This window comes from Zootoca vivipara, chromosome 2 (genome assembly GCF_965207765.1).
Source record: "Zootoca vivipara chromosome 2, rZooViv2.hap1.1, whole genome shotgun sequence".
Classification (NCBI taxonomy): Eukaryota; Metazoa; Chordata; class Lepidosauria; order Squamata; family Lacertidae; genus Zootoca; species Zootoca vivipara.
This window is the reverse complement of record NC_142584.1, coordinates 55942982-56015070: the sequence shown is the minus strand read 5'-3', so window position 1 is coordinate 56015070 and position 72089 is coordinate 55942982. Positions and strand designations below refer to the sequence as shown.

Below are 72089 nucleotides of genomic sequence, written 5' to 3'. Positions count from 1 at the left end.
GAAAAGCAGGCTATGTAAAATAAAACTGAAATGGGAACAAAGTATTCCCCCAGATCACATTTTCTCTCAGCGAGATTAAATCAGCCAAGGCAATAAGGAGCTTACAAACTCACTAAAGAGCCATAATAATTTCCCTCTTTCACTGCCAGGTCAAGGAAAGGCAATCCATGTTTCCAATCAGTTTTGAATTGAACTCAAATTGTAAGTTTTATTTCCCTTTAATCCGCATGTGAGTTCATGTTAATGGTAAGAGAAATCACAGGGCTGCAAACATGGGGCAGAGTTAATTAAATTCTGAAATTTGTTTGAAAGACACCCTGACTTTAACCTTTCACATAAAACCCTGCATGGCTGTTGGGAGGGCAGCATCAACTATGGCATGGCCGCATCAAGGGCCATGACCATCAGCAAAACACGAGGGCCCTCTATTTGTTTATGTTTCCTTTCAGTAAGATATCCCCTGGAAAAGATAAAACCCCATGTGGAACTGGAAACTGCATATCATTCAAAGGAAGGTGACAGGCTTTATAGCCAGCTTTGAACTAGTGTCTTCAATTTTGGATTGTAATCTAGATTTCAGCAGTATCAAACATTATTGAATCAAGTTTTCAGTCTTCTGGGCAATTTTCACAGATGGAGGAATTGCTTGTGTTTCAGGGAGTGTCTTGTTTGTTGGCTTGCAAATCTCTAAGTTTAGCTACTGGATGTTTTGTTTAGTCGTTTAGTCGTGTCCAACTCTTCGTGACCCCATGGACCATAGCACACCAGGCACTCCTGTCTTGCACTGCCCCCCGCAGTTTGGTCAAACTCATGTTCGTAGCTTCGAGAACACTCTCCAACCGTCTTGTCCTCTGTCGTCCCCTTCTCCTAGTGCCCTCAATCTTTCCCAACATCAGGGTCTTTTCCAGGGAGTCTTCTCTTCTCATGAGGTGGCCAAAGTATTGGAGCCTCAGCTTCACGATCTGTCCTTCCAGTGAGTACCCAGGGTTGATTTCCTTCAGAATGGAGAGGTTAGATCTTCTTGCAGTCCATGGGACTCTCAAGAGTCTCCTCCAGCACCATAATTCAAAAGCATCAATTCTTCGGCGATCAGCGCACAGGCATAAATGTTCATTGGGGCTCCATCTAGCCATACATTTTCAAAATGCACCCTAGGCCTCAAGGGGTAGCTCATACATGAAATAAATAAATAAATAAATAAATAATATCCCGCCCATCTGGCTGGGTTTCCCCAGCCACTCTGGGCGGCTCCCAACAGAATATTAAAAACACGATAAAACATCAGACATTAAAAACTTCCCTAAAGAGGGCTGCCTTCAGATGTCTTCTGAAGTCAGATAGTTGTTTATATCCTTGATATCTGGTGGGAGGGCTTTCCACAGGGCAGGGGCCACTACCGAGAAGGCCCTCTGCCTGGTTCCCTGTAACCTCACTTCTAGCAGTGAGGGAACCGCCAGAAGGCTCTCGGAGCTGGACCTCAGTGTCTGGGCTGAATGATGGGGATGGAGACGCTCCTTCAACAATGACAGGTTGTTGTTGTAGTAGTTGTAGTTGTTAATATTTGTATACTGTCCTTTATCCATAGATTTCAGGGCAGTTCACAACGTAAAATTACAATATAAAAAACACAAAATAAATAATAAGAAAAATAACAAAAACAAACCAATATTCCCCCTCCCACAACATATTTTAAAGGGCATTGGATGTCAATCAGCCAAAGATCTGGTTGAAGGGGAACATTTTTGCCTAGCACCTAAACAGTTATTGTTATTGGCTGTCGAGATTGTAATTAATATGCTTTATGCGTTATCCTAGGTGCTATATTTTTAAATTGTGTAGGTATGTTGATCTGGGAGTATTGATGCAATAAAAAATGGATAACAAATATTTCAAACTAATAAATAACCCAGCAGCCACTTTTGGAATGATCCACTATCTAACTGTAAAACAAACAGTGTTGTATTCAGTCATTTGTGCAAGATTCAATACGTTATTACTGGTTGTGGATCTGAATCAGCACCTTGTTACTTCAGTATATCAACCTAAGAAAAAGCCTTCCGCTAACTCTCTAAAATCGACCAATGTCCACAATCATGTCCTGAAAGGATTTGGTTCACGGCACTTTAGAACACAAAACTGTTCATGTATCCCATTCTCGATCCTGTTGTAACCAAGAACCTCAGCCCCACTGACCAATTTAAATGTGAATCATTAACAAGATTCCGTCTGAGCTAGCATACCTTCAGTAGGTTCAAGTGAGCTGCACTCACCTCTACCGATTCATGTCCGCAGCTAACTCATTAGAGCTAAAGAAGCAGGTCTGACAAGTCAATAGCTATTTTAACTATTGGTTGCAGTGGAGAGGAGGATTGTTTCAATGAAATATAATCCGGCTTGGTAGGCAATAAGACTACAGTATAAGGTTCATAATTGCTTGCAGTAAATCTTGTACTGTACAAATGAGTGCCTCGTGAATGTGGATCATTGGTTCTTTATACAGGCTGCATTAACTTTTCACAAGCCAGCAAAGTCTTGTCTCCACAAGGCTTCTGATCCCAAGAGTAGCAGGGAGTGTAGATGTGCCGCAATTGTGGAAGCTGCAAAAGGCAGCAACAGTGCACACACAAAAACACACCCCACTCTCGGACAACTTCATCTATCCACACACACACATCACTCAGGAGACCAGAGTTTGTGAGTCATTTAACTGTTTAGGATTAGAATTATTCTTCCTCTCTGCTATTTAAATAATGTGTTGGGCAGGGAGGGGAGTAGAGGTGGGTTTACAAATTGGGTTGATATAACCATGGTTTAATACAAATGCTAATCGTTTGTTTGTTTGTACCCCAACCATCTGACTGGGTTACCCCAAGCCCTCTGGGTGGGTTCTAACACATATAAAAACATAATAAAACATCAAACATTAAAAACTTCCCGACACGGGGCTGCCTTCAGATGTTGTGTAGCTATTTATCTCCTTGACATCTGATAGGAGGCTGATCCACAGGGAAGGCGCCACTGCCGAGAAGGCCCTTTGGCCTGGTTCTCTGTAGCTTCACTTTTCGCAGTGAGGGAACTGCCAGAAGGCATCCCAGTGCATCCCCCCTAGTGGGACCTGCCCCAGCCATTCTGTTGTCTGTGGCCCACTCCCGGACAGCCCTGTCCCTCCCTCCATAAAACAAAATAACTTAACTCCAGGGTTTCAGAGGTAGGGGGTCTCTTCCAGCCTTATCTAGGGATGCCAGAGATTGAACCTGGAACCTTCCTCATGCATAGTATGTGTTGCTATACCCTTAAGCCATCGCCCCGTCTCCATGGTGTGGATCAAGATTGGACCCACATGTGAAAGAGAAGGGATGACACAAGCCCACAGGACACCCCACAATCTGCAAATAATGATGATCAGATCAGGCAGGATGGGATTACTGTGCTGGCAGTTCTGCCAATGTGCTTTATCAAACTGGAACACCCAACACAGATCCCAGCTCCGGGGGTGAGTTACATTCCCACACCGGGAGTTGCGACTTTGCCCAATTGCAGCTCTTTCCTTCTGAATCCCTCTCTCCTCCTAAACCTCCCCAGCTCAAAGCAAAATAAATAAGTAAATCCAGATACAATGTGTGTACTGCATGTTAAAACAGAGCAGGACATCTTTACACTTCTGTACTCTTCATCTAGCGGCCGTAACTTACCTTCCTTTAATACCTTCCTCTTCTTTCCCTTGCAGCAGTCATTAAAAACAAGCAATACTTTCCGGGAACATTGGAAACAGACATGAAGGACTTTAAGCTCCCCCCCCCCTTCCTTATTCCTTCCTTTGAAGGATGCCTATCTGGTTCACATTAATAACTTATGTATCGTAGTTGTAGCTTCGGCCATTATACTCTCCAAATATTGGAGTAAATAACTCGGTTATATATTGCCAGAGGAGGATTCCTATTGAATTAGCGCCTTTCTTCATAAGGCACAGGGGGGCCTGCGGCAGTTTAAGATTGACATGTTTGGGCATGAGATTTAGAGCCTCTTAAGCCCTAGGTTCCTGTAAGTCGGGGAAAGTCAATGTGGTACCCTCTTGATGTTGCCAGACCACAACTCCCATCACCTCTGCCCATTGGTCATGTTGGCTGGGACTGATGTCCCCTGCTCTGCACCAAGTTAACTCCCCTGCTCTAACCAAGGTTGGTGAATCTGTGACCCTCCAGATATTGGTGGGTTCCAGCTTCCAGGTCATGTTGGCTGGGGCTGATGGGAGTTGTGAGACGAACAACAATTGGAGAGCCACAAGTTCGTACTCTTGGTAAGCAGGTGTGATGTGAAATGCATTCAATGTGCCTGCTAATTTCTTTCTTTCTTTCTTTCTTTCTTTCTTTCTTTCTTTCTTTCTTTCTTTCTTTCTTTCTTTCTTTCTTTCTTTCTTTCTTAGCATCTACACAAGGCATAGGCAAACTCGGCCCTCCAGATGTTTTGGGACTACAACTCCCAACATCCCTGACCACTGGTCCTGTTAACTAGGGATGGTGGGAGTTGTAGTCCCAAAGCATCTGGAGGGCCGAGTTTGCCTATGCCTGATCTACACCAAGCAGGGGCCAAGTAGAATTCATGTGTGACAGCGAAGGGTTAAAGCTTCTCTCCCTCCATGCTATAGGTTCTGCTCTGGGTCCAACCAATCCATACCTCTGTGACTGCTATTTACCTAATTCCAGGAATAACCTCAGTTTGGGTCTCAGGTAACAGGCCTGGTGCCTGAAACTTTGGAGAGTTACTACTACTGAGGTAGATGAGCCAAAGGTCTGCATGAAGATCAGCTTATCAAAACAACTGAAATAGTTCTTTAGATGTTTTTAGATATTCTACTGCTTGTGCTTTTGCTGCCTTGGACTCCTTTGGGACGAAGGGTGGAATATACATTCAATAAATAAACTACATGATCACATCCACAGTGTTAGCTTTTGACACTTGCTGATTCCAGGGGATTAAAAGTGTCTAGCACACAGCTTAATACATAAGGGTCTGCCTTGACACACACAGATTTGTTATCCGGTCTTAACACACCAAGCATTGATTAAATTCTAGCACCTACTGGACCCAGGAATCAAGGGCACTCACAAACTCATAACAGTATAATAAGGAATGTAGTAAACTGTAGGTCAATCTGAGCGCAGCTTTACAATATTACACACTTACTCTTCTCCATCACTTTCAGCTTCCTAGTTTTAAATACATCTTATAGCTAAATGAAGCAGTCTTTTGCTCTCAATTCTTCACCGTCACCATTTGTTGTTGTTGTTGTTTAGTCGTTTAGTCGTGTCCGACTCTTCGTGACCCCATGGACCATAGCACGCCAGACACTCCTGTCTTCCACTGCCTCCCGCAGTTTGGTCAGACTCATGTTCGTAGCCTCGAGAACACTGTCCAACCATCTCATCCTCTGTCGTCCCCTTCTCCTTGTGCCCTCAATCTTTCCCAACATCAGGGGCTTTTCTAGGGAGTCTTCTCTTCTCATGAGGTGGCCAAAGTATTGGAGCCTCAGCTTCACGATCTGTCCTTCCAGTGAGCACTCAGGGCTGATTTCCTTAAGAATGGATAGGTTTGATCTTCTTGCAGTCCATGGGACTCTCAAGAGTCTCCTCCAGCACCATGTTTCAGTGATCAGCCTTCTTTATGGTCCAGCTCTCACTTCCATACATCACTACTGGGAAAAGCATAGCTTTAACTATACAGACCTTTTTTGGCAAGGTGATGTCTCTGCTTTTTAAGATGCCGTCTAGGTTTGTCATTGCTTTTCTCCCAAGAAGCAGGCTTTTTTAATTTCGTGGCTGCTGTCACCATCTGCAGTGATCATGGAGCCCAAGAAAGTAAAATCTCTCACTGCCTCCATTTCTTCCCCTTCTATTCGCCAGGAGGTGATGGGACCAGTGGCCATGATCTTAGGTTTTTTGATGCTGAACTTCAGACCAGATTTTGCGCTCTCCTCTTTCACCCTCATTAAAAGGTTCTTTAATTCCTCCTCACTTTCTGCCACCAGCATATCTGAGGTTGTTGATATTTCTTCCGGCAATCTTAATTCCGGCTTGGGATTCATCCAGTCCAGCCTTTCTCATGATGAATTCTGCATGGAAGTTAAATAAGCAGGGAGACAATATACATCACCATTTGTTTTGAGTTAAATATCAAACCAATATATATAACTTTTAAAGGTCTGCTCTTAAAAAAAAGGCCCTCATTTTAGACGAGGGAAGACTTTTGTGGCAATTGCCGTTATGGATAAATAGGCAAATTTGTATATTTTAAAGTAGCTTGACCTGTATACATGTTTGAACAGTAAAGGGAATAGAGCTAGCAAGTCATAAAGCAACCAAGGAGGTGAAAAAGAGAGCTAGGTGGCTGCTATATAACAGAGCCAGGAAGAGACTAGTTCCACCTGTGAATGATTTTGTAGTTGCTCCAACTTGCAAGTCCAGAGTTTGATCTAACAAAATCTTTGCTGAATTCAGCAGGAACAAACAACAATACAGGTGCTCTCTCTCTCTTTCTCTGGAGAGACAAATTGGCTGCTCATATATCATCATGGTTAGAGGGCCAACTTACAGGCTCCACCATTCATTCATCTTAATGGCAATTTGTAGCACATGGAACTTGATTTCTTACAGGCAGACACTGTGAAGCATAGACGGGCTCTTTTTGTGGGTAACAGTAAGGATCAATCCATTTACTAATATCTCTCCATTCCAGCACCCATTTAACCTGCCCCATCTTCTTTAACTATGCATGGAAATTGCTGCACTGTAGTCTTGCAGTAAGTATTCCAAAATCCCCTAATATTTCTTACCATGGCAGGTATTTTAAAGACTAAATTAGGCATCCCCCATAATGTATGACAGCCATCACCTTTGTTGGTTAATGATGAAAGTATTTCCACATGGCTGGCAGAATCTGCTTATATGCTCTCAAGTGCCTTGTCTATAGATACAGTCCCACATGGCACCTACCCGATTAATTGGTTTTGCAGGCAGTTGCATTTTCATTTCACAACTGCGGCCCTCACTGAAAACGATGGCACCTTTTGCTGTTTTTACTTTCATTTTCACAATAATTTCTACCCTACCTTTCAGGATAGAAATAATTCCTTTTGTGTTTTGCAAAACTAGATCTGTGGTTCTTCAAGGCCCATGGAAATTCAGATCTTCCACTCAGCTGGAATCCAAGCAGTACTTGAAGCCAGAAACAGTCTTCTGAAGACCTCCAGCAAAATGGTAGTCTTAAAAGAGTTTTACTTCTTTTGATGATTCCTGGAGAGGAATTCAAAACACAAAGTACAGCCTTCAGAAGAATATAATGTATATGTGCACATTTTTCTTTTAAAAGAACCTGTTCAATGTCAGAATAGAGTCGTTTTTTTCATTGAGTCACTCAACCAACCTCTGGAACAGGAGTGGCTAACCTGTGGCTCACCAGAAGTTGTTAAACTTCAACTCCCAGCCAGCATAGCCCAGGGATGATGAGAGTTGTAGTCCAGCAACAACTAGAGAGGCACAGGCTAGTCAACTTTGCACTAGGACCTTTCCTGGGTTATGTATCACTTCAGATTGCAGTTGTGCATGTTGCATGTGTGAACACTTCCCCAGTTTCAAGACAGCTACACTGGATTGCCCATTAACCATGAGGTGTAATACAGGAAGATTACATCCTAGTAAATTATAACAGCAGGGAAGCTGAGAAAGGGTCTATTTTGGAAGACACCCCAAGTTTCTTTGCCCACTTTCCTCCTAAAAACCTTAAGAATGCCATGATTATTTAATTGGGAATATTTATACAAGAAATGGGGAACATGGCACCCAAAAATGTTGTAGGACTCCAGTTGTCACTAGACTTAGCTAGTGCAAATAATCGAAAGGTATGATTAACATTGCAGTCCAGCAATATCCAGAAGACAGGAATTCTGGACTGACAATCATTCTCCCAACTGCCCTATCCAAGTAAGAAGTAGTGATGCCAGTGTTAGGACACCATGCTTTCCACCCACACACCACTATTGATGCAGGAGGCATCATATTTTGTAGCATTTGCCTCTCGTCTATGGCTCACGACTGTCGTGATCCCTTGTTTGATGCACAGTTTTCTTCAACTTCGTGCCCTCCAGATGTTGTTGAACTCCAACTACCATCAGCTCCAGCTAGCAGAGCTCAACAGTCAGGAATGAAGGTAGTGATGGGTTGGGCAACATCTGCTGGGTATGATTTGTTCCATTATCTTCCTTCTTGCCATTGAATTGACACTGATTTGAGCACCTTAAAAGGGGGAAGATGTTGAGTACGTTGCCATTCTCTTGGCTTGTTTCTTTAGGATCTCTGAGTGAAGAGAGAATTTAATTGTACAGTAACACGCTGCGATAGATTGAAATGAGCAAATATTGAGTCAAAGCACAGAAGTACCAGACTTTAGCAGAGAAAACCCCCAACCCCAACGGAATCCAATCCATCACTTGTTAACTGAGTTCAGTGAGTGAGACAATGCAATAAAATGAGCTTTTCGCCTTTTTCTTTGGGACTTTTGCCACAGAACAATGAAATGATCCATTTCCTCTACTCGCTGCTCAGACCTGCAGAACTTTTCTCATCCCTGCTTAGAATGGCAGTTTGTGATACTAAGCAACCAGCAATCATTTAGATTCCCACCCCCAAGAAAAAAAAAAAGAAACCTTGTGTCCCCTCTCTAGAGGAATTATTTCTTGGATAACCAGAAACACCTGGGTACAAGGAATTTCCTGCTGCAATTCAGCCTTAATTTCCTCAGATAGTAAAAACCAAAGGCTCACAAAGGTGAAAGAAAGCAGCAATCAATCAAATAAATCGCCACTGCACCACGGCAGTGATAGTACCTTCTAAATTAAATTTTAATTCCCACCTGATGGCTCACTATAAGTTACTTTTATTCAAACCATTCATCTGACCCACCTTTGTGTTTCAGACAATTTGTTGGAGTCCCATAATTATTAACACCATTCCCAGGTTCCCAGGCCACCATTTCTGTACTTGTGATCAAAAATGAAATGAGAACCAAAGGCTCCCTATATTTCAGCTGGCTGTATGGCTACCAAGAGGCTCTCTGGGTTGATTTGGCATCAAGGCTGCCAGCCCATAATGTTCTCATCATCGGCATTAACGGAAACAATGGGGTACAAGAAAGAGGTCTTGAGAATGAGGTGCGCAGGATTCACTAAAAGCACCCAGGGCCAGCTGGTTCTGTTTTGAACTGCTCCAATCTGGAGTTTTTAAATTAAGATGATTGCTCCCATCTTTGTCATCCCTAGCACCAGGGCAGCTATAGACCCAGGCCGCAACAAAAGATCAGGCAGTAATTCCAAATTCTCTACACCAGGGTGCCTGTGGGTAAAGAACAGAACTGATCACGGTTTGGCAGGGACACCAAAGGCCATTTAATGTCCAGTCCACCCATAATCTAAACCAAATCATGTAATCAACAGGATGCAGATGATGCCTAGTTTTATGTCATCCAATGTAGGTGAGGTGCTGGCTCCTCTGGGTGAGCAAACTGAATGAATGTCAGCCGAGACAAGATGGACGCCAATGGCTCAACCAGCTGGGTGAATGATAAGGATGAGTAGTATAAGTGCAGACGGCCCTTCCTTCCAGAGGAGCCCAGGGCGGCAAACAATGTGAAAAAACAATAAAAAAATTGAAGCGATTCCAGTACAGATTCAGACTGGGAAAGATGGGGGCCACATTCATTGGCCCAGTGCTAAATTCTGATGCTCAGGAGTGCCTCATGGGACTCCCCATAGCCATGCCCTCAAAAATGCAGACAGCTGTGAGAATCTCTTATATACACACAAACACACCAACTACCGTGTTTCTCATATTATAAGACATGTCTTATATTTATTTTTTCCTCAAAAAAACACACTATGGCTTATTTTCAAGGGATTTCTTATTTTTTTCCTCCTCCTCCTGCCGCGGCCGGCATTGCTGCTGTGCCTATCACTATGTCTTATTTTCGGGGTATGGCTTATATTCCTTGAATGCTTAAAAATCCTGCTATGGCTTATTTTATGGGTATGTCTTAAAATATGAGAAACAGGGTAGCAGCAATGCATAGAAATTTGCCCAGTTTATTAGGATCAGCTGACAGTTTCTGACATAAGAGCATAAGAAGACTCTTCAGGGCCATCTATTCTACTGTTCTCACAGGGGCCAACCAGATGCCCATGGAAATCCCACAAGCAGAATCTGAGACTTTGTCCATGCTTAGCTGTCACATAAAAGAGTATAAACTTGAAAGCCTCATCACATTTATTTACTAGACCTTGTTTTATCTTCCCAACCAATGTGTGAGATGGCTTAGGCTTAGAGAAGGTGGCTGACTCTATGAATGTCAGGGCTAAGTTGGGATTTGTGCCTCGGTCATTTTTACACCACACTGGTTCTCATATTTATTACATACAATTTGAAAATCTACATAATAGGGCCTTTCCCCCTAATTACTGTGTTCCCAACAAAGGAAACAAGTAGGTATCTTCAAGGGAGAGAATCTTAACGAATATGCTCTAACAAAGACTCTGAACTCGAAGAATATCTGGTTGGAAGGTCAAGTAAAGGGGGCTGGAAATAATTAGTGCCGTTTTAAAGGTCAAGAGACCTTGTTTTCTTTATTCAAACTTTCCTTTATGCCTATTTACTCTAATTAGGATGGAGAGAGTTTTGTGAGAAAGAGGGAAAAGGAATTCTCCAGGTGGGGTTTTATCAACTGTCCATTTGGAGTACATTAACTTGACTTCTAAATTGGTACTTGGTGAGAAATATTTCTCTCATATTCATCTAAACAAATGTCAAAGCCTTCGTGAGTTGCCAAGCAACAAAAGAATACTTGCTGCTGGTTCTTCCTTAGCATTAGCAGAGAAACAAAGGGTTGTAATTGCTCAGTGTCACTCTCTTCACTAATAATTATCTCCAAGGAAATTCCTAAACCAAAAACTACTGTAATTGCTTTAACTTCCACCTGAAGGCTCATGTCGCAGCCTCCTTTTGAAAAGGTGATGAGTAAATCAGCCCATATTTCACACTCAGCATTGTCTGCCCATGAAAGCAGAAATACTTTAGGCTCTTCGTTCATGCACAGATCAGTACGCTAAGCGAGTCATCGTGCGACGCTTCTTCGAGCCTTGAATGAATTCTGAAGAAACTCTGGGGTGCCAGCAACAATTATGAATACCTGGATAAACTGCCAGTGCAATCCTATTCATGGCTATAGACATAAGTCCCATTGAGTCTTTTGGATGCTACCCTCAGGTCAGTATGTATAGTGGAGGTAGAAGAGCCCAGAGGGAGAGGAGGAGGGGAAAACCATGGAAATGGAGGAATGGGGGGGCAGGGTACGCTTTTGCAAACTATCAGTTCATACATTGGGGAAGACCAATATGCGCCTCTGCAGGCAGCCCACAGAGTTGGTGTGGTATGAGGAAGAGCAACAGGATTTTCTGGGCCCAGGATAGCTCCTTAGGACCCCAGAAATTCCTATTGTCTTGTATCCAAACAACTCATTCATGATTCACAGCTCTGACTTCATTCACTGTCTAAAAGCGCTAGAAGTGGGAAGCAGCCAGACTGGCTCATCTCACAGAAATTACATCCGCATATTTTGTTTCATAACTTTCTTCCAAGGAGAGATAAAAAAGGTAAAGGTAAAGGGACCCCTGACCATTAGGTCCAGTCGTGACCGACTCTGGGGTTGCGCGCTCATCTCGCATTATTGGCCGAGTTATAGCCTTACTTAAAAAAATTAAACATCAGAACCTGGCATTCCTGCTGGCTGTGTTGTTGTTTTTCCTGGGGATACTCAAGGGTACGCAGTACCAGCACCCCCCAAATATTAAAAGTGTGGCACTTACTGTAACAAGTACATGGTAAGTACCAGTACCTCTTTTTCCTTTTTTAAAGCATTGCCTGCTGGCTGTAGACCTAGTACAGCAATACCTATTGGGGGAGAGGCATAGCTGTCAAGTTTTCCCTTTTCTCCCGAGGAAGCCTATTCAGCATAAGGGAATTTCCCTTTCAAAAAAGGGAGAACTTGACAGCTATGGGGAGAGGAACAGCACTGCCCACCACTGACTTCCCCCTCCTCACTGGAGGGAATATGGCCATGGACAGAAGATTGGTTTCCCACCCCATAAGATTGCAGTCTTAAATAACATGGAAGGCGTAGGTTCCAATCCACCACATTATTCTGTACAAACAAAAGCAAACTAGAATCTACACAAGCAATGCCTTTCTGGTCACCTGATAAGTGCAAAGTGTCCCTTTGTCAAATCTCATTTTACTCATCCTCAGTTAATGAGCCTGTAAGAACTAAAGTTACCCCATCATATTCCCCCAATAATGGTGATGTCTTTCCTAGATCCTTTTCCTTTTCCTGCCTTTCTCTCCCTTGTACACAATCCAGGATGCCACATGAAACCCAGGTTTGCCTTCAATTGAGCAGCATCCTGCACCAAACAATGGCATTACCGACTGAAATCCCCTCTTCCAAAATAATTAAAGGGGCAAGAACCCTCTCCTCTTTTGTACCGGGCCACCCTATTGTGAAGCCACCTGTTTTGACTCTTGAAAATGTGCTTGGCGCAATATTGACTGTTACCAATGTATATGATTGATGGCCTCTTTTCCTTTGCCTAATTACTCTTCCAAGGAATACATGGATCACTTGTGTAATGTTTTATTATCCGCTGTTAATTATCGTACTGGCTCGTTTAGGACTGTTCAAGTGGCTGAAATGACTTTTATTAAGTATCAGGTAATTCTAACATCCACTAGGTGGTGCAGGAAATCAAGACATTGAATTTACCAACTTCCAAAGCACAGCTACATGTAGAAAGTCCTACTTTTCCTCAGGATTGTAGAATCATAGGAAGATGACCCTGAGGATCATCTAGTCCAAACCTCTGCAATGCAGGAATATGCAGCTGTCCCATAAGGGCAGGGCCAGATTTAGGTTTGATGAGGCCCTAAGCTACTGAAGGTACTGTAACAGGGCCCTTTATATGCTCAGCTGCCCTTTGTCAACAACAATTTTTTAGGGAGCAGGCTAGCAGGCGGGGCCATTACTTACATCATAGGAGCCTACACAACACAAAACACTTGCTGTGGGTAGGTTTTATTTTATTTGTTTTTTATCTTATATTTTGGAAATGTACATCCAGTTTGTTTTTCATTTAATTTTTTGGGGCCCCCCCAAGAGAGTGGGGCCCTAAACTATAGCTTGTTTAGCTTATATGTAAATCAGGCAGTGCATAAGGGGCTCGAACCTGCAACCTTGACATTGTCAGCACCACGCTCTAACCAACAATGACTACAATTTTTTAATAGGACCCCTTACAGTTACCGGTAAGTCCAGTTGCAAACGACTCTGGGGTTGCGGTACTCATCTCACTTTACTGGCCAAGGGAGCCGAAGTTTGTCCACAGAGTTTTTCCGGGTCATGTGGCCAGCATGACTAAGCCACTTCTGGAGAACGAGAGCAGCACATGGAAATGCCGTTTACCTTCCTGCCGGAGCGGTACCTATTTATCTACTTGCAGTTGGACATGCTTTCAAACTCTAGGTTGGCAGGAGCAGGGACTGAGCAACGGGAGCTCACCCCGTCACAGGGATTCAAACCGCAGCTCTTCCGATCAGCAAGCCCTAGGCTCAGTGGTTTAGACCACAGCGCCACCCATATCCCATACATTATGTTAAAAATAAATTATACTCAAGATAATCAGAAATGGCCTATGATATGTAAGAGAAAAGTATTTTCTTTAGACAAGGAAAGCATACTAAATGTTGTATTGTTCAGTGATTATCCTTGGGGTATGGGGGGGGGGAAACCCCAGTAATACCACTTTGGTAGCATTTCCACACTGCCATTTCCAGATTTTGTTTCAACAGCATGATTAGATGATACACCATTTACGAAGGAATGACTTCGTATTATTTAAGTGCAATACAGTATAATTATGTATCTTCATGGAAGCTGCAAGCAAATGAACTACAGGTGACCAAAAAATCTCTCTCACACACACAAATGCTCTCTTTCTAATGCTCCAGTACATCTTTTTGCAACCTGGTAGAAGAAGACATATTTTTGCAACCTGAGACACCACAATATCCACATCACTGCAGTTCACGCAGGTTTTGGAAAAACGAATTTGAAGTTCGCACACACAAAATGTAAGCTGCAATTTTTACACTGATGTTAAAAATATGTCACTTGTGTAATGAAGTTGCATGTGTGTTCATTACAAAGCTTTTTTAGTTATATGGCAACCCTAGGTAATATCAAGCCATGCCACAATTTCAAGGCAAAAAATGATCTGGTTTGGCATGATACTGTTTCTTTTCAACTAGGCAACATCATATTTTTAACTGACATTTTAGAAACATTATACCAGGAATCCTATACTGTCTTACCTGGGAGTATGTCCTATTAAGGTCAGTTGAGTTAAACATGTAGAGGATTGCACTGTAAATGACTTGGAATAGGGGGAACTTGGCAAAAATAAAATGATCCGATGAATGTACCGTATGTGTAAGTCTCCACTAGTGCCATCTCCTGGTAGAAACATTTAACTGCACAATTTCCACCCCAATAAAGCCTAAGTCTTAAAGAAATGCAAGCTCCCTTGTACGTCAAAGGATTTAGAGATATTGATTTATTTTGAAAATGTATATGATGCCCTTCCACTTAACTGTGAGGATAACCAGTTCTGGGTCACAGCTTGTCTCTCTTCCATCCCACATCTATTACGACATTCATAGGTTGAGCATCTGGAGCTGGGTAGTCTGCATGTGTAGTCCTTTATGGGAACTGGAACCATACATGATTGAGGTTCCAGCTCTCATGGAAGGCTATGCATGTGGAGGCGCTTTGGGGATGGACTATTGCTCAGTGTTAGAGCACCTGCCTTGAATGCAGAAGGTCCCCAGCATCTTAATGTAGGGCTGGGAATGTCCTTGGTCTGAAAAGTGCTAAGACAGTAGACAATACTGAGCTAGATGAACCAGTGGTCTGACTCAGTATGAGACCGTTTTTGATGTTCCTCTGTTCCCCGCTGTAGATAGCAATGCTCAATGCACAGATGTTGGAGGTGGGTGCTGGAGGAGTCATGTGATGTTGTGGGCAGGGCTAACAGCCCTGTCCCTGTTTTTCAGCCATCTCCTACATCAATCAAAGCTCTGACTCCATAGCCTAAAAGGTACCGTAGGAAAAGCCTGGTTGGCTCATCTCAGAGAAATTGCTATGAAAGGTTTTGCTTCATAACTTTCTAGGATGGCTAGGGACTTGCTTTAAAAAAGAAAAAGAAAGCTCAGAGTCTGGCGCCCTTGGCCCCCTGTTCCCACCTGTTGGTGAGCCCAGTCTAGTACAAGCTTCTTATCTTTACCTTTAAAGCTCTCCAAGATCTTAACCCAATGGTCTTCTTGCGCTATAAGGAATTCCTGTGTTGGGTGGGATCTCTCCTAAGGAACAAGGTCTTCCTGATTCTTTCTTGCACATTCCTTGGTTCTTACCCTCATGCCCAGCATAGACCCTCAGATCTGATTTCCTGGCTCTTGCCTCTGCCATGACAAGATAGAAAGTCTGTGACTTGTACCACCTCAAACTGCAACTTGATGGAAGACTCCCTGCACATAGAAATTTTGCATGCTAAGGAAAGGGTCAGGCTACAAACCTTTCTCCCTGACATCCACTTTTCTTTTTGTAAGGTGATTTTTTTCTATATGGAGGAGTAACCATGCAATGTGAAGTGGTACCATCCAAACACAGGTTCATCAAATCAGTGAGAACTCTGATTTTGATGCAAATGATGAAGGAAGGAAGAAGGAAGTTCCACTCAACACGGTCAATACTGTAGCTGAGTATAAAGGACCAAAGCTGGTACTACAAGCCAACATGATTTTAACAATTAAAAAACCATTGTAGAATCTGATTGCAGTACTTTTTCCATTATTGCTCCCGGAAGGCATGATGGACAGAAAATAACTGTACCATTTGAAAATTGATTACCGTACTTTCAAAGAATTTGATACCTCTCTCCTAAAAATCACCCACTAAAATAGTTAAGCCATAGTTTAGCAATCCTACTTGGTGGCAGGAATCATGCTACATTTCCCCCTCCAGGGAAGCACCTTTGTATACAGGATTACAATTCACACAGTGATCCATGTATAAAAACTGATTTCCATTCATGGATCATCTCTGATGGATTAGGGTGCAACACTACAGCAGAATTCTATTTTTGAGCACAGAAGCCAAACCTCTTGACAGGTTTTGCCTTTTGAAAACTGCCACAGTGACACAGTTCCTGTGGCAGAATGAGTTCTGTGAAATAGGCTTTAAGAGGTTACATTTATATGGCTTCACTTGTATTAGAACACTAACCTCCAGTTTTATATTACAATTCCCCCCAATTAATATATAATTTTACACATTGCAATAGTGTGGGCCCCATCCCAAAGCTGTGTGTAGCCAGATGGTTTGGATAAAGGATTTTGTTATCCCTATAAGGTTCCAGGGACATAGAGTAAAGATGCTAGAAACACGCTCAAACTTTATTATCAGGCATTTTGATTAGAATCAGTTTTCCCATTCTTTGTAAAGAAACTTTCCAATTAAGGGACTCAGCTACATTGAAGTTTGTGATTCACTTGATCACAGACTAAATACACATCACCAGGACATTCAGAAATAACTGGGAACATTACCCCCAAACTGAGGAAGTCAACAATAGTCTAATATATGGCTGCAAAAATCCAAGATCTCTAGGTCATTGAAACAATAGGAGCCTAGTGGTCTAGGGGAGGAAACCACAATACAGACATTGACTAGTTGTGCCCGGAAATTGTTTTGCAAGGATTCAGTTTTTGCAACAGAATAATCTTACAATGGGGAAATGCTGGTATGCTTGCATGTTTTATATATATATATTGGTAAGTATAGGAGCAGCAGATGGAGTCCAGATGTGTTCCTAAGGCTCAGGGTCTTCTCAAATGCCCACTGGGTCAGCAAACCTCTTACTAAATTTAGTGTGAATCTGTGTCTAATAAATGCAATTTGGAGAGCAATCACTGTAACAAACAAGATCACAGCTCTGTACTATATTAATTCCATACTTCTTTCCAAAGAGAAATCCGACACTAAATTAAAATCAAGAACTAGCAACTCAATCAGCAGAGGTGGATTTAGGGGAGCGCAACTGGTTTGCCCACACTGGGCGCTGAGCCGAGAGAGCGCTGCAACAGTGATGTAGAATGGAATGCAAAAATGCAGACTGGGAAGCCAAAGAGAGACCAAGAGATATTCGATTTCTACTTGAATCCAAGGCTGTCGCTATGAGCGAAATAAGACCCTTTTGGGGTGTTGATACTGCAAACCCCTCCATCATAGGCATAGGGTGTAAATACAGTGGTACCTTGGTTCTTGAACAGCTTGGCTCCCGAACAAATCAGCTCCCAAAGGCTGCAAACTCAGAAGTGAGTGGTCTGGTTTGCGAACGTTTTTTGGAAGCTGAACGTACGACGTGGCTTCCAATTGAGTGCAGGAAGCTCCTGCAGCCAATCGGAAGCCATGCCTTGGTTTTCGAATGGTTCTGGGAGTCGAATGGACTCCCAGAATGGATTGAGTTCACCAAGGTAGCACTGTACAGTATATGTAAATAAGCCATATATCATAAAGACATCACAGTCTCTGCTGTGCCTCATTTCCAAAAGGAAACAAGCCCTGGGTAAGTGCCTGGAACCCCGGGAATCTTGCACTGTTCAGAGACTGGGGTGGTGTGCAACAGTAAGAAAGACACTACAGAGAGTTAATGCATGCCTAAATATAGATCTGAATGGGATTGGCACAGCCTATGAAGATCCCTGCTTGCTGTTGCTCACTTTCTTTCAGAGACATGAGGCAATGGCAGTCTGTTCCATAGATTTATGTGGAACAGGAGTTTGTTTGTTTCTTTAAAAAATTGAGTTCTGGACATTTTTAGTTAAATTTTAAATGCCAAGTTTCTTTAAATTACAATGATTTACTATTAAAATACATGTTTTGTGGCATTTATTGATTTATTTACTTACTTAAATGTGTGTTTAATTATTCACCATGAACATTAAAGAAGCCATTTTGCGTGATTTTCAAGTCTCCATAGAATCATAGAGTTGGAAGAGACCACAAGGGCCATCCAGTCCAACCCCCTGCCAAGCAGGAAACACCACCAAAGCATTCTTGACATATGCCTGTCAAGCTTCTGCTTAAAGACCTCCAAAGGAGACTCCTCTTGAGTTCATCATCATCCACACCTACCCCAGAATATTTCTGGAAAAAAGCTGAGTCAATCCATTATTTTTCAGTAACAGCTTGCATTTCTGGTGTTCTATTTTTGATTAGTAGCATTTGTGCCTGCAGGATGATGGGTTAACTACTAAGTTGAACACGATCCCCTTCTCTTTTCAGTGGTACCATCCATTGTGATCATTTCAGTTTTCTGAAGAATTATATCGCCATCCACTTTGTAGAACTGCTATTGCTTTAATTCTCTATAACAAAGTGATTGCAAATTTGTGACCTTAAGCTTATCTCCAATTTTAATTGCACATCCCTGTACAAAACGTATAAAGGTTTATGGCAATACGTTTTCCCTCCCTCAAATGAATCACAACTAACTTCTCATGAATACAAAAAAATACTATCAGGTTGTTCTATCGGGAATGTCACATGAACAGTAGGCTGCTTATGCAATGGAGTTCTCCCACCTTCTTCTCCTGCCTTCACCCACCCACCCTGCACTTCTGAAAGAGTCCCCCTGAAGAGGAGGAGAACCTCAGGAAAGGCCTGCAATGTGGTGCAGGGGGATGCAGAGGAGTGAATGGGGGTATTGCCAACAACCGGGTGCAGGATGCAAAATCAAGCAGAGCTGGTAGAAGAGATTACCGTATGTTGTGCCAGCTTTATGCGGTCCTGGGCTGTTTACAGTAAGGGCCGATCAGTTTTAATAAATCACTGATCCTGAACAGCCCAACCTCACCTTACACTAACCTACAAAGTCCACTTTGCAGAAGCTTTGTATAAAATTAAGAGGTTTTTCTCTCATGCCACGACACTTGAACGTGGGGTCATTCAAATGTTGAAAGATCCAGGGCGGACAACAAAAGAACTTCTCACAAACGTGAAATTTGCTACCACAGGACGTAGCAGTGACCACCAACAGGGATACCTTGAGAAGATGACACATTCACAGAGGCTGGCTAGCCACGACGGCTGTATTACTTAGCGTCAGAAGTGCTTATTACGCCCATATCCTGCTTGCAGGCTTTCTACAGCCACTATGGGAACAGGGTGTTGCACTGGATGGGCCTTGGGCCTAACCCAGCAAGTGTTTATTATGAGTCCCAGCGGGGGAATCTATAAGAAGTGATGTCCTTGCGCACTTTGTTGGACAGGCGAGTGGCGACCCCGCGGCCTCCCTCCGGAGAGGCGGGGAGCGAGGCGCAGGTGCTGTTCCTGCACAGAGGGAAGGGCTGCGTGCACGTCCAGTTATCCGAAGGGGGAGGACTAAGCCGGGTCTAGACACCGGCCCTGACCCCCTGCTCTTCAGCGAGCGCCTCTTAGGGGCTAGCGCCTTGGGGCTCTTCCGAGGCGCCGCAGCCGAAAGCGCCCACTGCGGGGAGGCGAAGCGGCGGAGGAAGCGAACCGCCGGATTCGTTGCGTCCCTCCCAACTTCACGCCATTGGCTTCTCCCTGCGAGGATGGGGCGGGGGTCTCAAGGGCGCGACTGCGGAGCAAGGCCCCGCCTGTGTCCTCCTCAGCCGGCGGCGGCGGCACCGCAGGAGGAGGAGGAGGAGGCGCCGACGGCTCTCCTGCCGCGCTCCTTCCCTCACGCCGCGCGCCCCTCGGCGAGGCAGGCAGCAGGCCTGGGCGCCGATTGAAAGGAGGGGATGTGACGAGCGCTGCGCTGTGCATTGTGGGACTTCATGCACATTACAGTCGGCTTGTTCCAGTTTACACGGCGGCTGAGCGAATTGGGGAGGTGCAGGGAGACATATTGCTGCCGCCGCCGCCGCCGCCGCCGCCGCCGCCGCCGTTGCTGGGATCTGCTCTGTAAGTGATTGACTGACGCCCCCTTCCTTTGCCCCGGACCCTGTCCTGCGCGAAACCTGCGGTCGTTGTTTGAGCACAATGCGATTTCCCTGCCAGCCGCTTGCCCTGTTCGCTTTGGGGCGGAGGGGTTGGGATCGAGCGGATCGTCCCCCTGCCTCCCTTTCTCTCTGTGTCGTATTGCAACACTTGCAACACCTGGAGGTGGTCCTTTGGGGCAGGCACCTGCCTTGGGTGCGGGCGTATCTTTGCAATCCAGAGAAGCTCCCGACAGGTTCCAGGAGGGCGTTACTGGTGGCGGTGTTATTGTTGTTAGTGGTATTGTTATTAACCGAGGCTCCTGTGATTCCACGATTGTTTGCAATCTTGGGGGACGTAGGCGAAAAGGGATTTCCTCCGATCCGAATCCGGAGCGGAACCGAGGGGGTTAAAGGAGAGCGGAGAGACTTCCCTGCGCCCTTAAGGAAACAAAACTCTCCTCTGCGCGGTGTCGTGGGGGATTTCTTGCTCCGATTTCATTCTGGGCTAGGGAATCCGGATTTCGGGAGTGGAATGTGGCCCTCGGATTCCAAGAATACGCGATCGTTTGCACAAGGGTGTTAGATCATGCGAAGCTAGACTTCTGCCCCAGCCACCCACCTCCTTTTCTTTCCCCTTCCTCCTCCTCCTCCTCTTCCTCGGGTCACTGAGCACGAGAAGATAATGCACAGAGACTGCAAGCTGAGTAACTAGGAAGCGGCGGAGGACATATTTGGTACGTTTCACTTTCACATGACATGGCCCAAAGTTGCTTGTTTGCAAATTGGGAAGGGCAAAACCCGAACACGCATACACACAAAAAGAGAAAAGCTGCTTAGAACAAAGTGGGAGAAAACAGTGGAAGGGGCACTGTGCAGGGTATTTTATCCAGAGCCTGTGATTGTTGTGCTTGCTGCAATGTGACCAGGTCCTGGAAGTGTGGGATGGGAGTGGTTACTCCTTGCAGCAGAGGGCTGCCAGAAACATGGGTGATCGGTCTACCCATTTCAGTGTTGCCTACACTGACTGACAGCAGCTCTCCAGGGTTCCATGCACAAGGCTTTTCACAATCTCCCTAGAGATGCTGGGGATTGAAACCTGGACCATTTGCCGGCCAAGCAGGTGTTCTACCGCTGAATTACAGCCCCTCCCATAGGTATTTTAAAGAGCAGAGTACATGACAAAAAAGAACAAACCCAATGCACTTTGAGACACAAACTGCTTAAACTGACCTGATCCTGTGGACTTCGTTCCATTGCAAGGCCCTTATTGCATTGTTGCATACTCTCTTATTGGAGGACTGCTCTTGAGTAAATGTATGACAATGCTGGTTTGCAAGCTGCATCACTTTTCTTGTGTGCTAGCATTTAATTTGTGGATCTCACCGTGCTTCTTTCCCTGTAATGCGAATAAATATTTAAACTTTACTACCTGGATGACATAGGGACCCAGGTGGCACTGTGGGTTAAACCACAGAGTCTAGAGCTTGCTGATCAGAAGGTCGGCAGTTCGAATCCCTGTTGTTTGGTCCCAGCTCCTGCCCACCTAGCAGTTTGAAAGCACATCAAAGTGCAAGTAGATAAATAGGGACCGCTCCGGCGGGAAGGTAAATGGCATTTCCGTGCGATGCTCTGGTTCGCCAGAAGCAGCTTTGTCATGCTGGCCACATGACCAGGAAGCTGTCTGCGGACAAACGCCGGCTCCCTCGGCCTATAGAGCGAGATGAGCGCCACAACCCCAGAGTCGGACACGACTGGACCTGATGGTCAGGGGCCCCTTTACCTTTACCTTTACCTTTTTACCTGGATGACATACACTGTCATTTGACGCTTGTGGATGTGGGGGCCAAATTATGACCTTGGCTTATATCAGAAATGACTCCATCTATCCCCTTGTCTATAGAGCTTGGGTGAGTTTCAGAGCATATTCAAATTGTGTCGTCTGTCGTGATTTCACATTTCCCCCATCTCACCCAAGTGTTCATGCTTGGGTTATGCAATTGTCACTTAGCAACAGGTGTGTAGGGATTGCTCCAGTTCATGTGCTTTCCCCCCTCTTGTTTCTCAGGGACTGAAAAATAAATAAACCAAAAGGCAAGTCTGTAATTAGAGAAAGAACACCTGAGTGTAAAGGAGGTTATATATTTAAGCAAATACTGTATTCAACTGCAGGTGTCTTGTATCCATATATTGTTTATGGGGCTACTCATTATTGGAAGTAAAACAATACATGAATAAATTCAGCCCAAGGATTCAGTGTAATTTACATGTGACATACTTGCTTTTGCTTTGCTTTTTGCATTGCTTTTGACATATTTTGCTAAGATCTGAGTTTGTTTTCTTGTTCTGAACTTAGCTGGATAGGGGAAGTAAAGGGAAATACAGCAATGCTCTCAGTTTCTATATTATCTGTAAAGATTGAATATGCCACTCTGTGATTGACTTAATACACATGTGGGCTAATTCTACTCCAGATTTACTCCAGTGTTACTGAGAACATAATTTAAACCAGTGACATTAAACACTGAAAAATGTAGCTCAGGGGTTCGTAACTTGAGCACAAAATGATGCATGCACTATTGATTAGAAAATATATCAAACATTTATGGAGTCATAGGAATATAGTGCGTACTTTGGGAACCATTCCAATGTCATAAAATAAATTCTGTTGCACAAAAGAGAGTTCTTGGAAATAAAAGGGGCACTCCATTATAGTAAGTAAAGAGGATGTAGACTTTTGCGGAACTAAAAAAAAACACATGAGTGCTTCTAACTTTAATACCAACATTAAGGGATTTTTTCCAAGTTGCATAATTCCTTCTGATTACAATTTGTTTTTTTGGGGGGGGGACTTGGGCAGGTGTGGGTGTCCTCCATATATTGTTGAACTACAACAACCATCATTTGGTCCATGAGCAAATGGGAAAGTCCAGGTACCCTAAGTCTTCTCTTTAACTGAGGGGTGGAGAACCTGGCCTCTCAGGGGGCCAAATCTGATAGCTGAGCAGGATGCCCACCTGTCCATTACATGATGTCACAGTGACATTAGCAAAGAGCCCTGTGTGGTGTTTTGGAGTGCCATTCATCAGCAGGCTTAAAGCCACTGCCTATCACTACACCAGTGTGGTGTAGTGGTTAAGAGCAGTAGATTCATAATCTGGTGAATCTCCGCTCCTCCACATGCAGCTGCTGGGTGACCTTGGGCTAGTCACACTACTTTGAAGTCTCTCAGCCCCACTCAGCTGACAGAGTGTTTGTTGTGGGGGAGGAAGGGAAAGGAGAATGTTAGCAGGTTTGAGACTCCTTCGGGTAGTGATAAAGCAGGATATCAAATCCAAACTCCTCTTCTTCTTCCTCCTCCTCTTCTTCTTCTGGGATGGGTTGTGTAGTTGAATTCCCCTCAGTTCCCCACAGGGAACTTAGTCATGCAGCTGATCTCAGGTGTGAGGCTGGTGGGTGTGGTTTCAGGGAAATGGCATCATGGTACAAATTGGGACCCTGGTTGAGGCATATTTGGCATGCGGGCCAGAGGTTGCCCAGCCTGACTTAACTGGTTCTAGAATACAGATCTGTGTAGCACAAGTCTATCTTCCTCAGGCTGTTTGCAGCCAAAGTACAGTTGTAATGGCAAGTTCATATCCCCCCAGCCTGGGACAGCAAACAGAGGAAGCACAGAGACTGGGTGTAGTGGAGTAGGATAGGAGGGAGCAGCTACACTATGCATGTTCAGGTGGAAGATGGTTGATACAGATCAGGTTCTCCACTCCTTGGTTAAGGCACTTGCCAATTTGCTCCTGGACCAAAAAGCACAGAAATTTTAACTCAAGGTTCCTGTAATAATTTACATGCCATGGAAGCAGGAAATTATTGTACACCCTCGATGTATATTGTGCTGCTTCTTCGCACAGTGTATAAGCAAGCATGCAAATATTAACTTTGAACCAAAATGAACTTTTATCTGGCTCTGTAATAAATGAGGAGCATTGAAAGTACAGATTCAACAAATGGCAGATTCAAGGTCAGCTGTAGGACTGCTCACAAGAAAACCTCTCCAGTATTAAGTAAATGCAGGAAGAGGAAGAAAGGCAGCCTCTTTTAGTCCTGATGCTGATACACCCAGTGACCCATGCCCCTTTGGCACCTGCACGTGCAGCAAACACCCAAAAGGGGTCCTTTGCACTCGGACAGATGCTGTATGTGAGGCCATCAGTGGGTGTGTTGTGAGTCAGACTAGTGAGGCAGTCCCTCTTGCACTTCACACGTTTGCTGAACATGTGGGAGCTTTTCCTGTGAACCGTCCCTTTGGGCTAAAATCGTAGCCACATACAGGAGAAATTTGCCCATTGAGGGTGCAAATGGTCATCTACTGCATCTCAGCCATTTTGTACTGATGATTTTCTATGTTGAATTTTCCATGCCAAGTTGGGAGAAGTCTTCTTGATTTTAATAGATAGAATGTCCAGGGTTTGTTCCCTTAACTATCCCATATCCTTCACGTGCAGCCTCCATAAAATAGCACTGTGGTGTAAGCCAAAACTGGCAGAAGGAGAAAAAGAGCAGTATCCAAAGTTTGCCTAATGCAGTCCCGGTTAGCCAGGGCTGGCCTTTTCGAAGCTGTATTTAACTACAGTGCAGGGCCAGTGTTGCTATCCCTGCTCTGTCCCTGCCTTCGGGAAGTTCAGGGAATTGAGAGGTGGGTAAGTGCCAACAGGAGCATAGGGGACTATGGAACACAGTATGAGAGAGGCAATTTTTATTGTTTATATTTATTTTGGCAAGCTATAGCGCACTTAATTACAACCGTCTCTAAGTGGTATACAAGTAACTCAGCAATACAACAATAAAAATAAGTTAAAATGCTTTCTGGAATGATGATGATGATGATGATGATGATGATAATGATAATTCATGGTGTCTTTAGTTGGTGTCAGAAGTTCCAAAGGAAGGGATTTTGCTGGACCTCAGCTGCAATGGAGTTCTAGAAAACCAGGCCCACATTACTGAACACACAGCTCCTGGTGGACACGAGGCAGGTCTCTCAGCCATGAGGGAAAACTAACAGCGACTCCCCCCAAGACCCTAGTGATCAGGCAGTCCTCAAGGTATCCTGGACCCAAGTTGCAAGGGCCTTGCATTAAGACAAGAACCTTGAACCTGGCCCCGGTATGGTGAGGCAGAGCTGTCCCCCCCCCCGCGCCGCCGCCGCCAAAATCCAGTGTTGCTGCAGCTTACCTAGTTGGTGCTGAGTTGGTACAGGTGGTGAGGTCAGGGCTGCATAGATGCACTGGCAGCACTTCCACTGATGCGTCCGCACAGCCTTGACCTCTGCCACTTCCCCACCCCACTGCTATCCAGGTAAGCTGCAGTGACCTCGGTGTCGAGAGGATGGCTTCATGGCTCCGCCCTTGTGCACCAGCCGCTATTGCCCTTACCATGTTTGTGAAGATAAAATGGGCCGCTTGAAGGAAGAGTGGGACAAATCCGCTTTAATGTGCGAGGCTGAAATAATAGTATCTGGTGGTTGCAAACAAAGCATTGTCTGCTGGCAGTGAAGAGAAGGTGATGGAAAAGGAAACACACCAAATGCCTCTCTAGTTCATCTTGGCATTTATCCAGTCCCAGGAGATCATTATCTAGTGTGAATGCCCCATTGATGCCATTTTACATATCTAGCGAAATCGGTCATCTGTGTATGAAGGCAATTACTGTCCATATGCATGCTTACCTTGGACCAGGCAAGCCTCTGCCTCAAACCTATTAGGATGAATGTTAATTGCTCCGCTGAAATCAACTCGGCATCTGATTGCCTATTAATAGCCTGCCATTACCTTGACCCTCTTACAGTTCGGCATTTGCTTGACCCTCTTGCCAAGTGTTAGTCAGATGCTAGCCTAGCCAGTGTGAAATGAGTGGCCCAAAAGTACATGCAGCCACAGCAGCCTTCTGTAAACAGTGAGGTTTGGTGGCCAGAGATCAGATGAGTAAGAGTGTGTTCCTCCCCAATCAATCCAGAAAGTGACAACAAGTCTTCTGAGCATGCTACAGGATTTTTTTTTGGGGGGGGGGAATGTAGCTCAGCAGTAGAACATTTGCTTCGCATGTGTTAAGGTCCCAGCTTTAGTCCTTGGCATCTCCAGGTGGGGCTGTGAGAGACCCTTGTCTGAACCCCTGGAAATCCACTGCCGTCAGTGTGGATGGGGCTGAGCTAGATGCACCAATAGTCTGATTGCTGCTGCTTCTGTTCCTGTCTTAACTACATAGCAGTCTGATACTTTGTCTGTGAAGGCTGTGACTTCAACAGCTGTCACAGAATCCTCAATGAAGCAATGAAAACCAGGGCTGCTCTGCTTGGATCTTGCAACCTTTCAGCTTCCACTAATTAGACAACTGGGCCAAAGCAAACAAGATGAATTTTAACAGGGAGAAATGTAAAGTACTACACTTGGGCAAAAAAAAAATTGAAAGGCACAAATATCGGATGGGTGACACCTGGCTTGAGAGCAGTACATGTGAAAAGGATCTAGGAGTCTTGGTAGACCACAAACTTGACATGAGTCAACGTGTGATGCAGCAGCTAAAAAAGCCAATGCAATTCTGGGCTGCATCAATAGGAGTATAGCATCTAGATCAAGGGAAGTAATAGTACCACTGTATTCTGCTCTGGTCAGACCTCACCTGGAGTACTGTGTCCACTTCTGGGCACCACAGTTCAAGAAGGATACTGACAAGCTGGAACGTGTCCAGAGGAGGGCAACCAAAATGGTCAAAGGCCTGGAAACAATGCCTTATGAGGAACGGCTTAGGGAGCTGGGCATGTTTAGCCTGCAGAAGAGAAGGTTAAGGGGTGATATGATAGCCATGTTCAAATATATGAAAGGATGCCATATAGAGGAGGGAGAAAGGTTGTTTTCTGCTCCAGAGAAGCGGACACGGAGCAATGGATTCAAACTACAAGAAAGAAGATTCTACCTAAACATTAGGAAGAACTTTCTGACAGTAAGAGCTGTTTGACAGTGGAATTTGCTGCCAAGGAGTGTGGTGGAGTCTCCTTCTTTGGAGGTCTTTAAGCGGAGGCTTGACAGCCATCTGTCAGGAATGCTTTGATGGTGTTTCCTGCTTGGCAGGGGGTTGGATTGGATGGCCCTTGTGGCCTCTTCCAACTCTATGATTCTAGGGTAAAGGTAAAGGGACCCCTGACCATCAGGTCCAGTCGTGACCGACTCTGGGGTTGCGCGCTCATCTCGCATTATTGGCCGAGGGAGCCGGCGTATAGCTTCCAGGTCATGTGGCCAGCATGACAAAGCTGCTTCTGGCAAACCAGAGCAGCACACGGAAACACCGTTTACCTTCCCGCTGTAGCGGTTCCTATTTATCTACTTGCATTTTGACGTGCTTTCGCACTGCTAGGTTGGCAGGAGCTGGGACCGAGGAACGGGAGCTCACCCCGTCACAGGGATTCGAACCGCCGACCTTCTGATCAGCAAGCCCTAGGCTCAGTGGTTTAACCACAGCGCCACCTGGGTCCCTTTATCTCTATTCTATTCTAATTCCTACGGCTGCTTTCGTGATTTGCTTTGCTGAGGCCCACTGGAAGCCCCCTTCTCTTCACTCCATCTTTGCCAAATTGCAGGCAGCAGTGGCTGCTGCTGAGCAGAAAAGGCAGAGCAGGCCAAGAGTTGCTTTGTGCTGGTCCTGGGGGCCCCTCTGTGCCTAACACTCTTGCCTGTGTATAGAGATGGGCTGTTCATCCAGATTTTAAAGACAGGAAGGAGAAATAAAAATAGGGAGATGCATTTGAATCCCTCCAATAGGCAGTAATTCTGCGATTGCTGATTAATCTGCTTATAGAAAATGGCCTGTATACCTTGCTCTGTGCATAAAGCATGTTCATTTTCTTTCCGGAGGTGCCTAGTTATTGTTTAACACTAATTGGACCTATTGGAACTCGGGGGGGGGGGAGGAAACCCTTCCAATTTGCAGAAGATCTGTTAAGCCGCACAGAAGCTGTATCTCGCACGCCGTATTATTTCTTCAAGAGGAAGTCATGCACAATTAAATGAAGAGTAGGCGAAGCAATTGGGAGACACAGCCATCTACGCTGCGTAGATTTATTGTGATTAGTTGTATGCTAAGGACCAACTTGATGTCACTCTCCAATGTCGAAATTTATGTTTCCATCCATTCTGTAGTTTCAAATGAGGTCCAAAGGTTAATAGCGAAAGTTCCAGTAAACCACCTCCACACCTTATGGTCCCAGTAAAAAAAGGGCCCTAGCTAGGTAGTAGAGCGCATGCTGGGCATGTAGAAGATTCCATATGCAATCCTTGAAATATCCAGCCAAAGGGATCAGGTAGCAGCTGAAGGGTGAGACCTTGGCCTGAGACCCTGGAGAGCTGCTGCCTGTCAAATGACAACAGGGCTAGATGGACAGATGATCTTATCTGGTCTGAAGCAGGTTCCTGTGCTCTTAAGAGATTTGAGAGACAAGAAAACTCAGTGCACTGTATTTCAGGTTCATGATTCAGGCTGTTAATGCCATGAGTTTTGTCAGATTGTCCCTTGATAGTTATCATCACTAAAGGAATTCCAGCAGGTTGCTGTTAATTCCATAGCATCCTCTCCTTGTTAGAGGAGCTCTCTCATCAGGGATTACTCTGTTGATGGACGTTATAGGCTCTGCGCGTGTACGCTGTTTCTATTTCATCTCTCTGAAAAACGAGAAGGTATGTTCAACCTCCCTTGTTCCTGCCAGTAGCTTCTCTGACAAAGAACCATGCTAGCTTTTCAAGAAGTGGAAGACTGGGTAGGGTAGAAACACTCGAGAAAATTGTCTAACTGCCCTCCCTCTTTTTGTTTGGAAGAAATATGATCAGTTCTGGCAGATGCTAGACGGGCATTAGATGGTTTGAACCTTGGTTACATAGGCATTATTCAGATGGAATGCTAAACCACGGTTTAGTGGTATGAAGACAGATCTTGGGTTATGGAAAAGTAAGATGAAAAAAGGGTGTTGACACAGTCGCTCCCAAGCATCCTCTCTTGGTTCTGTGCTTGTTGCAGCCCTGGTTGAAGTACCCAGTGCCACTATTGAGAGTGTGCTATGGAATCATTTTCACCCATGCAATCAACTGATGTGGACAAGGTATTGGTGGCAATACATCCGACCACATGCCCCTTTGACCCCCGTCCCTCCTGGCTCATTAAATTAGCAAAGGAGGACTGCTAATTGCGAGAGGAAGGTCCCTGCAGCTTAAAAAAATACACGTGATTACACCTACCAGAAGGGCCAACTGGAATAAACATCATGCCCCATAAATAACTAAGTCCTGTTCAGATGTAACTGGAAACCATGGCTTTCCTCTACCTGGACAGGTGTGCACAAACTTTGGGCTCAAACAGTCTCTTTCTCTCTCCCCTCCTCCTCTTCTGTGATTGTGCAGAGATAAAAAGTACCCTTTCTATTATCAATGTCACTTTCAAACTCTGGGAACTGTGGTTTGTTTAAACTGTGGTTTAGTAAGAACAATGCAGGATCTGTTTCATCTGTTCATTATAAGCATCTGCTGTGTAACTTAGAGCATGGGTGTGTGTCTGAGTTTGCCAGTCATCATCTTCCCTCCCCACTTCTTTTTCCATTTGTGTTGTGACTTTTTGACTGTACACCTATGGACAGGGACTATTACAAGAATTAATTTTTCATTGATCCTACGTAAGGCACTGTGGTAGCCTTTTTAACTAAAGACTGGGGTGAAAATGCTTTCGTGAATCATGGAGTGAATAACAAAAAACATTAATAACAATAATATTAGTAAGAAAAAGATAACATTTTGCAGCATCTCTGTTTGTAACTGTTTGTAATAATGTGGCTTATTCCAGTGACGGGCAAATGTTTGATCTTTTTTATTTTTCATTTATAAAGGACCTTTTTCTTTTTTAATCGCATTGAAAACTCTGGATTGAAATTCCAGGGTACAATATTATTAGCTAATTGGCCATTTGTGTTCCATTAACTGGACATGAAGTGTCTGAGAATGCTCTGCTCTCCAGGGTTTTTGTGGTTTATGCATATTTTTAAGGGCCATCTTAGAAGCCATAATTAGCCAGATGGTTAATAGAGACTTGCTAGTTATAGGCCTACGAAGATCCATATGGAGGAAAATTTTGTTTTGCTAGGTTGCTTTTCCATGTTAAGGAATGGAAAAGTGGAAAGTGGGGAAAGCTTTCGATATCTTTACTTCATGTTTCTTCCCAACGTTTTCCTTAAATGTGACTTTGAACACATAGAATGCATGTGGTAATAAGCTATGGCTGCATTCCTAGACACACCTGCAAGTAAGCCATGTTGAACTCTGCGGCATGCTTTTAGGACTGTGGTGTATGATTAGTGACCCTAAAAACTGCGGGTATGGCAGCTTGAACAGAGGCAAACCTGTGTTTAGCCACAATCCTATCAGTTGCCTTGGACCTACGCATTTCTCTTTGCTTCATCTCCTTGTTTGGGAAGTCTAGGAATCGAGGTTAACAAGAGTGTGGGAGGATGGAATCAATAGACGCTGGAATTTATATTCATAGTCGACAAAAGACTCCTGGTCTGAAATTTAGACAGGTTTTATGTAATAGCTGAAAGTGTATTTAAAAGCCGGCATGACACGTTAGCACAGGTCAGAAATCGCATAGTAGCAAAAGTAGCAAAATGTCAAAAGTAAGGCTTGCTTCACTTCATTTAGAAGTCAGCTCATCGGAGGTGCCTGGCACATATATTGATAGGTTTGTGTTGCAGGGGGAAGGAGGGAGGGAGGGGGAGAGGGAGAACGAAATGGAGCAAGGTGGGGACAAATAGCTAATGGAGCGAACAAGCAAAAAGAATTCAGAACCTAGACATGATGATTTAATAATCGCAAGGAGGTGAAGGGGGAATTGGTTTGAGAAAGGGGGGGTGATGCTGTGAAAAAGCACCCCTTTGTGCCAAGCCAGCTTTGGGTCACGAGGAGGTTTTCCTATGGCTAATATACACCATTGGGGTTTCCTTTGGCTTATAAAACATTGTTTATAAAACTGTCTATCTCCATAGGGGTGAAGGAAAAAGCCACTACAGGCTTCTCTTACAGGAAATCAAAGGTTTAGGAATTTGGACTAGTTTTCTAAACCACCAGCTCCCAGAAGAGCAACAGTTTCTGAGCTTGTAAACCGCCCCTCTCTGCTGAGCTTTTTAACATTTTAATTTAATGCCTATATACTCTTGCAAAAACACAACTTGAGAATGACAGACACTCGGCAGAACTATCAGCAACATGTTTGTGGATGGTAGTAAATTAGCATGCGATTGCTGGCCATCATTCTCCAGTGTCAAGTCCAATTATGCTGGTGGAAGGAAGTTGTCAGATTGAAGTTTGTGAAACTCCTGCAGGGGTAGGCGGATAAATTCCACAATTTCAAATCCCAGGCAGTTAATTGCAATCCTTTCCCTTTTCCAAAGAGAGAAGTAAACAAAACAGTACTTTTGTATGCAAGCATTCTTTACAGGACTCCACTTGAGACCTTGAGCCTTACCTGGCATTTTATCATCATCATCATCTTCTAAACCACCACTTCAAGGCTATTTACACATAAAATAACTAAAATCAGTTAAAAACATTTTTAAAAAAACAAATGCACTTGAAACAGGATTAAAACCCTAACAAGTGGGCACTCATGTTAAAGACCCAATTCATCCAGGGAAGGCTTGTCAGAACCAAAACGTCTTCAGTTGCTTCCAGAAAATGCAGACAGCGGGTGCCTGTCGTATCTCAACAAGAATGCTGTTCCACAGAACGGGGGCCATCACATTGAAAGCCCTGCTCTGAGTTACTGCAGAGCAGGCTTCTGAGATATTTGGAACGTGCAGGATAAACTGTCCCAATTACTACAGTGATCTACTGACTAAATACGGGATAATGTGGCCCCTCAGGTTACTCAAGGTGTATAGGGACTCCTACCACACCAACACCCAGTAGCAAACTGGCAGCCAGGCCAAATCCCCCAAGAAAGGTTTTATATGCTGGAGGTAGTTTGCCAGTCTTCTTTCAAGAGCTTGAAATGATAAGGACGAGAGTACCTTTGAGCATGTGCAAAGTGTCTCCTTCACAACCGCTAGTCCAGCACATCTGGGAGTAGTTGCTACAGCAGACAATATGATTTTTGCAGGATGGTTACTTTTCTCAGAATGTTCAGTTTGGACATACTTGTCAGTACAGAAGGCAAGATAATCCACTCGTTACCAGAAATACAAAATCTGGGAACAATTCTGTTTGCATCATCAGTGTGTTAAAAAAATAACATTATTGTCCAAGCAGCTCTCCTAACCCGGGTGATGACTGGGAATAGCACCGGCACAGTGTCAGGATTCAAGGCATGTTTTATAAATATTATTGGAGTTTATTTTTGCATGGCCATTGGTGTTTTTACAATGACTTCATTTTTGTATTTGCTACTGTATCTAGTACTGTAAAATTACTGTTTGCTTAAAAAAAATAGAGTAAAAAGTTTAACACCTTGAACAATATAAAGTTGCATTTTGTTTTGTCAGGTGTAATGGAGAGATGAAATACTAAAAATTACCTTCCATTCAATCAGGAAGCATCCGTATTCACTCCTCCCCCAACCTTCATAACTGTTAATTGTAAACAGAGATTTATTTATTTTTTAAAAAAAACAAGCCTGTATTTATATTGTTTTTAACAAACAAACAAATTGTTCTATCTCTGTGGATCAATGAGCTTTCCATCTGCAGAGGGACCCCATTGGATACAACCATAAAGAATAAATGCTGGGATTCTCAGGGTGCTGGATTTTGCACCCAGCGCCAAAGTCCTCCGGCACACAGTCTGATCTGCCTTGCCCACAGAAATCTCTTTGAATGTTATGTTTTAGAGGCACAGATCAGGCCCTAAAAGCCCTACCACTCAACATGGCACTGCAGCTTCCCACGTGATGTATAGCAGTGTTGGAACCGCAGTGCAGTGGAAAGCCTGTGGGCCCGATTTTAAGAGACTTCCGAGGTATCGTTCACCATTTGAAAGCAACTGCCTCAGGCTTGATTTGTAACCTTACCCTTTCCCCCTTTTGTGTCTAGTTTCTAGATTGCTGACCCAGACCCACGTAAAAGAAAATGTCCAGCAGGGGTGGGAAGAAAAAGTCGACGAAGACCTCTCGCTCGGCAAAAGCTGGGGTCATATTCCCCGTGGGACGAATGCTACGTTATATTAAGAAAGGTCACCCGAAGTACAGGATTGGGGTCGGCGCTCCAGTGTATATGGCAGCTGTACTTGAATACCTGACTGGTAAGTTTTGCCTCGACAAGAGCCAGGACAGTTCAGTGGAATCGGTTGCAAACGCGAGAGAGCATTTGCAGAATATAAAAGCAGCGGGTTGAGGCACCTTGGATGTTACATCTCAGTTCAGATTTCTGTGTCTTGGAAGCATTGCACTAGAACTTCCACAGCTGTAAACCCTACATTGCATTTATAATGGGTTCCTGGTAAGATTCGTTAGCTTTTGGTTGAGCTTTCCGTGATGTTAAATTGGACGCCTGTAGTAGGGAGGGCAAATGGTAGCTGTTTGGAGGGCATGTTGGCATCATGTCAGAAGAGGCGAAAGACCTGCAGGCACCAAAGTCCCCTTGTTCCTCTGGCATGCCCCAGTTATGGGGTACAGCCCTAGAGCTGACATTCACTTGCATTGTAATCGACAAGAGGAGAACTTTTTAAAAACAGCAACCGTATGAACCTGGTATAACCCCCCCCCCAATTTTTAACTGTTCTGCAAATGCACAAAATAATGTCCTTTGCCACTAGCAAGCTTCATTAGCTTGAATCCATTCACTAGAGCGGAGCTAGGGAACCTTCAGCTAAAGGGCCACATTCCCTTTTTAAATAACAGTTTAAAACAGGCATCCCCAAACTGCGGCCCTCCAGATGCTTTGGCCTACAACTCCCATGATCCCTGGCTAACAGGACCAGTGGTCGGGGAAGATGGGAATTGTAGTCCAAAACATCTGGAGGGCCGCAGGTTTGACATGCCTGGTTTAAAACAAGCATCCCAAACTGCAGCCCTCCAGATGTTTTGGCCTACAACTCCCATGATCCCTAGCTAACAGGACCAGTGTTTGGGGAAGATGGGAATTGTAGTCCAAAACATCTGGAGGGCCGAAGTTTGGGGACGCCTGGTTTAAAGCAACCTACAACCACAACAGTAAGTTACCACATGCCAGTGGTGGCTGGGGTCAGAAGCAAAAGGGAACAAAGCAACAAATGTGATTTCCCCGCTTCGTGCAGGAGGCTAGTGTCTATGCACAGCCCTCTCTGTCCTCTGCCCAGGCAAGCAGGAAGTGTTATCAGAATTCAGGGACATGTTCCAGCAGGCAAAAACACTCAAGTACGATATGCAGAAGGGATGATAAGGGGAAAGGGGATATATCTAGGGTGAGTCTCGGGAGCCAGAGGGACATGGAGGGCAGGGTTTGGCTCTCAGGCCTGAGGTTCCTCAGCCCTGTATGTCTCTGTTGTATCACCCCCACTGTAGAATCCCCTCCCTCTGGAGGCCTGGATAGACAAACGAAAACAACTCTCTCCTCCTGTGCCTTTGGGGGAAATTAGTTAATACTGTCTAAAGGGGGGGTTGTGTGTGTTTGGGGTGGGGAGGTGCTGCTGTGCTGCTGCATTTTATTAATGATTGGTTTAAATATTTTATTGTATTGATTTATATTGGAAACCGCCCTGAGGTCTTGATATTTGCAAGGAAGGGCAGTCTAGAAATTTTGTAAATAAGCAAATAAACTCATTTTGAAGCTGACCAAACACGGGTTAGAGCTCAATGTCAAGCCTACCAAGTGGCGGTAGCGACGGCGAAGAAGACTTTCTTCACCGCCTCTATTGCATCTGCAGAAAACAGCAGCGGGAGACTTTTTCAGGTGGTTCGCAGTTTGGTGGAACCACCTGCTCCATCGGGCCCAGTACAATTTTGCTAAGTTTTTTGCAGATAAAGTCGCTCAGATTCAGGAAGAGGTAGACTCCACCATGGGAGCAGGGCTGGGGCGGGGTAGTTCTAGAGGACAGTCTAGTCAAGTTGTGTGGGAACAATTTCAATCTGTTCAATCTCCAAGGATGTGGACAGGCTGCTTGGACAAGTGAAACCAGCCACCTGTCTCCTTGATCCTTGCACATCCTGGCTTATAAAAGCTAGCCGGCAAGGGCTGGGCGATGGGCTTCGCAGGTTGGTGAATGCTTCTCTCTGTGAGGGAAAACAGGCTAAAGAGATGGCAGTGTTTTCAGCAAGATGAAATATCCAGAAATGAAGCGTTAGACCTAGGTTCTCAGGATGGGGAGGGATTTGGTAAGAGATTAAATTTGATGGTCCTTCATCTTTGTGGCTTCTTTGAGCAATTTAAGTAAGTTTAAGGATATAATAAACTTTAGAAATCTACCTGTGTAACCCCCCCCCCAGGTACTCTTAGGTGATTCACTACTTTAAGGAAGTTACTTGTGAGAGGAGTAATGGATTTCTTGAACAATGACGGTATGGTTTAAACAGGTTGCTAAGCTTTACTGTATTGACCTGTATTTGTCCATCTAGCTCAGTGTCATCTACACTTCTATTATTGTAATCACTATGTAACTCCGATGATATACATCAATATATATATATATTTAGATTCTAAACTTCATGCCTTTTATAAAATTGCCTGCACTGAGTATTTTTAATATATAAAAAACCCCAAACTAAACTAGCAACTGAGATGTATTACAAGTAATGTTAATGAGCAGCACATGGTACCTATATATGTATATATATGAGAGAGAGAGAAAGGTTTGCTCACTTTTGTGAGCTGAAGAATCTTGAGCGAGGGATGAATACAATAGAGCATGAAGACTTTTTTGTGGAGGGTGGGAACCATGGGAATTTGTAAACATGGCTTGCAATCCCAGCTAGATTATCCCCAAGGAAGGTATTATAAAGAAAGCCGAAAAGAAAAGGATTCTCTGTCTTTAATTACTTCCATTCCAAGGAACTGAGATTATTGTGGGTTTTAAAAAGGATTTTATTTTATTTTTTACTATTTATGTTTTCTGTCTAACACCCACCCCCCTAAAAAGCAGAACTCAGAAAAGGACATTTGCATGTGTCAGTTTCCCCTGGTGGCTGCATCCATTTAAAATTCATCATGATAAAAAGTTAATATGTTTATTCCAAACCAGAATAATATATTTTGCCCATCTCTCCTTTATTTAAAAGACGGTGCCAATTCAAGCTCCATTAAAGTGTCTGTGAGGATTAGGCTGCCAAAATTATTGTTCACAACCTTATAATAAAGGTTGTTGTCTGCAATCCTCCAATTTTCTGATAAATGCCTCTGTCTTTCAGCTTCCACTTTCATCACGCACCATGTATGGTTTTGACTTCACGGCCTTTCCTTTTTCTTCATTTTGTGTAGTCTGAGCCTAGATTTCTATTGTATGTTGTGGGTTGTGCTGACTGCTGAAAAAGTAAGGAATTGTTGGCATCGCTGAAGGTCACGCAGTATCCCTCGGGACTTTCCTGAACTGACCCTCGCTTTTTGCCTGATAGGGAACAGCTACAGAACATTAAAAAAAGAAGAAGCACCACCTTTGTTTCCAAGGGTGCTCTCAGAGAGCTTCCTTTGTCATTGTTTGGTGAGATTGTGGCAGAGTTGAGAGAACAGGTAGAGACGACAGAGTGATCTGTAGTGGAAGGTGAAATGGCAATAAGATCACTGCCAGATTCAAGGAAAATATAATATCAGAAGCCAAAGGGTGGCATTCAACTACCGGTAAGTTGTTGCATGTGCAGAACAAGGTTCGCTAGTGCAGTGGGGACCCCCCAAAAAACTTTCCTTTCCTCATGTGTCCTGCGTGGACGCTAAATCTCTTTTAGAGAGGGGGGGGGAAGCCCAGAGGGGGGAAACTCTTGCTGCACAAGCTCACCTTGTTCCATGTCCGATTACTCCATTGAATTCCACTCAGGGTATTCACATTTACATTTTGACTCCAGGCTCTTGAGATTGCTAGCCTACTTTGTTCGTTGCTCATAATCGCCCATTTTTCATACTTGACCTGAAAGAGAAGTTCCAGATTTCAGAAGGGTTGTTATATATTCATTAAGAAGAAACAAATGTTCCTGTGGTGCCTTAAAAGTCTTAATTGCACTTCTTTCATCCTGTCCACACTTCAATCTGTGTCTCACACAGACATATTTTGCTGTATGGATTCATATCACTGGCCATTATAATATAGTTTCCCCTTCTTGCTTGCCCTTGAGAAGTTCAAGAGGCGACAGCACATGAGAGGGCCTTTTCTGTGGTGGCTCCTCACCTCTGAAACGTCCTCCCCTGGGAGATCCATGTCACCCTTTCACTGCTTGCACTTAGGAGGGCAGTTAAAACATCTCATTTTAATCAGGCTTTGAGCCCTGCTATGAATCTGAGTGTTTTCTAATGCTTGTTTTTATGTTTGTGCTGTTGTACTGCTTTTTTTTTTATAAATGCTGCTTTCCTTAGGGAGAGAGGGTTGGATATAAGTTACTTTAAATAAATAAGTAAATACATTTTCCTAACCAGAGGGCGGGGGGGGGGGGGACACACCCTGCAGACACTTAGCAGAGTCTCATGTCTTGCAGCTATACCGAAGGCTGTACTAAATAAGAACTAAATAAGACCCAGTCTTGATAGCTTCCTAACCAAAGGGACTACAAGGATCTCTTAGGACTTCCACAAGTCTTTTGTACTAAACATCTGGAGCAGTTTCCCCTGTTGTTTGGTATCAAAACAGACATAGAAAATAAGGCACTGTGTCATCTAATAAACAGTTTTGTAGTATCTTCACTTTTCATCTGACAGCTCCAGAGAGGATCCCTTTATTGCTTTTCAGTCATGTAACATAAGTCTCTTGTCAGCTCTTCTTAGGCTGAATTTTCCCAAGCACATTTCAAAAACATCATTTTCTGGCATTTAGATACAAGACATAATATTGAAGATAAGCCTAAAACTAGCACTAACAAACTCAAATGTGGGGACTGGTTGAGGCTGGGCCAACTTGTGCTGTTAAACCCCAGCTGAAGCAAGGTCTGGATTATCAAGTCAAATACAGTCAACCATAGTTTTAACACTTGTAGGGTATTCTTCTGTGGTAATATTGTGAATTTTTGAATTTGTCCATGGAGTGATACCTGCAGAAAAGGTCCAAACCCAGTGCCCCACCAACTGTGGGAACATGGGTGAGGGCCTTCTCAGTGGTGGCACCACTCAGACTCTGGAACTCTTAGCACATTTGTTATTGGCCTTGTAATAAATTTCAAAGACCTTCCTGTTCCAGAGGCTTTTGGTCTGCTAGGTTAGTTATTCGTTTTCTGGTGCTGCAGAGATTATTTTGCGGTTCTGAATTTGGTTTATGCTAACTGCAGTTTTGCATCTTCTTTTTCTGTTTAATTAGATTTGTTTAATCTGAATGCATTACATTTTCTATCTTTTTTCAGTCTGCCTAGTTTGTTTGTCTGTCTGTCTGTCTGTCCATCTATCTTAATGCAGAAAAAGAACTAGAAAACTTATGGGCATAATTTAAATAGTAGACAGAAATGAAACTTGTGGGAATTTCTGTCAATAGACTGCTCTACATAAAAATAATAATTCCACAGCAAATTAGGAAAGAGTGAAGTTTATAAAACAGCAGGTGATATACAATAACACCCCACTCCTTAAAAAAAGGTGCTTTGATTTACATTGTTCCACAGTTAGAAAAAGTCAGGTAGGGCAAAAACTTGAAATGTCTGCTTTCTCCATTAACATTTTTCCACCACTGTATTTTATTGCCAATCCATTCATTTTGTAAAATTTAAAACATGCACTTTTTTTCTTTTCTTTTTTAAGAGTTCCAGACCATAACTCTCTCTTGGGTGTTCTGGTGACTTTTATGCTTTGTTCTCATGCTTTATGACATCACCAGATTCCCTGAGTGGAGTTTCAGATACTCCAGCAAGTCATTTGCTTGCTATTTAATCATGATTCATTTTCTGTGTGGAAACCTGTCCCAAGCCATTGAGTGCCTGAAAAATAAGAACGTATCCAGTTAGTGCATTTAACCAGTTATCCCAAGTGCTTGCCATGTTTTCTGTCAGAATTCATTATGTGGAAGTGCCATTCCATTCTTCTTTCTTTTCAGAAGGAATGTAATAATTTAAAGGCAAACGACAATCGTGTTTGTTTCTTAAAATGTATATTTTTAGGACAGCGGTTGTAGCCACAGTGATCTGCCATAAAAATAATTTGATTCATAGAATGTGATTTCAAAGTTCGGAGTCTTATTTATAGACTGCATGGTAAGGAAAGGAAGCAAAAAGTTTCTTAAACAATGAAGAATCCATTACAGTGATAGCATTCTTTGGAACATTTGACATATTTCCTGAACATCATTACACATTGATTTGTGTGTATGTGTAGCCTACCCTAAATAGAAAAATCAGGTTGTGCAACACTGAAAAACAACAAAAAAGGATATATAGAGAGATCAATACATTTAGGCTGAGTGGTACAATACTGTACTTTATCTTCAACCTCATCCCTGGAAATAGAAATTCAGCTGAAAGAGAAAGACCTTGTGATTAAGGCTGAAATTCTGCTCACTACCTGGGAGCAAGTCCCATTAAGTTCAGTAGGGCTTACTTCAGAGTCGACATGCATAAATTTGCGCTGTAAATTATTCTACTTTTGAAGCAGAATTTACTCCTTTGCTAACAACACAGGTTTTTTAAGACACTGACATAATTATGGACCTAATACGGGCAAAAGTCCCCCTCCCTCTTGACGTAAATAAGAAATGGGTCATATTAACCATGTTGGGGTTTGCTTGTTTGTTTGTTTTTACAATCAAGCAGTATATACATTTTATGAAATAAATAAACCAAGGAGCTGTGGTTAGGATGCAAATAGCCTCTCAACTACTTCTGTGCATTCAAAGAGCGTTGGATGGTCAAGGATCACGCTTCAGCATCTCCAGGTAGGAATGGGAATGTCCTTTGCCTGAAACCAGTCAATGGCAGCAATACTGAGCCAGGTGGCCCAATGGCCTAAGTCACTTCCTGTGTTCTTATCCTATTCTTGGCTAGTGTTAGCGATGCCAACAAAGAGCCACTTAGGACTTTTGCATTTTGTAGCACTTGGAAATTCGGAATTGGTGGTCCTTCCTGTAGCATTGTTGACAGATTCCAGGGTGGATAAAAATCAATGATTTTTTTAAAAAAATCAAAAAAATCGGATTTTTTTGATTTAAATCGGATTTTTTTGATTTAAATTGATTTTTTTGATTTAAATTGGATTTTTTTAAAATAAAATGCTTTTTGAGGAAAATATATTACCATCCAAAGGTTATTCCATCATGAAATAAAGATTAGATTTTTAATTATGTAGAATTAGGTTGTATATGTTTAATTTTTGGGGTAAATAAATTCCATTAATCCATTCACAATGTCATGCTCTTCCAGAGGTTTTTGTAAGATTATTGGGCAGTTTCTCTGCCTACAAGATATTATCACAGATGCTTGGTTTACTTTTGCAGTTCTCAAAACTGAATTTGACTCAACAGAGATCACATGCCTCTTCTTCACAGCAAAAATGTTATAACATGAACAGAGTTGAGAAAAAGACCTTAATCCTATTGTTCTACAAACCTATGAATACAGAAACAACCCCTTCAGTGCTAAGTTTCAAGAAGTTCAGTGAATAGAATAGAATATTTTTCTGATTGTTTGAAGTGGACAGTATTTAAGTTTTTCATGTGTAGGCTGGCTGACAGTCTAAGTTTCTTAAAATATATATATTTTATTTTTGTTTAGCCAAATTAGTTAACAAACATGGATGTTTGTTTAAGCAAATAACATATGCTGTAATGTTATTATTTCAGTTGAATAAATCTATTTAAATTGTTATTATTAAGGTAATGGTTATTTTTCTCCTTCCTAAGTACAACAGTAAAGTTGTCCAAATATGAATAACCCATTAAACTGGGGATAAAAAACTAATATGAAAAGTTGTTATTCTAAAAATCTTCATCTACTTGCATATTAAAGTTATACCAGCAAGAATTAGTCTTTATGTAGAAAACTATGATTTAAATCAAGCCTTACTGACTAGTGATTTAAATCGTGATTTAAATCATGATTTAAATCAGATTGATTTAAATCAAATCCACCCTGACAGATTCAGTGGTGTAAATGTTTGAGACAGAGATTAACTACCGTCAGAGTGCATAACAAACGATGTGACACTTTTTGCTCAGTACAGTGGTACCTTGGGTTACAGACACTTCAAGATATAGACTCCGCTAACCCAGAAATAGTACCTCGGGTTAAGAACTTTACTTCAGGATGAGAACAGAAATCATGCGGCGGCAGCGGGAGGCCCCGTTAGCTCAAGTGGAACCTCAGAGGTTAAGAACAGTTTCAGGTTAAGAACGGACCTCCAGAACAAATTAAATTCTTAACTCTCTTAGAGTTGGCATTAGGTTGGGGGACTGTGTGTGCCGTACATAAATGTTGTCTTCACGTGTTAATGTGCACAAGATACATTTTAATAAGCAAACACAGCACTCCTTGCAAACTTCTTCAGCTGCTCCAGCACAAAGAAAGGAGAGCGATCTGCAATGTTGTATTATTAAATGCCAGGTTAACCTTTTAGTTTGTCTCTCTTCGTATTCATATGCAAGAGGTGGGTAGGTGGCATGGTGGGCATCCAGTTTGTGTAAAATGCAGGTTTATAACAAATGTCCCTAAAAATCAGAGCATAATCCAAGGCACTGGACTTGTCCTGAGTTGTAAACCAGCCGAGCCAAACCATACACGCTGCATTAGCGCAAGCAACATCTGGCAGTGCTTAGACTAATCATGTTTAAATGCATTTAAAAGTAGGGGGAGAAGCATGTGTAAACTGTTAAGAGTAACAGTGAAGTGTAAACTGGTAGGCAAAGGAAACACCATTTTATATATACACACACATATGCCGAGAGCAAGTGAACACAGGGTGCTCAGTATGAAAATATCAAGATGGCTTGGGCTTCCTGTTAGCAGGCACCAAAAGCAGATTGCACTTCCATTTGAATTCAGTTTCTGCTCAGCTCTTGTAGATTGTGCTCTTTAGATTACTTATGGAGGCTACGGTCCTAAGCGAACCTATTAAGAGAGAAAGCCCCATTGAATGCAATGTATGGTTTACTTCAGAGCAAACATGGCTATAGCATTGGAGTGATTCAAGCACAGCTTCAGACTCCTATAAAAAAAAGTGGGGTGGTTTGCGGATTGAATACGAATGATGGGGAAGAACAGTGCTGACTTTGAGACATCCCCCCAAAAAGGTCTAGTTGTTAAACAGCTTTGACTGTTCCATGTAAATTACATTGCATAAATACAAAGCCTTCAGTTATTTGACGTATTTGGGGAGTTAACTGGATAAACAGGTTTACCAGCATATGAATATCCTGAAACTGAACTGAACTTCTTCAAATATTTGCAATTGTAAGGCTAAGGCTGGTATTTATTTGTTTTTATGAGGAGTGTGCAAAGGGAAAAGAAATGTTAAGTGGTCTCTTTCAAGGATATTAAGGAAGATTGTAAGGAATGTACAAGAAAATGAACGTAGGGAAGTCTAACTATTATAGTTGATTGAGTCTGATTGGGCTAAGATTTTTCAGAATAATAGAATGTTTTGGATTCAGTAAATCATTGATGGAACAATGTGTGATTGTTTTTCGAAATAAAATAGATGAAATCCTTCTCCTGGAGTCAGTATGGCATTGCCTGGGATTTCTAAATGGGATTATACCAATGTCCCTCCTTTGGTTTCCAGAGATGCTTCTCTGATTTCTTTTGGATCGAGGTTTCAGTTTCACACATTTTTCAGAAAACCCCTTTTCTCATGTTGAAAAGCTTTTTGTTGTTGTTGTTGAAAATGCTGGCTGTTGCTCAGCATATCATCTGTTAGCTGTTAGCAACTAAATTCTGAGCGTTATGACTTCATTTCACTGAAGTGGAGAAAGGCAAAAGGTTTTGAAATAAGAGAAATGGTTTTCCTCAAGACATGAAATCTTTACCCCAAAAGAGGAAATAAAATTAAGCTAATCAGCATTTGGACCAAGTTAGAGTTCAGAGCTGTCAGGTATATTCACATTTGCAGAGCAGAAATCCAGGTCTTGAACACCTGACAACTACAAGGACTTTTCCCTTGTCCAAAATGCTGGGGGTGGGGAAGCTATCAAGCAAATTTGGAATCTTACACGTCTTCTTTTTACACACAACAGATTGGACATGAAATGACTTCTATGTCTGCGCATGAGAGGGATATGACATCAGTTTTGATGATATTAAAACCTGCGTAATAGTTCCTCATGAATTTTCACATTGGACGCTTAATAGTTTAAAGTGTTTTCTGTGAAGCTGATCAGTTGTGTTCATATCTATGCTAGGTAAAAATGGTTTAAAGCAGGAGAGGCCAATTTTCAGCAGCTTCAGCCAGCATGCCCAATGACAACAGGGGAGATCTAAAAGCATCTAGAGGGGCACCACATTGGCTCTTCTGTTTTAAAGCATCCTTAAAGAGCCCTGCTGCATTGTGTTTATTTGTTTCCCAAAAGTCCTTCCCTCTTGCCAAAGGTTTGTTTGCTTGCTTGCTTGCTTGTTTATTGTTGTGGATGAGGAATCTCATTGGAAATCCTTTGTGCACATTAAAAGTTCCGCCATGAATGCTCCAGTTCAGCTTTTGTTTAATTACAAAAAAAGGGGCATTTATTGGGCAGGGCTTTTTAAAATCAGAATGCAAGGCGGGACTCCTCAAGCTAGCTGACCCTTAGAATGGAGCGTGTGCATGACCACACAAATCCTGTGCACACCTACTGAGACGTAAGCCCCATTGAGCTCAATGAGTTTTGCTCCAAGATAAATGCAGAACAGCAGCCTGAGTGCACGGAAAAGAATGCTGCTTCCTCATTTCTATCCTTCCTCTTGAACCATGCTTTCTTCCCGAGTCTGAAAAGGAAGTGGGGTACATAGACTTCCCCGAAGGGCCATTAGGAAACAGTGCTTTCAAAATTGCTTCCTGCCCACGGAGAAAAACGTCAAAAACAGGTGTCCCCTGAAAGAAACGGATGAAGGACAAATAAAAAGTTCCTTTCAGATATTGAAGAGCAACACTTAACACAGACTCTCTGGTTACGATATAACTTCTCTGTATTAGATGTATTCTCTGTATTGGATGTCAAGAGTAAAAAAGGCAAATTTGTTACTAGGGCATAATAAATACAAAGGGTTGTATTTGTCCCCACTTGGAGGAGATCCACTGAAATTGACATACAGTCGTACCTTGGAAGTCAAACAGAATCATTCCAGAAGTCCATTTGACTTCCAAAATGTTTCGGAAACCAAGGCACAGCTTCCAATTGGCTGCAGGAAGCTCCTGCAGCCAACGGAAGCTGCGGAAGTCACAATGGACACTTGGGTTCCAAAGAACATTTGCAAACCAGAAACAATCACTTCCAGGTGTGTGGCGTTCGGGAGCCAAAATGTTCGACTTGCAAGGCGTTCAACTTCCAAGGTACGACTGTACTTGACTAACTTGGGGTCATTGATTTCAATGAGTCTAGTCTGTGAGAGAAATTGCTAAGAATAAAATACTCTAACTGCATGTATGTATGTATGTATGTATGTATGGGGGAGGGCGATCAGCATAGTAAGTAGCATTCCCCAGAATGCTAAGGCCTGCTTGAAGCAGAAGGCAGAGGGAAGATGAGGTGCTCATCGGTTTAGCTGTCCCAAATGCAAGTTGTCAGGATAAGATCAATCTGCCTTCCCCAAGCTGGTGGAATTGCTTTTCCATTTCTTTTCTGCAGCCCCACAGGGCCTCACTCTGTCTCATCAGTGCTTCTTGCTGCAGACTGTGGATTTGGCTTGCTGGCCAGGGGTGCCATATTAACCAATATTGCATGCCTGGATAGTCCATCTCTGACCTAAACACAGAGTTTATTATATTATAGCTGTGTCCTCCAGAGGAGGGGGGGGCATGATGAATCCTGAGTGCGAACTTCTGAGTTTAGCTTCAGTTTTTCTGTTTATGAGAGGAATAGGATTGGATGCTCGGGATTAAGTTATTTACCCCTCCAATGACCTTGCTGTGCTCAAGATGAACTTGGAGAGAAGTCTACTTCCAAGGAAGAAATGTACTGTAATGTTGCTAGAAGATTGGCGCCATGAGAGCTTTTCCTTTGGAGTTAACAGCTCCATGACTGGGGTATTAGATATTGAAACTCCACCCATTTGCTGTTGTCCCAATAAAAACCCAGGCCCTCAGCACCTGCTCTATTAAAAAAAATCCTAATGGTACTCCAACTGATATAATTGGCAGCATGTCTAACTTGGTACTCAGTAGATCTCTCTTCCTCCTTTTTCTGAACCTTAAGTCCATTTCCACCCTCTCTTGTATTTCCCCTCAAAGTGCAGTGCCTGAGGATCGGATTGTTCCCTTCTGTTGGGAAAGCAGCTTAGAGGATATTTGTGTTCTTCTTCTTTTTTTTGCTGAGTATTCTTCAGTTTTTTTAAATAATTATTTTTATTAAAGATTTTCTTAGGTTACAAAGGTAGCGCAATGTCTCATTTTTTTTCATGCATCATTTTTACACATCAATTTTACTTGTTGAGACATTATGAGGAAGGGGGGGAAAGAGGTAGGTGGGATGGGGAGTTGGGTGTGGTGGATTGCCGATGTTTCTGTTTTTCTTGATATGTGTAGGGGTTCGGCGTCAGCGTCGTTTGTGCAGGTTCTCTGTTGTTTGTTCATGTTTCTTTGTTGGTGAGAGAGGTCAGGATTTGTCTTAGAAAGTGGTTGTTCATTTATGGTTGGCTGTGATGATCCTTAATTTCTTGCGTGAGTAGGGAGGGAGGGTGTTTTGATCAAGTTAGCCATATTGATTTGTATGCTGATGGTAAGTTTTTGTCATTGTCCTGTTGGGCTGTATAAGTGATGAAGGGGAACCATACTGGGGTGAAGGTGTCTTCTTCTGTTTGTCCCCGTGTCAGTTTCAGCTTACTGGTTAGTTTTTCTAGTAGGGCTGTTTCCCATACAACTTGGTACCATTTGTGTTCTTAGACGTTGTAATTTGGGAACAGTATGGAGAAATGGGACAGAGCAAAGATCTGGCTTCCTTGGAAGAATCACTCACCACAAACCAAAGCAGCACATTTTGCTAGGAAACTGCAGGGGTACTGTTCTGTGGTCAGAAAGCTGCCATTGAAATAATATTGACACTGCAGCTATTACGATTAAGACTAATATGCTTCCCAAATTAATCTTTCTGTTCTGCTCTTGCTTGAGCAAGTGTTTCAACAGCCTGACAAAGCATCTCCTGCCAGACTTGACAAAGCATTTGCTCAAACTGGAAGATAAATCTTTTGAAATAAAACCCATGAGGGTCGTATCCCATGTTAGACCTACTCAGAGAAGACCCTTTGAAATTAAATAGCATGAGGAAGGCCGCATCCACACCATACATTTCAGGCACTATAGCAACACTTTTAACAGTCATGGCTTCTCCCAAAGATTCTTGAGAGTTGTTGGGATACACTTATTCCCCTCATGGAGGAAGAGAAAAGAAAGCCTAGTTGGGTTTTCAGCAATATTTGATAGTCAGGCAGTGGCAACACAGTATATTTATAGTCCTGTTCACATGTTACACTGAACATGGGTAGAACAAGTTGTTGCTAACACTTATACAAGTGTTTGTGTGAAAGTGTACCTATGTTTACATAAGTAAGCGAATTGTACACTCATTGGGTGTAATGTGTGAACACCCCTTATTTGTGGCTGGGATGAGTGCTTGGCAGGGGGAAATAAATTACATCTCTTGGTAAATATTCACAGTGCCCACTGCTAGTTAATGTTAATCTCTCTTCAGGATAGTGGTAATGAATGTGTAAGTGTTTAGTAGTAGTAGTAGTAGTAGTGATGGTGGTAATAATAAGAAATTCGTACAAAGATTTCAAGTGATCAAAATGTTTCACATTCAGGATTTCTATATTTTATTTTATTACATATTCCACCTTTCCCCCAAGGGACTCAAGGTGGTGTATATGGTTCATCCTCCCTCCATTTTCTCCTTGCAGCAACACTGTAAGATATGTTAGGCTGAGAGACAGTGACTGGTCCAAGGTCTCCCCCACTGAAATCATCACAGCAACGCTGAATAATTATTATTCCTTCCCTCCCCACTCTCGTGAGTTCATGGCAGAGCCAAGATTCATCCCAGGGACTTACTAATTCATAAATCAGTCTCTTAGCTACACCAGTTCTCAGTACTCAGTGCTTGATGACTCACGGTTAAATGTTTGAACTGCCTCTCTTGAAAAATAATTGTGTTTGAGTTGGCGCAAGCCAATGAACTGAAAGATTGATTTGCCACTCACTATTTGCATAGGCAGGTTGTCACTTGAAGTGAATGATGGGCGTGCATCAATTCACAAACCAGTACACAGGACCTCATCGGCACATGGCTGACCTACCAGGGTACTCCCAAGTTGCCTTGTCCTAAGATCTGCCCTGCTGTTAATATGCTATCAAACAAAAAGGATTGCAATTCCGTCCCTCCTTGACCTTGGAGACCACTTGGCTTACGGTAGCAGAGTCCTATTGGACACAGGTGAGAAAAGGAGCAGAAGTAGGTTCCTTGGAGTATTACAGCATCTGTATCACTGCAGGTGTTTAGCTCCTATAATACATGGCCTTAGGGCTGATTCATGTGTTACAATTCCAGGCAGGAGGTGATAATAGCCAAACAATTTCACTGCCTTGTCTGGAATTATGACAAGTGACTTGACCCTGAATATTCAACACGCAGGGATGCTGTGAGCATTAATAGCGCCTCACAGAAATGACATTCAATATTGAATTAACTTTCCAGGTTTTTAAATTAAAAGTTGGTCTGTCATAAAAAAATTTTAGCCACACGTGTGGAATCATGTTAAGTCATCAACCTAGAGAAACAAAATACTCTCTCAGTACTGCGTCTTTTAGAAATATGACACTGAACAATTCCTAATATCATTGATAAAAATACATCTGCTGTTGTAGTCAAAGTAAGTGTCATAAGAGGCTTATCACAGGAATTGTGATTATAGTACCTGAGGAATATTATAAAGGTCAGCTTACCTAGTATATGTACTGAAGCTAATCCTTTATATCATGCAAACTATAGTTTAATAGTTTCCTTTTTTCACTAGAAATTATTCCCCTTCCTACATATTTTTTATGTAGGGATTCATGGAAAACTCCTAATAATCAGGCAAAACAGACTACCCAAGATGCACAGAATATGTATTAAAACATGAAAATATCCATAGTTGTTTCTGTATTTCAGTTAGGTTAAAAAACAATAGTACTTCTGGTTTGAAAATCTGGAACATTGTGCAAAAATTATCTGGACCAAAAGCTCGATTAAAAAAAAATGCAACACACACCAGACAAATGTAGTTCTGTATTGGGTCTTTCCTTAGTTCCCAATAAATAATTTCTCTTATATTGGTTTGTTATCTTTTAGTTTGTCATCAGAATAAATAGGCTGTCATGTAGATTGGCAGATTCCACATGCAGGTTTTGCTATCCAAATGCAATGCATTCTCATGAAATTGTTTGTTAAGTGAGTGTTCACATAACGAGTTGGTAATTTTAATTGATTCCTCCTGGGAAATTTCTAATGCATTCCCGGCCATAGAATTTTGACCCCAAAATGATGACAAAACCCAGGAAAACCCTCTGAAATCTTGCAGAGGCAAAGAAGAAATGCTGTCTTGATCACGTTGTGAGACAGGTTTATTTTTGCACATACAGTGGTGCCTCGACTTACGAATTCAATCCGTTCCGAAGGGACCTTCGTAAGTCGGAAAAATCGTAAGTCGGAAAACGCCATTGGAAACGCGATTTCCCATAGGAATGCATTGATAACGGAAAAATTCGTAAGTCGAAGCAACCCCATCTAAAAATTCGTAAGTCGGAAAATCCCTATCTAAAACCGCTGCGGTTTCCCCCCGGATGTCGAGACATTCGTAGGCACGTGGCCATTACCCCCATTCGTAAGTCGAAAAATTCGGTTGTCAAGTCGTTCGTAACTGTAAATTCCTATGGAGGATTAATAATGGAGCCGGGGTTGCATATCTACTATTAAGCAAATACTACTGTGGTTTGTGACCATGAGGTACTAGGAGAGCAGGTGGCTACATACCTTTTGTGAAGTGCTAGAAAATCGACTATATGCTACTTCGTCCCCTTATTCACCAGACAAAGGCCAGGTGTTTCTCTGTTGTTTTGAATTAAGAAAGTCTTCTCTTCCTTGACAGCGGAAATTCTTGAATTGGCTGGAAATGCCGCGCGGGACAACAAGAAGGGTCGTGTCACACCTAGACATATCCTCTTGGCTGTAGCAAACGACGAAGAATTAAATCAGGTGAAAAGATTTTCCTTTTGATTCTCCTTTGCAATTCAGGGATATAATTCAGGATTGTAATTCAGGATATAAGAAGTAGTTTGTGGTTGGCCCGGCTTAATTACATGAATGGGAAATGTATCAGCAACTCTTCAGGTTAAAGTTGACACGTAATCTCCCTGCTCTGAGTTTTTCATTTGTTCGTTTCCCTTGCCTTTGGTGGCAAGGCGCCTGGTTTCTCCCAGTTTCAAAGCCATTCAGCGTTGCCTGTTTGTTCCGTTTCCATTTAAGCTGTTGAAAGGCGTCACCATAGCCAGCGGTGGTGTATTACCAAATATTCACCCAGAATTGTTGGCGAAGAAACGGGGATCGAAAGGAAAACTGGAAGCGATCATCACTCCGCCACCAGCCAAAAAGGCAAAATCTCCATCACAGAAGAAAACCACAATAAAGAAACCAGGTGGCAAGAAAGGAGCAAGAAAGTCTAAGGTATCCTTCTGTTTCCTTTACAGCCTAGTTCTATGTATGTTTACCTAGAAGCAAGCCCCTTTAGACTTATAAAATTAGTGTGTTGATGCACTGTTAGTGTTTATGTATGACATAGATCAGGCATCCCCAAACTGCGGCCCTCCAGATGTTTTGGCCTACAACTCCCATGATCCCTAGCTAACAGGACCAGTGGTCAGGGATGATGGGGATTGTAGTCCGAAGTTTGGGGATGCCTGACATAGATTATTCCTTGTTGTCTGGATGACACTTGATCTGACTCTAGAAGCAGCTTACCAGGTGAGGTGGTGCCAGCTTCCTGGCAGGTGGGTCCCCGTTGCTTACTGGGTGGGAGGGAGAGGCGGTGGAGAGGTTGGCATCGTGCAAATGCGCTGGTGGAGCCAACCCAGTGTACCTACTGGCCTATTTCCCCCATGCTGGCCTCCCCTGCACCTCTCCTCTCCCTCTCTCTTTCCTGGTAAGCAACAACAACAACTCACCTGCCAGCAGAGTAGCGCAATCTCCCCTCCTGGCAAGCCAGTTGCGCCTTGTAAATGTTACAAGTGACATGCTGTAGAGAGCAGTGGGCCATATACCATTTGGTCATTCTGTGGAGGTGAAGGTGAGCACATTATAGATTCTAGAACATTTCATTTCCTAATGTAACCCTTTCTAATAGGGATGGGGAACCTCTGGCTGCAGGCCACATTTGGCCCTTCAAGCTGTTTTCCCCAAGCCATGCCTACCTGCCCCACGCCTCACATCTTATGTGGTATTAGGGGCAGGGCAGGTAGAGATGTGGCCGGATTGGTTTCTCAGGCAGCCAATCGCTGCAGAAGTCTGGCTTGAACTCCCTTCGCCTCAGCTGATGGGTGAGGAGGTCAGCCCTGCTTGGTTCAGGTATGCGAGCAAGTTTCCCACAGAGAACTTGCTGTGCGCCCAAACCCTGCAGAAAGCAGCATTGAACTTCACACACGTCAGCTGATGCACAGGGTGTTCAACCTTTCTCCCTCCTCCCCCGCAACCCTACAGGCCAGTGTTGACTGGTGAGCAGGACAATCCACCTGTCAGTCAGCTGACATCATTATGACATCAGGTGACTGAGAGGTGGGTAGTCCCACCGGCTTGCCAGAGTTGGCCCACAGGGCAGTGGGATATAAAGATCTGGCTCACTGGGCCCAAAGGGTTATCCGCTCCTGCTTTATACCATGATTACAAAAGCAGAATTCCTCAGCAGCTGTTCCATACATGGAAATGTAATAAGTTGCCTTCTTGGGCCATCTAGCTTCACTGGCAGTGGCTCACCACTGTTTCAGATAGGAATCTTTTCCCAGCCCTGCCTAGGACTGAATCTGGGACCTTCTTGATGCAAAGGAAATGTACGCAAATAAAAATATCCTTTGTTGCTTATACCTTTGGGGAAGAAACAAACACAACATGGATTTGCCTTTGACATCACACCTTTAGAGGAATCCAATCAAGAGCACAGTATTGTTTTACCTATATGAGAGTCACTCAGCTGAGGTATGTCGGAGACAGATTCCCACTTGCATTGCTAGATGGAGGGTAAAACACATTCCATATGGTATAGCGTATGGATTACCAACACAGTGAGAAGTGTGAATTTGTGAGTACATCTAGCATGTGTCTAGTCTAGCAGTGGGGGCTTTGCAAACTTGCTCCCTCTGTGGAGTAGCTGCAATAGAGCAGTGTGCATGTATTTAATGAGCATATGATGAGTTGTGCTGCGTTGGTCTGTTTAATTGTGGATTTTACTAACTGATTGCTTGGTTGATTTTGACCGAGAAGAAACAGGGAGAAGTCAGCAAATCAGCCAGTGCTGACAGCACAACAGAAGGCACCCCAACAGATGGCTTCACCGTCCTTTCTACAAAAAGTCTATTCCTTGGGCAGAAGGTAGGTTTGTGCAATATATTCACAGTTTTAAATAGTAAATAGATGTACGGGGGACACAGGTGGCGCTGTGGTCTAAACTACAGAACCTTGGGCTTTCTGATCAGAAGGTCAGCGGTTCAAATCCCTGCAATGGGATGAGCTCCTGTTGCTTGGTCCCAGCTCCTGCCCACCTAGCAGTTCAAAAGCACGTCAAAGTGCAAGTAGATAAATAGGTGGGAAGGTAAACGGCTTTTCCGTGGGCTGCTCTGGTTCGCCAGAAGCGGCTTAGTCATGCTGGCCACATGACCTGGAAGCTGTCTGTGGACAAGCGCCAGCTCCCTTGGCCTATAGAGCGAGATGAGCGCCGCAACCCCAGCGTCGTCCACGACTGGACCTAATGGTCAGGGGTACCTTTACCTTTAGCTTTACCTTTTTTAATAGATGCACAGGATTGTATCCAGTGCTTGTCCTGCTCAAAGCAGACCCACTGAAACTAGTAAGCTGGCACACTTAGGCTTATCAATTTAATTGGGTTTACTCTATGTAGAACTTAGTTGGGTGCAACACACAGTATTACTTAGGAGGGACTTCCCTGCTTCTTCAACGGCTTGGCACACACCCAACTTCCCTATTCTCCCCCACCTGCCATGATTAACACATCTGGCAAACTATCCTCTTGGAAACAATGGAATCATATATATATATATGAATGAAAGAGAAGATTGCACTCATTATTAGTACAGCGCTAGCGTTGGGGGGTGAAGGAGATAAAAGGGGTGGGGAGAAAGGTCCAAAAGGGATTGCTGTCTAAATATAGACAAACAGGAGAATGAAAAGGAGAAATGAAAGTAGCAACGGATGACTATGGGCAAATGCAGCTGCACATAATTAAAAATGTAGTTACAGGCATGAATGGGCATTCAGGGGTTAAGCCAAAGGCCTCACAGAAAATATGGGGTTTCAGTAGCAATATGAAAGGGGAGGAAGAAGTGGTATCACATAAAAGTTCAGGGAGCCATGCTAGGGAGGCAGGAAGGGGAAACTGGTGGTGTCATAAATATTCCCACTAGTGCAACAAGACTTCCCTGCTCCTTCCCAAAATCTGCTCTGGAGGATCAGGAAAACCTCCAGAAGAGTGTGTGAGGGGAAGGGAAAGGAGAGCTATCAGGCAAGATGAAAATCTGTTCATCTTAGCACTACGTTGATCCCCTCCATTGTGCCCAGCAAGAAACCTCTGAGTGGTTGGTAGTAGTAGAGGGGAAGGAGCTGAGGACAGGGGGAAAGGTGTAATGGGAAAGAAAAGGAGAAATAGATTGTGGACAGATGCTATAGAGAGCTTTAAAAGGGGCATCATGGAATCAGCAAATTCTGGTGGTGGAGTTTTGGATAGATGTGAAAAGACTGACTAGCGAAGGAGAGGGAGGAATAAATAAACGAAGCTATGTGCCTAGCCAAAAAGGTTAATTGTGATAATGACTGATGCTGACATCCCTGGATGCAGGTGGTCCCCAGAGGAGCACACTTAGCCTCCTAGTTGAAGGCAACAACATGTTCTGTGGTTTAAAAAGCATCTGCACATGACAGCGTACTTGTTTTAGCGAACTTGTGCTGAAAATGAAATGGCTTGGCTATATTGTCATCTATGTCTGTAAGGCCCTGTTGATAACGGCCCCAGTAAATTAAATTTTGGAGAAAAAATGCCAGGTGGCATTGCACTAATTAATTCAGTAAATACGTTTGTGGTCTTTCATACCAACATACCTCACAATTTAGCTGGCCTGCAATATGTTTTCCAAGCATGGTTGCCTGTTAATGATAATTTAGAGATTTTTGCAGGGTTGGAGGCATTTGCAGTGGGATCGCTTAACTCTTCTTCCATCTGCTGAGTCTCCTGCAAGCATCCTCCAAAGTATTCCACACACATTCAAGCTAACTCCTAATACTGGAAATGCCCATTCAGAGGAGAAAAGAATTTTGAATAGTGATTGGAAGGAAAAATCAGTGGTGGGAGAAGGGTTAAGCAGCTCCCCTTCCCAGTCTCCTCCACAAAGGCCTATCCCTCCTGCGTTAAAAGTTAAGAGGCAAATGCAGAATTGGAAACTCTGCAATTGCCTTGTAATATCATGTAGATCCGTCCTTATTGCATGAACCAAACGCCCAGGAAAGGTTTCATAAACACCCTTCAGAAACTTGATTGTATGTCTGTGTTACAGTGAGAAAATGCTTAAAAGTGGGGTGTTACATGTTCAGTTACATAAAACACAAAATGTTATGTTCCTTTTGCTAATTATTACGTATTTCATATTGAATAATAGTCCCTTTCCCCAGTGAAGAAAGTAGCTTGGAAGGCGTGTTTATATGTGCATCTAACCTCCAAAGTCAAGTTTTTTTCATTTGGAAATAGAGAAGGTTTAGGTATTTGCACTGAGAAATGCTAACATTTTGTACTTGTTGATATTTTGTATGTCTATTACTTGGTGTTTTTTGTTCTACTGAAGAAAATATTATTTTAGTACTTTGTCGAGCTTCATCCGCCACACATTAAAAACTACATTTAGTTCTAATTCTGGTTACAACAAGCTAGTTTATGAATATATTAAGAAATTGAGTCCCTTGAGAATTCTCGCAAGTTACCAACATGAAGTATCTTTATTCAATGTCTGATTTTTGCTTTCTTCTGCCGACACCCATTGTGCCGATGCAAGGCTCAAACAGTAGAGTATAAGCAAACAGTAGAGTATGAGAAAACATAGAAATTATTATAAGTGCATGAAGTAATTCCCATAGATTCTGTAGGCCTTGGCATAAATCATTCCGATTCAGAAGAAATACACATCTTACATTCAAAAACTGGCAGGAATAATTTTTGCCCACACATCTCTGACTCCCAAGCCTTTATTCTGATTCTCCATCTGCACCGCTCCCTTCATTTCAGTTGACTCCTTACTTCCACTTTGAAGGCTGGGCTGCTCCCTACAGCATGTCAATGCTTTTTGGCACTTTGTATTTTGTTTGCATTTGAAAAACGGCTATTTTATTTTTCTCCCTTCGCATTGACAAAAAAATAATAATTGAATACTGCTAAAATAAGTAGTAATGCAAGAGGGGGCTTTGACAGGTCGGTGGCCCTCTCCACCTGTCAGTCATGTGACTCACAATGACATCGTGCCAAATTTGGCCCGCAGGTCAGTTCCTGATATGGATCTAGCCCATGGAACCGAAAGGGTTCCCTGCTCCAAAGAATGCAAGGTACAAATCATGTAGGGATTTTTAAAAGTACAAAATCTGGAGCCTATGCAACATAAACATTCTCATTTGAAGATTTAAAAAATCCTGGGAAGATTTTTTTAAAAAAGGCTTCACCTGAAAGATTATTCGGACAATATCATAAAGAAGGCACCAGGAAAGACTCGTGTAGGGAGGACCTTCCATAACTGGGGTGCCACCACTGACAAGGCCCTATCCCTAGCAGCCACCCACCTCACTTTACTTGGTGGGGGCTTCCCTACCAAACTGACTGGTGTGAAAGTTCTTATACTTGGTCATCCTGCCAAGTGGAAAGGAGACATTGTCTTATTTTGGTTACCCATTTGTAGAAAGTTTACCATGCACATTGCACCCTGGGTTCATTGGGGCTTGATTCCCAGATAAGAGAGCAGTGTAGCCTTAAGGTATCCTTATTGAAATTCCACACACATGCAAAGTCACCCCTTCTATTCCCTACCCACCATATGCAACAGTGAACCAAAATATCCATTGGTTGCATGTCATTGTAAGCAGATCAGGTACATGTCATGTGAAATGATTGCTGGTAACTTCCTGTAGTTGCATACCAGCTCAGGGACAATCCAGCAGTCCTGCCAGTGGGTTTGCACCACACCAACCTCACTGCTGCTTTACCCCTCTAACTCCCAATGGCAGTAGTGACATGGCCAATCAGAGTTGAAGTAAGCGCTAGTGCCCCAACATCCACTACTGCCTGGTAGGAAGCCAGCAGAGGTGCTAGGGACCTGACATCCCAGCCTCTTGCCAGTTCATCCCCATCAGGCATCAAAGCTTGGCAAGTTAAAGCTCTGACCTGACACAAGTGCTTCCTTCCCATGTACAGAATCATGTCCGAGTCTTGAGTTTGAAGCATATTCCATTTTGTTTGTTTGCCAGTAGCCTGCCATTTATTTATGCACATTGGTTTGCGGTGATGCTACCCCTACCTGCGTTGCGAGTCTTACTTTTCTGCAGCTTCTCTGTGATTTCCCAACTGTCCTGTTGTTATTTCCCACCTCATGCTTTTCTTTTCAGCTGAACCTTATTCACAGTGAAATCAGTAATTTAGCCGGCTTCGAAGTGGAGGCCATTATCAATCCCACCAATGCTGACATTGACCTTAAAGATGATCTAGGTAAATGGGGAATGGGCTGCCATAACTAACAGTCACATGGAAATTATGGAATGCTCACACTACTCCTCTCATATAATAAATGCAAGATTTTGAAAGCCTCCAAATACATAAAAGGGTGGATTATTATATGTGACTATTACCTAATTAACTTATTGTTCCATAATAATCGAATGTGACTGTTGGTTCTTTTGGGGATGTTTCGTATATGGATTTTTTGAGAGCTAAAACTGTTAAATATCCGTCATCAAAATAAGTAGTTTCTCCATTCTGATTATTCTTTTCATTGAAGTAGGTAGAGGTAGAAACTGATAGTGAGAGATAATGACCTAATATGCTCCCCTGCTTCCTTCCCTGTTTTTAATTCAATCAGCTTCTTGTTCAGTTATAAACAAAGATTATTTTAATCATACACTGTCGACACTACCTGTATTTTTAAATAACGCTTTGCTCAAAAAGAAAGTTGTCTTGTCATTCAAAGGGCGTACATTTAATAATACTAATCTACGTGATTTTGTGGAGTAGCTCAATCCTCCCTAACCTGGGCTAGGTGTTTTAAACTACAACTCCCATCACCTGCAACAAGCGGACATGTAATTCAGAACATCTGCAGGGTACTTACATTGGGGGAGGCTGCAATAGCTTACATTTACCTTAATTGCTTTTAGGTAAGCATATCACACTTCATTTAAAAAAAAACACCAGACAGTTAACAACACATAAATAGTAATACTTTTTTTAATAAAAAAAACTTAAAAGGCAATAAATACAGCACAGACTACATTTAAAAAAGAGTTTATGTCAATGACCAGTAAAGGCCTGTGTGAAAAAATGTATCTCCAGGAGGCACTAGAAACACTGCAGAGTTGGCACCTGGCTTATTTTGCTGTGTGCAGAGGAGGAGATTACTGTTTTTAATGATTCCACAAGTTTTTAATAGTTTTTTAATGAAACAGTGAATTTGATTTTGACAACCTGATGATTTTTCTCAATGCTAGTATGTGCATCAGTAAACAGAGGACACAAGAAAGTTTTACTTAGACCAGTCTTCACCAAAAATATTTTATGGTTTTTCCTTATCTTTGAAATTTAAGCAAACTATCAAAGTGAAAGTGATTAACTGTTTATAAAATATTAATGAATAAACTTTATCATAACTTCAAATAATGTGGTCTTAGGTTGTAAATTCACACACACACACACACACACACATGTTTCTAATTTAACACAATCCTATACATTTCTACTCGGAAGTAATTCCCATTGAATTCAGTGGGGCTTACGCCCAGGTAAGTGTATATAGGATTGCAGCCTTAGTCCCATTGGGGGACTTTGGGGAAATTCAGCAACTCAATATTTTCAAGAGACCCGCATAAGTCAACTGGATCATGGCTTACCCCCAATATGTGTAGGGAGTTGTGTACAGAACAATGCAAAGAATCATCAAACTGGAGAAGCTAGTTGTTTTGTTGGGCTTGATTATCCAGGTATTGAATGTTGTTACCACATTCCGTAAGATTCCAGTTTCACAGGTTTCGGCAAAGTCAAGAAGGTTGTAGCTGCTGTTGACACATGCTGAAATGCTTGCCTTGTCCTTGTCCTGTCGGTCAGCTGCTAAAGTTGATGTATTTGATACGTCTCTGCTTCCTCCTTACATCCCCCCCTTTTCTTCGCATACACTTGCACAAAGATTTTTTTGGGTTTGGTTGTTATTCTTAATGGCACACATTTTGAAGCCCAGAGGTAGGATAACGAGGAAATGTAGATCCTGTTTTGGGTCTTTGACCAACATGGTTGATGCACATTTGTTTACCTGTTGTAGTTGCAAGTTGTTCAGGCTGACATTGCCACCATCGACAGTGATGCTGTCGTTCACCCGACAAACTCTGACTTCTACACCGGTGGTGAAGTAGGTAATGGAGAGTTCGGTGCTGCAGAGTTTGTATGTGTATGCATGAACCAATCAGCAGCAAGAAGCTTGCCCCTGCCCTGCGGATCGGCATTCTTTTCTCACTTCCAGCAGTCCTCCTCTGTACCGAGTAAAGTTAGGGCCAAATTGGTTAAATGCAAGATGCCTGTCCAGTCAAGACCTGGACTATCACGTCGCCTCACTGGCTTTGTTTTCCTGTGCAAAGCACATTGAGATTAAAATTATGGAAGAGGGAGGAAAGAGGCTCTCACTAATAACAGAATTAGGGACGCGGGTGGCGCTGTGGTCTAAACCACAGAGCCTATGGCTTGCCAATCAGAAGGTTGGTGGTTCAAATCCCCGCAACGGGGTGAGCTCCGATTGCTTGGTCCTTACTCCTGCCAACCTAGCAGTTTGAAAGCAAGTGCAAGTAGATAAATAGGTACCACTCCGGCAGGAAGGTAAACGGCATTTCCGTGCACTGCTCTAGTTTGCCAGAAGCGGCTTTGTCATGCTGGCCACATGACCCGGAAGCTGTACGCCGGCTCCCTCGGCCAGTAAAGCGAGATGAGCGCAGCAACCCCAGAGTCGTTCGCGACTGGACCTAATGGTCAGGGGTCCCTTTACCTTTACCTTAATAACAGAAGTGGAGATCTCTGAGACACATTCATCACAACTACCCATTATTATTTTTTGGAGGGGGGGTGTAGTCAATTTAAAGCACTCTTGAAGGCCCATTTAACTCACTACACTTCCCACATGCTTTTTTAAAGAGGTATGTAGAGGGGGTCCACAAAATACTCAAAAGATTTCTGTTTCTTGTCTCATTAGGTAGATGCCTGATTTTTCAGAAGGTACAAAAGGCACATCTTTACACATTTTTTAAAGTAAGCCATCCTAACTTAACTGGCAAGCTTGCTGCTTTAGAAACCTTGCAATTTTTCATTAGCCTGCTGGGGCCTATTTCTGATACTGCTCTTCCCACACGCTCCAAAGGCCACATGAAATGTGGTCCTAACCGGGTTACACAGAATTGCACATGGAACAGCATAGGCAAAAATGCATCCTAAATAATAGGTTGTAGCTCGGCTAAGTTAGTAATGCCTATTCCCGCTGAAATCAATGCGAATAGTTAGTTATTATTTCATTGGGATCCAAATGAGACTAAATTGGTCTAGCCAAGCCACTCATTTCTAAGAACTGCAAGTTTGTGTTAACTTAGGCTTGCTGTACAGCAGGAAAATTCCTGACATGTCCTGGTTTTCAGGTGTAAAAATGGTGTCGGGGGGGGGGGATTTTGTAATGGAAAACCAGGTGTATGGCAACGCAATGGAAAAAGCAGCGGAAGCAGCCCCCCAAAACTGAAAATCACTATTTTGGGGTTAGGTGGTTTTCTTTAAAAAAAAAGAGAGAGAGAAAGTTCAACAATTTTTGGTGGTTTCCTTAAAAAAAACAACCTCAACTTTGCGGGTGTCAGGAATTTTGCTTTTTGAAATATGACAACTTATAATGAAGAAATGCCTTCATATCATGTCTCTAGTTGTGGGTGGGGAGACTCAAAGGAACCTGGGTTGTTTCATTCAGTAGCACACAATCTTCTAATTCCCTTTGACTGCTGGAAGGAAGAACAGAAGTGCACACATGCTTAGCTTCAAATGATTAACTTTTATCCATAAAGGCCTTCTAACCACATTATATTTGGGGGGGGGGGGTATTGCAACAATTTTGCAGACTTGAATTTCTGCATAGCCTTTAGTCACCATTTTGCCAATGCCTGCTTTGTCAGCATGAAATAATGACTTTATTCTGTGGAAGTAACACATATATTTATGCCTGTGATGAGCAAGGAACCACTTAGCTGTGAGGTGTGAAGCTAGTGTAGTGTAAAGAGTTAATACACGATTCCCATTTCTTAAGTGCAACTAACCAGCAGTACAGGTAGGACATGACTCTCCAGTTTAAATGTTCCATGTCCATTTTAAAGTAACACCATAAACAAAAATGTTTATCAGGGTTAGCAGATCTGAATAAATCATTAAAAGGCAGCCAATTTCCAATTATTTATTATAATACTTTCAACCAGTGCTTCCCGCCCCCCCCCTAGAAAAAATAGGTGCTCGTTCTCACCTTGAAGTTGTCCCAGTAAGTGCCACACTTTTTAAGCCCTCGCCCCACCCCGCAAAAGAGATTCCAGGACTGTGTGACCTTGAGTACCCCCTGAAAAAGCACTGCTTTTAACCACTGTGGCAGTGCCATTTGACTTTTACATCTCTAATGCTAATACATATAATTGATATACGTATGCACACAGGCAAAGGTATAAGCAATTTAAAGGAAGAACAAATATCTGTTCTCCTGAATGCTATAGATAGAGCCCAAACTTGACAAAAACCATTTAATGAGACTTAGATTAGAGCCTCCTTATAAGGCAAAACCATTCAAAATAAGGTCGTACTTTACTAGAATTGTATAGCCTGCCCATTTGAGGGTAATTCAAGGTGAAGTGAACATATATATTCCTAGTAATCACTTTGCACTTGGGGAATAGCTGCACAGAATCAATGTCTGCTGAGCAGTCATTTCTGGCCAATTTAGTAGTCTTTTTACAGGAATATATCCCAACATCCTTGCTAAAGGGATGTTGTTCGTCCCTTCTGCTTGCCTTGGAATTGTATATTAGACAACATCTCCATTGGTTACCATTCCTAGAAACATTTCTATTAAGATTGTCCTAGGATGGGCTAAACCACTGAGCCTAGGGCTTGCTGATCAGAAGGTCGGCGGTTCGAATCCCTGTGACGGGGTGAGCTCCCGTTGCTTGGTCCCAGCTCCTGCCAACCTAGCAGTTCGAAAGCACGTCAAAATGCAAGTAGATAAATAGGAACCGCTCTAAGCGGGAAGGTAAACGGCATTTCCATGTGCTGCTCTGGTTTGCCAGAAGCGGCTTTGTCATGCTGGCCACATGACCTGGCAGCTATACGCCGGCTCCCTCGGCCAATAATGCGAGATGAGCGCGCAACCCCAGAGTCGGTCACGACTGGACCTAATGGTCAGGGGTCCCTTTACCTTTACCTTTAGGAGGTTGCTTTATACCAGGAATCCCCAAACTTCGGCCCTCCAGATGTTTTGGACTACAATTCCCATCTTCCCTGACCACTGGTCCTGCTAGCTAGGAATCATGGGAGTTGTAGGCCAAAACATCTGGAGGGCCGCAGTTTGGGGGTGCCTGCTTTATACTAATATTAAACCATTGGTCCATCTAGCTCAGTATAATCTACCCTAACTGGCAGTGGAGTCCAGGGTTTCCACACAAATGTTTCCCAGCCCTGCTTGGAGGTCCACGGGATTAAACCTGCCACCCTTTGCTTGTCGTGACTACAGGTGTCGTCTTTGGTAGCTGCAGAGGTTGTCTGCATCTTGCCCATGCGAACATATTTAAAAGTATTACTTGGACTTTCACCCTCTCCTTCCTCCAACGAATTTAGTTTCACTGCTGCTGTCCGGGCAATAACCGAGCTGAGGTCACCTGAAGTTTAAAAATGCCCTCAGAATGTTCTTTGGACCATTCGTGATTACTGCAATGAATACATTAAACTGCAGAACACAAGGACCAATTTTCCAGAGTCTCAACCTGACAGAATTTGAAGTCGGCTAATTATCTCTTAAGAGAATCCCGTAAACCTCTGAGCTGAAACTCGTTCCATATTCTTTACAAAGTAGAATAAAATGAATTAACACCTTGTTAGAAGTCTGCTAAGATTAGTCTTCAGTAGTGTATGCAGAACACTTCTTTTGATGCACAATCCCAAATCCGAACGTATTTCACTGAGCATAGAATTATGTGCACTTCCATCAGAAATTTGCAGTCCCCTTGTCTGTATGACTAAAGTTAATTCATTTCACAAAGTATGGCAGCATTGTGGCTTTTAATACTAACAGCCCAATCCTATGCATGTTTACTTGGGTGTAAGCCTTCAGTAGTGTGTAGGGTTGCCGCTTTAATACCACAGCCTGTGACCCTGAGCACATGAAAGTTCTACTGAAAGAAGCATGTTACTTCCCAAGTAAATATGTTTACAATTAGGCTGCAGGAATCAATTTGCCAAGCATCTTTCTCAATCCAGAACCCAATGTCATTGTTTCCTTGCCTTGCTAACTTGTACGTCCTTTAAGCAAAATGCACTGTGGTTTGGGTGCTTATAATTAGAGGAAAAACTTTTTTTTTGAGCTACTTTATATGTCTTCTGTGTTAAAGTAAAAGCTGCAAAATAAGATCTAAACCATTTAGTGGTGGACTGCCTTTGTGCAAACGTCAGGCTGTAATTGAAATTGTGCAGCTCCCTTCCTACACAAGAGCAGCTTTTGTCAAGCTTCTTTAGCCGCAGTTAAGCGATTCAGCGGAGGGATATGTTCCCTAGAGAATCTCCTTATTACTGAGGCTCTTCCTCTTGGTTAAAGGTGGTTCAACAAGCTGGGCAGTTGTCAAGTAAAGCAGCCCGCTGCACTCACAAGACTGTTTCACTCCCGGGGGCCATCTGTTGGGGTCAGGGATGAAGATGAGGTGAGTTTCAAGTTCTTCTTATGGCAAACTTGTCTTTAAAGCAATCTGTAACAGAAAGGGGATCTCGCCCTCTAAGGGAAAAAGTTGGTGCATCGATCGAGTGGCACTGAATGAGCATGTTCTCTGGAACATTATCTGTTGCCTGGTGAGGTGCTAGGGATGTCACCGCCCTGCTGGCCGACATTGAGAATTGCATCAGAAAATACTTTCAGACAGAATGAAAATGTGTGGGAGGGTGATCTTTTTTAAAAAAAAAACAGAGAGAAAGAGAGGGAGAGAACAGTTATTCTGGACTCGTCCCCAAAGGTTTAGATCTTACTTTGCAGTCCCCAAAATCTTGTTGCTCGGAGAAATTATGCCATGTAATTGCCTGAAGTGATGAATGCTCTCTCCTGGATGCGGAACAGTCACAACTCTATCCTTGTGCAGGGAGTACTTTGGAGAAGAAAGGCGGAAAGGAATTCCTGGAGGCCGTGGTCGAACTTCGCAAAAAGAACGGGCCATTGGACACAGCTGGAGGTGCCGTTTAAATCCCTGAGAAATGAGGGTGGGGGGAGTGTGAGTGAAATGTCTCTCTATGTGTGTATCACAGACCCCCAGTTGGCCTTTGCAGAAATTCATTATGGAAGAGTTACCTGTGTACATAGTTTTAACCTAGCTGTAGCATGTGCATTTGCTCACATGTGGGAATCAGGGTTTAAAGATATTAGAAACACATGGACACCTAGACATTGTCTAGAACAGCTTTTTCCAACCTGGTCTTTTGGACAGTAACTCCCATTGGTCCCATCCAGCAATGGATAGGCCTGGTGGGAGTTGTAGGCCAAAACCTTGGGAGGCCACCAGGTTGAGGGAGGCTGGCTGAATATCAGCAATGGAACCTACAGAGGATGTTGTGTTGTGCCCAATTTTAATGTGGGGGGGGGGAGGTAATTGGTTAATGTGTTTCACAACCAGTGTGCTCAGATGGGAGATGACCATGGAGAACTGCCACTTATGTAGTTCCATTCAGTCCACTGGAATTTAAGGATTAAAGTAGTAACTATATACATACTTCACTAGTTCGGTCACATTTGCATTTTTCAAAACGTTGAGAAGACTGAAGTAAGCCATACTTACTTTTCTTTTCCGACCAGCTGTCGTCAGTGCAGGCCATGGATTGCCTGCTAAGTTTGTGATCCATTGCAATAGCCCCAGTTGGGGTGCAGACAAATGCGAGGAGCTATTGGAGAAGACAGTGAAGAACTGCTTGGCTCTGGCAGATGAGAAGAAGCTGAAGTCAATTGCGTTTCCTTCAATTGGAAGTGGCAGGTAAGGCTGGCCTATCAAACAAAACGCTATCAGATTTTGGGTGGTTTTGCTTTGCTTTGGGCTTTATGCACCTTTGTGTTCTGCCACGCTCTCACTCTAGCCAGGCAAAAACATTTAAGATGGGTGCAAAGCAGGGACTGTGAGAGATGTGGGTGTGGCTGGTGAGGAGTGTGGCTTGAGAATCCTGAGTCCAGATACAGAGGCCTGGAGGCCTGCATTCCCCCACCCCAGGGGCAGAAGAAGGGGTTGCAGTGGGTGTGGGCCACCCCAAGGGTCATCACTCACTGCGGGATCTGCAGCGCATCCGAGCCATGTGTCTCTCCTGGGAGAGACACGGTGGCTGGGGTGAACGCAGGCTCTGCGCTACCCAAACAGTCTGCCCGCTGCCTCCCTCCCCAGCTGTGGAGCAGTTGAGTGGGAGGAGGCAGGCAGACTCTGGAGGCCCCACAGTGCGCCCCGCCCCTATGGGCAGCTCCCCCCGCCCCAAGGTGCCCGAGCAGCTTCCTCCACCCTAAGATTCCCCATCCCTGCCATATATTATTATTATTATTATTATTATTATTATTATTATTATTATTAATACCCCGCCCATCTGGCTGGGTTCCAGCCACTCTGGGCGGCTTCCAACAGAAAAATGAAATAAAATAATCTATTAAACATTAAAAAGCCTCCCTAAACAGGGCTGCCTTCAGATGTCTTCTAAAAATCTGGTATCTGCTTTTCTCTTTGACATCCGATGGGAGGGTGTTCCACAGGGCGGGCGCCACGACCGAGAAGGCCCTCTGTCTAGTTCCCTGCAACTTGGCTTCTTGCAACGTGGGAACCGCCAGAAGGCCCTTGGTACTGGACCTCAGTGTCCGGGCAGAACGACGGGGGTGGAGACGCTCCTTCAGGTTTACTGGACCGAGGCCATTTAGGGCTTTAAAGGTCAGCACCAACACTTTGAACTGTGCTCGGAAACGTACTGGGAGCCAATGTATGTATATTCTATGAGGGAAAATACTTGTTGGACAATCTCTGCTCTGCTACTGGTGACTTCTTCCAGAGTTCAAGGCAGGTGGCAGGTATGTTTTGCTGCGTGCTCCTTGTTAAAAAGGAATGTGTGAATGATATATGTCAACTTTCCACAACATGCTGTCCTCTGGATCTTTTGGGATACCTCTCTTGTCACCCCTGGCCACTATCTGTGCTGGTTGGGGGTAGTAGAAGTGGCAATCAGAAATAACTAGCTTGGGGAAAGCTGGTTTTTAAGGAGAGTGCTTCTTTCCCTTCTGTCCCAGTAAGCAGCAGTGACGCCACAGCCAGGAAGCTAGTTTTGCATTCACTCACTCCAGAACTGCGAAAGCATTTTCCAAACACTCTGTATCTCTCTGTTCCTGCCCGCTTTCAAGTGTGTCTTGGAAGTGCAGGCTGAAAGAGCTTTTTCACTTTAGGCAGGAGCCAAAATAACAACATTGAAAGAATGCGTAGACAGCAAATATTACACGAAACACATTTGAAGAGGTACTGCAACAAGTAAAATGGTGTTGTACTGTTTGCTTGATGGGTGGTGCCAACACTAGCATTGTTTCAAGGGAGTAGGCTACTTTTCAAAGGTTGGCTCATCTTAGCGTAGGATGTTGTCTTATACCGAGTCAGACCATTAGCCCATTAGCTCAGCAATGCAGCTGTTTAGGGTTTCAGTCGGGAAATGCCAAACCCTACCTAGAGATGCCAAGGATTGAACCAGAGATCTTCTACATAGAAAGCATTGAATTGTGGTCCTTCCTGTCATTGGCTTCTTCACAGAGCTGCCATTGGCTTCACAGCTCACAGAGCTGTGAGCACAAAGCTCAAAATCTTGAATCAAGTGCAGAGGGACATGAAGGTCTCAACTTTGTAAATAAAACAATAGAAAAAGGAGACAGTGTTTAGTAGAACTACATTGTGTGTGATGGAAGAGAATTTAAATATTTAAATGAGAGGGGTCACTTTCAATGACAAGTGTGTTCCTTCAAAGCATGGCGTGCGCATCTTGCTATTTCAGTTTACAAGTTTTAGGAAGTGACAAACCTATTTTAAAGCAGGAACAGTTTCTAAGGCTAGCATTTTCTCTCTGAGCCAGCACGGGTTCTGGGACAGGCATATGTCAAGCAGACACTCCTCATTAAACCTACATAAACAGCCCCATTCATGTTTATGACTGAAAAATGGGTTTACATGGGCATGAGATAGATATATATCCCCTTTTCAACAGGATAGTGGGAGGATTAGACCATTTATAGCAGTTAGTCTGCCAGATGCTGTAATATACTAGAGCTAACTTATCTAGACCAAATGTGTAAGAGATCTCTGGGAGAAAAAAATAGTTGTAAAGTTCTGTATACCAGAACTAAAAAATAATTACTATGGGTAGTTCAAATTTCAACATCAGACCTTCTTTTAGTGCAAAATTTCAGCATTAAATATCTGGTTTCCATTTTAGTGTCTGTCTCCCCCAAACCACCCCCAAAAAACCCTGCAATACCCTATCCCAATCACACATTGGTATGGCTGTTCGCCCATAACCACATACACACATCTCCATACAAGTGGGAAGCAGTTCTGTAAAACGGTAACATGAGCCTCCCTTATTGAGATATCCCTATTAGGACGATCAAGAATGCATTTTTCTTCTAGAATATCCAAATACAGGTTGAAATGTTTCAGAGGTAATCTAACAAAGCTTGAGTTGAAATTAACATCGCAACTGCATAAACGCTTTCTTTCTCTCTAACTCTCTCTCTACATATATATATACACACATATATATGTATACTTCTGTAAGTTTCTGTGGTGCACACTAGATGCAATGCCATTTGTGCAGTTTGCAATTGCATGAGTGGCTTATTAGAAGCAAATGATAGGATCCTGGCACTTTAACCCTTTGCTTTCCCTCCTCCCACTGTGGTCCTGATCCATACACCAATGTAAATATTAAGCATGCCAGTGGGGAGGAATCCAGGGATGTCAATGATTTAAAAAACAAACCAATCTGCCACACTAGGGATCTGATCCCTGTTGGGGGAGCTTGCACTTCAAAATGCCCATGTTTTGTCTTTGCTAATTGTATGAATAGCATCTCATCTAGTTTGACACCCAGTGAATCTTGGCATTAGACCCATGTCTCTTAGCCATCAGACTTTCCCCTGGAACTTGCAATCTAGGAATCCTGCTATAGAAGCCTGGTTACAATTTGGTAATATATATGGCAAATGGGGGGGGTGGTGTTTCTAAGTGTTCTTTGGAAAGTACGGTGTTGCAAACGGCAAGCTTTTTGAGCCAACGTTGTCTTTATTTCTCCCTATTTTCTCCTAATAGGAATGGTTTCCCAAAACAGACTGCTGCCCAGCTGATCCTCAAAGCCATTTCCAGCTATTTTGTGGCAACAATGTCCTCTTCAATCAAGACCGTCTATTTTGTGCTCTTTGACAGTGAGAGTATAGGGATTTATGTGCAAGAAATGGCCAAGTTAGATGCCAACTAAGTCGTGAAAGCAAAGAGTCCCTGCCTCCTTGCCCCTCCCCCTCCAATTCTTTATTCCTCATTGTGAGACAGAGCAGCCCTTATTTTAAATTTTGCTCATCTAGGGGAATTGAGGGAGGGCTTTTTTGACTTTCTGAAATGTTTTTATGTTGGCACTGATAGTTGGCATTACTGCTGTTAATGCACTGTATTCCAGGCATTGTCTGAATTTAGTGTAATCTAGGAGATTTTATAGTTTTATTTTAATGAAGTACAGATTGATGCAGAAGTTGTTAGCAGTACATAGTCTGTTATTCGTGGAAGAAACCGGCAGACCCTATTTTGTAACTGTGTTGTGGTGCTTTTATCGAGTGGCGTTCCTTTCTCGTTTTTTTAAAAGAAGAAGAAAAAAAAGATGCTACACATCTTATTTGTGTTTACGTCTTGTCCCGAAGATGGATCAGAGGAGAAAAGAACCCTGTTGCCCTTAATTAAATTGCAATTTGGGATTTGTGTGAATTGATTTAGTAAAATGTTTAAAATGTTCTCGTTGGTGTGTTCTGAGTTAATGGGTTGCAAGCCTCTGACAAATATGCACCAACAGCTGTCTGATGTGAACTTGAATGAACCAACAATGCACTTGTCTTTCAATATAAATAATTACTAATCAAGTACTAATTGATTTAGCTCTTATTATGTAAACGTGCAAAAACATCCACAGGGTTATTCTGCATTAGTTTTCAATAGTCTTATGGCCCCAAGAGGATTCACTTCCTTTTGGGCTGTGAGACATTTTCGTTTCAGGGCTGGCTTCAATGTACTGCGTCCTTGACCTCAGTTACACATACAGAAAGATTTGCTGGAGCCACCCAGGCAGCTAGCCGGTGGCAAATTGGTTTTTGCACACCCCAAATTTAGCAAAAAGTGTGCTAGAATGTTGGGCATTTTGAAAACCTCAAGAAGGGAATCGGCACTTTTTGTTTAGAACCATCACAGAATGTAATTGAAGAGTTAGGAAGATAAAGAACCCCTGCTGGATCTAAAGGGGTTCGTGTAATCGTGAGATGGGGAAGGTGTGGCCCTCCACAGTTTGTTGGACTACCTGACCACTGGACACCCTGGCTGGTGCTGATGGGAGTTGGAGTCCCACAACATCTGGAGGGCCACAGGTTACCTGCCCCTGACTAGTCCAACATCCTGCCCCAATCAATGGCCAACCAGATGCTACTAGGAAACCCACAGCAGAACTGACGAACAGGTTGTAGGGAACAGATAAGCACGAAAGAACTGCAGGATCAAACCAAATGCCCTTAATCTGGTCCAGCATTCACCCTCCATTTCCAGTGGCAGCCAGTTACATCACAGAAACTCGCAAGCGAGGCTCTGTTGTCCCGTCCCACCCCGGCACCTGGCAATCAGAGTCGTAAAGAATAAAAATATGATGTGAAGCTGCATCCTGGTTTCTGTTTTTTTAACTTGTTATCTGACACTCACTGGAAACTATTTGTGAGGCTCGCATGTATTGCTTCTAATTCCAGAAGATATATTATCAGCTCAATTGCTGCTTTTAAAAAAAAATGCCTGGTTTGGAAGCTCACTCAGAGCAGTAGAAATCATTCCACAGTTGGTTTTTCCTCCAATGATGGAAGCAGAAGAGGGAGTGAGACCATTTTTTTTTAATTCCGACTCTACTCTGGAGCCTGCCCTCCAGTCCCCACCCAGACTCCAAATCTGCTCTCCCAATTTTCCAGAGCGGATTAGGGAGACACAGGGAAGGGAGGAATAGAAGTAAGTGGATGCACACCCAATTGGAATCTCCCATGAACCATAACATAAGAATCCTTAAAAACAAATTTTCTTTCACAGTGTCTCAGATTTACCCTATTACTTCCTGCAAAGTTTTTCCTTGACGGATTTTAGCTTCGGTCATAGCATTACCGAACAGAAAGATTGCATTAAAACAAAAGGTGTGGCTGAAGATTAATGAATGCTTTCTTGGAACAGATCCCAAACTCCAACTGACTTTGATCTATTAATACTTGCATTTTTAAAGATTAGCTGAAAGTTAGGGTAAAAAGTAAAAAAATAAAAAAGGTATGTTTAGCCTGGAGAAGAGAAGGTTAAGGGGTGATATGATAGCCATGTTCAAATATATAAAAGGATGTCATATAGAGGAGGGAGAAAGGTTGTTTTCTGCTGTTCCAGAGAAGCGGACACGGAGCAATGGATTCAAACTACAAGAAAGAAGATTCCATCTAAACATTAGGAAGAACTTCCTGACAGTAAGAGCTGTTCGGCAGTGGAATTTGCTACCAAGGAGTGTGGTGGAGTCTCCTTCTTTGGAGGTCTTTAAGCAGAGGCTTGACAGGCATATGTCAAGAATGCTTTGATGGTGTTTCCTGCTCGGCAGGGGGTTGGACTGGATGGCCCTTGTGGTCTCTTCCAACTCTATGATTCTATGATTTTTCCAGACTTGCGTACGTTCCTGAAAGTGCATTTTGTATAAATGCCACTAGATGTCAGTAAAGGGATTGCAAGAACCTGGAGAATTGCTTTGGAAAGTTCTTTGTAAAACACCCAAGTTTAGTTTGTCAGCACTTTTCAAAGTGCCACGGTATCTGTGATCTCCCTAACACAAGTGGGGAATTAGATGCCCTATGTTATTTGCAAGGAAAATGCTGTGGGTGTGAGAATTTGAAACTACACCATGATATTGGATGTCAGGATTGTGAAATGACTGCATGCCATCTTGCATCATTTTCAGGAGGAAAATGGAAAGCAAATGTTCTGCAAGTGTAATTCAAATAGTGGGTAGAACATATAGTTTACATTATCTCTCATGCTGAAAAAGATAATTGACAAATATATGCCATATATATAGGGATAGGAACATGGCACATGGAAAGCTGAGTCAGACAATTTGTCCCTGAAGCTAAGTGTTGTCTGCAGTGATAGGCAATGGCTCCCCAGGGTTTCAGACACTGGACATTCCCAGCCCTGCCTGGAGATACCGGGGATTGAACCTCGGACCTTTTCCATGCAACGCAGATGCTCTACCACTGAGCTACTGTCCTCCTTTGGTGTGCCTGGGGTTGCTCTTTAGACATTAAACACTTTAAGTTGGCCTGTGGACCATGTCAAGAGTCTTCTTTGGCGATCACTTGTAGCCGAGTAAGATGATCTTCCATAAACACAGTTTTAACAGTAATAAGTGACTGTGGAGGCCAATTCTGGATCCACACGTCCTTCTACAGTGGAGACAAAGGTTTCCAGGCAAGAGTTGATTGCCAAGCATGCCTTCCTCTTAGCACGTTGCCCCCTTGCGTCCCGAGTTCGAGTGTCTCCAAAGCCAATGATACCTTTGGTAAAGGCTGTTCTCCAACTGGAGCGCTCGCAGGCAAGTGTTTCCCAATTGTTGGTGTTTAAACTACATTTTAAAAGATTTGCTTTGAGACAGTCTTTGAACCTCTTTTGTTGACCACCAGAATTACACTTTCCATTTTTAAGTTCGGAATAGAGTAGTTGCTTTGGAAGACGATAATCCAGCATCCGCACAACATGACCAGTCCAACGAAGTTGATGTTGAAGAATCATTGCTTCGACACTGGTGATCTTTGCTTCTTCCAGTACACTGGCATTAGTTCACCTGTCTTCCCAAATGATGTGTAATTTTTTTCGGAGACACCATTGATGGAATCAGGTCAGGAGTATTCACATGCTAGGACACTGTTTCTGCTTATTTCCATCCAAAAGACAGGTACGCATGTGTTCGCTCTCTCTCTCTCTCTCTCTCTCTCTCTCTCTCTCTCACACACACACACACACACACACACACACACACACACACACACATGTATGTAGTATGTACAGTGGTACCTCGACTTACGAACCACTCGACAACCGATTTTTTCGACTTACGAATGGGGCAAATGGCTGCACACTTATGAATTTCTCAACATCTGAATGGAAACCGTGGCGGTTTTAGATAGGGTTTTTTCGACTTACGAATTTTTAGATGGGGTTGCTTTGACACAATGTTTTTCGTTTCCAATGCATTCCTATGGGAAATCGCGTTTCCAATGGCGCTTTTCGACTTACGGATTTTTCGACCTACGAAGGTGCCTTCGGAACGGATTAAATTAGTAGGTCGAGGCACCACTGTATGTTGTACATTTGTTCTGAGTTTATTCACAGCCTGAGATTTCAGAGTTTCTTAGCCCCAGTCTTCAAAAGCAAATGACAGCCAGGTCTGTCCAACCCAAGCCAACCAGTGAGATTTTGCCGGCAGAGATTTTGCAACCTCTCCTATTTCCAGGTCAGACCATCCTCAACTGCAAATGACACCCACCTGTACAGAAGATGTGGGCTCTGTGGCACTTACTTGAATTGGGGCTCACATACT

At 43.1% G+C, this 72089-nt stretch overlaps 1 protein-coding gene across 4 annotated transcripts; it reads left to right on the top strand.

The window, feature by feature from the left end:
* Positions 1–20018: 20018 nt before the first annotated feature.
* On the top strand, positions 20019–68233 carry MACROH2A1 (macroH2A.1 histone). Of its 4 annotated transcripts, none has more exons than XM_035105483.3 (9): positions 20019–20136; positions 33262–33469; positions 49560–49666; positions 49937–50134; positions 51941–52048; positions 58246–58336; positions 63323–63412; positions 64030–64204; positions 67544–68233. In XM_035105483.3, the coding sequence occupies exons 2-9, from the start codon at positions 33298–33300 to the stop codon at positions 67707–67709; spliced, it is 1107 nt and encodes a 368-aa protein (XP_034961374.1). In that variant the 5' UTR covers positions 20019–20136; positions 33262–33297; the 3' UTR covers positions 67710–68233. The 4 variants fall into 4 exon arrangements, with proteins under 4 accessions (XP_034961374.1, XP_034961372.1, XP_034961373.1 ...); XM_035105481.3 differs by lacking the exon at positions 58246–58336 and adding an exon at positions 56327–56426; XM_035105482.3 differs by lacking the exon at positions 58246–58336 and adding an exon at positions 56327–56426 and having other exon boundaries at positions 20019–20887.
* The last annotated feature ends 3856 nt before the right edge of the window (positions 68234–72089 follow it).

Bases quoted from the DNA above. Each gene is read 5' to 3' on its own strand.
- MACROH2A1 (XM_035105481.3), top strand. From the start codon at position 33,298: ATGTCCAGCAGGGGTGGGAAGAAAAAGTCGACGAAGACCTCTCGCTCG. The intron at 33,470-49,559 runs GTAAGTTTTGCC...CTTCCTTGACAG, and splicing joins TGTACTTGAATACCTGACTG to CGGAAATTCTTGAATTGGCT. The intron at 56,427-63,322 runs GTAAATGGGGAA...ATCCTTGTGCAG, and splicing joins TGACCTTAAAGATGATCTAG to GGAGTACTTTGGAGAAGAAA.